We start from the raw sequence: 72089 nt of genomic DNA on the forward strand, positions 1-72089 counted from the left end.
TTTATCCTGAATCTGATAAAATTGAAGCTTCCAAAGTACTGGAAGGGTTCTAATAAGGTGTTTACGTGATTGTTTTGTTTTTGTTGTTCAACTTGCAAAAATTAGATATTTTAATTGTAATTGATGAAGAGAGCTCTCTCTTATATTCTGACTTTTGTTGCATTTCCCCTTTTACCAGCTAACATTGAAATAATTGTAGGCATTTTGGGGGTCCAGCAAAGAAAAGTTTAAGGTGGGACTACGTTAGCTTGGATTTAGTGAGATCTATTTATGTGGTTTGTGGTTATTTCCATGTAAAGTCATTTATGAGACTCTTAAGGAGGGAGTGTGTTGTAGGATAAATAATGTTCTCCAAAGATATGCAAATCCCAATTCCTGGCACCTGTGAATGTGACCTGACATGGCAAAACAGGGTAAGTAAGAATCTTGAGATGGGGAGATTATCCTGGATTATCCAGGTGGGCCCTAAATGCAATCTCAAGGAGATCTGAGAAGGAAGAAGAAGGCAATGTGACCACTGAAGCAAGATACTACGCTACTGGCCTTGAAAATGGAGGGAGAGGCCAAGCAGCACAAGATGCAAAGATGGAATGCAGGGCAAGGCACAGATTCTCTCCTAGGACCTCTGGAGGGAGGGAGTGCGACCTTGCTGACATCTTGATTTGGGCTCATTAATACTGATTTCAGATTTCTGACCTCCAGAACTGTAAGATAGTAAATGTTTATGTTTTAGGCAACCGAGTTTGTGATCATTTGTTATAGCAGCCATAGGAAACTAATACAGGGTGGAATATTCCAGGAATATTCCTACAGCCCAAAGGGTGACACATCAAGTGTTTGAAAGGAAGCTAAAAGCTATAGGTCAGTAAGAATGCATCTTACAGTGTCCAACACTAAAAGTTTGAAATTTAAGAAACCAACAGCTACTCTCTGGAAAATTCTTCCCATAATCAGATTGTAAAATTATAATCAGAGAACAATTGATCCAAAAATACATTCACTTTTTTTTCTTTTCTGAATTATGTGAAATCAAATTCATCAGAATTCTTGTGTTTGAGGGTACAAATCAATAGCAATACTATCGCCGCTTGTGAAGTTTCCTGTTTTATGCATTAACCTAAGGGAAGGAAGTTTCATATTTTATGCATCCCAACTACCAACATAAAAACAAGTTTTGACCAAATGTGTTAGTGGAAGGATGGAATTATCTTTTTTTTCCTTAGAGAACATTATGATAAACATTCTAGGTATTAAAAAGGCAAGAGACTTCAGTAAAAAAAAAATGTAGGCAAAAAGTATTTTAGCGAGTTTCAGGCAGTTAATTAGTAAAATTGTAATGCTCTTTTTCTGAATTTTGTTATGTTTGTGATATCTGAGATTTATTTTCTCATTCTAAATAAGTATTTGTTCTTATGCCTAATTTTATATTTATTCAATTATTCTTTTAAAATAAGGCCCCTGGGATTCATAAGCTTCAGGCCCCCCAACACCTGATCTACCCATGGCACCAAGTGATTGGAAATGTGCAGAGGGACTCAACTCAGTGCATGGTGGAAGTCAGGATGAGCTTCTGGGTGAGGGGGGCGGATCCTATGGCAACTTCCAAAGACTAATGGAGGACATTAGGAAATTGGGATGTGGGGAAGGAGGCTTGAGAGGAGGCAATTATGCAGAACTGTCTACTCTCTTTTACTAGGGAATAGTAGAATTTATATAGATGATTTAGCAAGCAGGTAGGTTTTCAATATTATCTGTCTCTTTTAATTTTACAGGATTATCACTCAAATTTGTTTTTTAAGCAACCATGTAGGTATATACTAAAACTGAAGGCTGACACCCACTCAAGGGAAAAACACAGCCCTGAGGCATTGGTGTGGAAGATCACTGATATTTACTAGCCTGAGAAGAGCAAACAATAACCACAGCAGGAAAGGCTTTTCATACCAGCAAGAAAATAATGTACCCAATATTAGGTTAGGAATATGAGTTCAATTTATTCCATTTAATTGCAACTTCATAGTTCATTGAGACATTATGGAAGATAACCTCTTTTACTCTTGTAAGCATTACAGTTGATGTTAACATAAGTCTTCCTCTCTGCCCTAGAACTCATATATATATATATATATATATATATATAAAATATAGTTTGAGTCAATCCATTGAAATACTTAAAGAATTATTTGCATCCATACATTTTAAAATGCGGGAATATAATATATGAACATATGGGCAGAAAACCAAATGATTATAGTAAAATAACTCTTTCATACAATTTCTTCATTTTTTTTCAAGGATTCAAGAAAACCTGTCTCAGTTCTAACAAGTACCTTAGGCAGTAGCATCTTAGCATAAGGATGGGAAGTGAAAGTGATAGAGGGTAAGTTAGACTGAAGCCTATCCTATAGCCCACGTGTCAGCCTTAGAAATGCCTAAAACAAACCCGAACAAGGCTAGCCTAGAGGACAGCTTGGTCAATAAAAGGAGAAGTCAGGGATGGACCGAAACTCATCCAATGGTTGTCTAGGAGACAGCTTTCTCTAGTTCAGAGTCACATTATGTAGGGGCTACCAAAGAATTTATTGGCATTCAGCATAAGAAGAAAAGTAATTTTGGGATTTTAATAGCAGATTTCTAAATAAATTTATGTATCTGCATTGAAGGACATTTGTAGAATTCTATAGGAAAATGTGACCCATAATCCCACCTTATAGTTAACTATCATGAACATATATTTTCTTCCAGTCATTTCTTAAGTGTCTATAAACCCTTCACAATTGGATTTATTCCATGTAATTTTTGTGTCCTACTTTTTATTTTTTAATTAATTAATTAATTTTTAAAGATTTTATTTATTTATTTGAGAAAGAGAGAGTGAGAGAGAGCACGAAAGTGGGGTGAAGGGGAGAGGTTGAAGTAGACTCTTTGTTGAGCAGGGAGCCGGATGCAGGGTTCAATCCCAGTACTCTGGGATCATGACCCAAGCAAAGGCAGACGCTCAACCAACTGAGCCACCCAGGTGCCTTGTGTCCTACTTTATAATTGAATAATAAATTTTGAGCATTTGCCCATACCAGTAAGTATTCCTCAAGCACATTATTTAAGATGACTGCAGAGCATGCCATTGTATACATGTGTCATAATTCAGTATTTTCTATACTTGGAAATTTATGTCATTTCCAATATGAAGCTATCAACTAAGACTGTGATACTTATTCTCATGTTATGAAGGTGAACACAGCTAATTATTTCCTCAGTTAATTTCTAGAAAAGGAACTATTGGATATGATCATTATTTTTAAATTTGATAGACATTTTTCTGAAGAATATACAGATGGAAAGGTGCTCAACATCACTCATCATCAGGGAAATAAAAATCAAAACCACAATGAGATATCTCCTCAGACCTGTCAGATGGCTATTATTAAAAAGACAAGAGAAAAATTGGTACAGCCATAATGGAAAATACGGTGGAGTTTCCTCAAAAAATTAAAAACAGAACTATCACATGATCCAGCAATCCTACTTCTGGCTATATATATGAAGGAAATGAAAACTCTAACTTGAAAGATGTATGAATCTTCATGTTCACTGCAGCTTTATTTATAATAACCAAGACATGGGAGCAACAATGAAGAAATGGATACAGAAAATACGGTCTATATGTATATATATATATGGAATATAACCCTACGTTAGAAAAAGAATAAAATCTTGCCATTGAAAAGACATGGATGGACCCTGAGGGCACTATGTTAAGTGAAACAGTTCAGAGAGAGAAAGACAAATACTGTATGATCTCACTTAAATGTGGAATCTGAAAAATAAACAAAAAACAAAACCCTGAACCATTGATACAGAGAACAGATGGGCGGTTGCCAGAGGTGGGGCGTTGAGGGTGAGTGAAATGAGTGAAGGGAATCAAAAAAATACAAACTTCCAGTTATAAAATAAGTAAGTCCTGGGGATGTAATGTATAGCATGGTGACTATAGTTAATAATACTGTACGGCCTATTGGAAAATTGCTAAGAGAGTAGATCTTAAAAGTTCTCATCACGAGAAAAAAATGTATGTGTAGTGATAGATGTTAACTAGATTTTTGTGGTGATCATTTTGCAATATACACAAACATTGAATCATTGTGTTGTACACTTTTTAAAAATTAATATACTATATGTCAATTTTATTTCATTATATAGTCAATTTTATCTCAATAAAAAAATTTGAGAGGTATTGCCCAATTATAATCAATAAGATTCCATTAGCAACATCAGAAGTTCTGCTTCACTGTTTGTCAACACAAAATTGGCACTTTTAAAAAATTTTTGATAAATATAGAGACAGAATACTTTATTATTTTCACATTTATATTTCTTGAATCACTAATGAGTTTGGAAATTTTTCATTTTTATTAACATTTGTATTTATTTTTTACTTTTTCTTTTTAAATTTTATACTCCTTTTTATACAGTGATTTTTATTTTCTATTGATTTTAAGCATATTTCTTTGTTATTCTAGGGTATTATTTAATCATTTTGAGTATTTATATAATATATATTTTAAGTATTTTCCCATTTGGCATTTGTATTTTAATTTTTTCTTTTTTAAAATTGAGATATAGGGCACCTGGGTGGCTCAGTCGTTAAGCGTCTGCCTTCGGCTCAGGTCATAATCCTAGGGTCCTGGGATCGAACCCTACATCGGACTCCCTGCTCCGCGGGAAGCCTGCTTCTCCCTCTCCCATTCCCCCTGCTTGTGTTCCTTCTCTCGCTGTGTCTCTCTCTGTCAAATAAATAAATAAAATCTTTAAAGAAAATAAAATAAATAAAATAAAATTGAGATATAATTCCAATACCTAAAACTCACCTGTCATGGGTACAATTCAGTAGTTTTTAGTATATCCACAGGGTTGTGCAACCATTACCACTATCTATTCCAAAATATTTTCATCACTCCAAAAAGAAACTGGGTGCCTGTTACCAGTCACACCCATTCTTAATCTCCCTCCAGCCCCTGTTAACCATTCAGCAGGGAGTCTGCTTAAAGATTCTCTCCCTCTGTCCCTCCCCCCACTCTCACTCGCTCCTCCCCTCAAATAAATAAATCTTTAATAAAATAAAATTAAATAAAAATAAAAATAAAAATAAAATAAAATAAAATAAAATACCTGCATGGGGTAAGAAATGGCAACATTATTTCTATTCTAGACACATAGGTCAGATAAAGACAAGTGGTTGCTTTCTGCACAAGTGCAACAAGCACAAAAACCTAACTCTTCCTCTGCTGGGATATTGTAACCACGAACTGACTGCTAGATGGGTGGAATGGGGTAGTTCCTGAGTGGTCCTCACTTGGGGCTCTCCCTCAGGACGTCTAAGGTCCATCCTCCTGTTACTCATGCCTAGGTTTCTGCCTAACATTAGTAGTTACATTTCTGGGGAGTCAAACTTATACATGGATTTACAACTGTGCAGGGGGTCAGCGTCCTTAACTGTTGTTCAAAGGTCAATTGTACTTATGTATTGCAATATGATTACCACCTTAGCATTAGCTAACACCTTCATTACATGACATAATTACCTCTTTTTTTTGTGGTGAGAACATTTAAGAACTACTTTATTAGCAATTTTCAAGTATATAATAGAGTGCTGTTAACTATAATCACAATGCTGTGCATTAGATCCTCAGAACTTATTCATCTTACAGCTGGAAGTTTGTACCTTTTAATAAACACTTCCCCAATTTTCCCATCTCCCAGCTCCTGGTAATGACCATTCTACTATTTCTGAGTTCAGCTTTTTCTGATTCCACATGTATGTGATAGCACATAATATTTGTCTTTATCTAAGTTACTTTATTTAGCATAATACCCTCAAAATCCATCCATGTTGTCACAAATGACAGGATTTTCTTCTTTCTTGTGGCTGAATAATATTTCATTGTATACATATATCACATCTTTTTTTTCACTCATCTGTTGATGGACATTTAGATTATTTTCATATCTTGGCTATTGTGAGTAATGCTGTGATAAACATGGGAGTGCAGATATCTCTTAGATATACTGCTTTAGTCTCCTTTGGGTGTATACCCAGAAGTGGGATTACTGGGTCATATGGTATCATCCACTGAAGTCTCTTCTTAGTTAGTGTAGCGTTTGATTAACGACTGGGCAGAGATTTCCTTTAGCTGCCAGGACCACCCAGTCTCCCAGTCTTTGCTGAGGGCCTCTGTGTGTTTGTTGAGACACAGCTTCAACACTCAGCCAGGTAATTGGCCTCTCTGCCTTAGCCTTCACTTCCTGCTTGTGCAGAGCTCAAGATCAGCCCAAGGTGAGATGTTAGGGCATTCCAAGATGTATCCTGAGAGTGCTCACAGTCCTGAATATGTGCATGTCCTGTATATGTGAGTGGTCTTCTAGATTCCTAAGAATGTGTCAGAGCTCTTCAAAGCCACTATGGACATCTTGTCTCTTATATTTTCTTTTTAAACTTTTTGGTTAGTCTTTTGTCTGCCTCAATTGTCATTCATCCAGCAGCTGATTAATTTAACAATTATCTCTCACTCCACTCCCCCCACCCCCTGCAACAAATGTTCCCAGGGAAAAAGGCTACACTGGGTAAATTCTGAGTCAGATTAAAGATAACCTTGCAAGTAGAATTCTCTAGGGAACCATCAGACAGGTCAAAATATGACCATTTGTTGGAGAATGAGGATTTGAAGAAGTTTTAAATTTTGTTTTGCATTCTCTGATGACTGCCATTTTTATTGTGTTGTGACTATTGGTCTTCAAGATTACTGTGGATGAGGAGAAGGAAGGATTTAAATTGGGTAAATTGAAATGCCACAAAATTCACCATTCTTACCCAGATTCAGCCACTTTCTTGAATATTTTCTCCCCACATAGCTGGAAGCCTTTGCTTAATTTCTAGAGTTCTGAAAAAGTTGATTCTGATGATTTTTAGCAGCTTTCTAATTGCTTTCTTGGAGAACATAATTTTCAGACGCTTTTATTCCATTATTTTATGGATGCCACCCAACTAATTAAATTTTAAAGTAACCATAAGAATTATTTTTTGAGTATCAGTGGATTTTTCAGCTACATGGACTTTTCTTTAATGTTAGAATAAAATAAGTGAGCAATAACAAAGGAAGAGAAATATTAGAAAAAATGGACATGGAAAAACAGAAAATTTTGGCTAACCATGTGTTATCCTCTTCAAATCAATGAACTTTTAGAGTATATTGGCTACATATAGAAAATAGCATTAAATGAAAAGGTGAAACCATAATTTCATAAATAGATATAAAATTATAATTAATTATTGATTACTCACCAAGTTCTTGGTATTTATAGGAGGTATCAAATTTGCAATCAAGTGAGTAAGCAAGCACACGAAGAAAAACATAAATCAGTAGAATATAATATGTAGGTTATAGAGATAATATATAATACATGCTATATGTGGGATAGGTTTTCTAAAACTCTAAAAAGCCCAAAGCTTCCAAATCAATGGATTAAACGTTATGGCTATTACAAAATTTGCATTGTAAATATTACACACTGTATTGCAGAATTCCTTTAAATGCAACTCCTCTTATGTTTCTCATTTTTTTCTTTTTATTTCTTTTTTCTTTCCTTTTTAATCTTTAGTTGATTATGAATTACTTGACATGGAATGTCAGGGATACTGGCCCTAAATCTAAAGCTTAAACATCAGCAATTCCTGCCAATTAAAGATCAATATAATTGTGTACAGTTTCTCTGAAACATAAAGTAATATTGTGAGGGAGATAGAATTCAAATTACAAGAACTAAAATACAGACAGCTTTTAGGAAATGAATAGCTGAATCCTGACAGGAAACCCATCCATTCACATTAAGATAGGGACACAGAAAGGAGGGTAAGTTAGTACTAGAAAAATGATTGTACAAGTTATTGATTTAAGGTATTTAGTTAAGCCTTTCTGGGGAAAATTATGGACCACAGAGTCGTAGATAAGATCACAAAGACCCAGAGAGGCTGTTAGAACTCAAGGAGGTAATCGTTATTGGCAGAGTAGGAATTAGAGTCATGTCTCTGCATAGTCCAGTATTCATTATAAACCATGTGGCAATTTTGGGGGGGAATTACTTTTTCTGGGAATTCCCAAGACACTCTTTTTTTTTATTTTTAAAGATTTTATTTATTTATTTGACACAGAGAGACAGAGAGGGAACACAAGCAGGGGGAGCTGTAGAGGGAGAGGGAGAAGCAGACTCCCCTCTGAGCAAGGAGCCCAATTCGGGGCTTGATCCCAGGACCCTGGAATCATGACCTGAGCCAAAGCCAGATGTTTAACTGACTGAGCCACCCAGGCGCCCCCCCCTCCCCCAGGACACTCTTAAGGTTACTCACATTGAAGACTGGGGGAAAGGGAATCTGTACAGAGAGTATGAGAATGATTATTTTTTTCAAATAATAAGTAAAGCATTTACTCACTACTTATTCACTCATCATATTTCTTACAACCAATAAATATGTATTGATTCCCATGCTCTCATGTAATTTGCAGGTCAATGGAGGAGACAGACAGTAGATAAATAAATCCAGTATTTAATATATAATGAAAAATAAATATAAGTTTTATAGGAGAAAGAATGTGGGGACATCAGAGGCATCAGAGAAGAACTCACTGAAGAAAGGATATTTAGCTGAAACCTAGGGGATAATTAACAGCAGGAGAAAAATGGAACTCGGCCAATGACAAAGTACTTCATTTGATCTTCCTCCTCATTGGTCATTCACTAAGTGATTTAAGATGTTCCTTACCTTGGCATAGTGTGTGAACAAAATAATCAGGTTTCTTTGAACACATAGTCCTGTTGTCATGGCTTGATGAATTCTTGCCTCTGAATGGGGACTTTCACTTTTTCTTGTCCAAAAGTCACCATTGTACCCTCTGTGAGACCTTGCAGGAGTTCCCAGAGTGTCCTCTCTGCAGAATCACTCTGATTACATTACTTTATACAGAGCCCTGTGAGGAAAAGCCTCCTTCTTAACTACCTGTTTTTTTTTCTTTTTTTCATACAACTTCCCTATAACTCACCTGAATAGTGAATAAAAAAACACAGCCTTCCAGAGTCCTACCATGTAATTTACTCAGTAATATAGAAGTAGTAGCCAAAAAAATCAATGAATTTTTTTTCCTTCATAACCTCATGTAACAAAGAACACTGAAGTATTTTACAGTAATCTCATTTCTGAAGTGTCTATTCTGCACAATAATAATCCTGACTGAGGTTAACGTGTTTTTTTCCAAAAATTATTTTTTTGTTATTATTTATATTACCTATGATCATTTTACAAAATGCTACTTTATTGTCCAGCTTTGAGAGTCCAAATCACATTAACAAGCTGAGCTGGAAGAACTGGCCTCTTTTGCCCTTTGATCTGGAACACTGAAATCTGCAAAGTCTGTGTAATTTCTGTGCTGTGCACTCTGCAGTCAAGATTAGTTCAGAGCCTTCATAAAGCGGACTGCAGGCTGCCATATTAATGAGAGAGGACCACCTTTCTACTGGAAAATGGAGGCAGAAAATCGAAGTCTTTATCTGGGTGACATAGGGAGAAAAACACCCTTCCAAAGCTGGAGGAAGCCAGGCCAGAGCCTGAGGTCCCACAGCAGGATTCCAGACAACTGGACAAAGACAAACTTTAAAACCAACTGTGACTGATGAGATTGAGTGAAGAAACAGATATTCACCCTTTTAATCTTGCATGCTTTATATTTTCCTTGGCTCTTAGAAATGAGTAAAAATTATCTTGAGCGCTCACTACTAGACAGAAATACTTTCCATTATTTCTACCACTACTCTCTTAAGAAGGTGAATAATCAAGATGAAAAATTCTAAGCAAAACTATTTATAATTGGTTGGACTTCTTCAAATTGGCATGCATTTCGCACAGGACTCCTAGCACATTGCCATTTCTCTCTTCCACTTTTTGTTTATCTTAGTGACTAGACACTGATCACAAAACTAGAGGGCAGATATACACAGAAAAAGACAAAAAAAAAAGGAGAAACCTAAATTTTCTTTTAAGTATCAAAGTAATTTAAATGAAAGTGGTTTTGTTTTATTTTATGTTATAATTTTATCTGCATAGGTAATTTTGATTTTTTTTAGAGTTGATCTTTTAAAAAATGTGATAGTGAATGCATTTATATTTTGTGTGTCTACGATTCATACACAATGTATCTTGGAAAAGCTGACTGTCTTCTGCTGGCAATGACAAGGTGTTCTGGAAAGAACACAGGTGGAAGTGGGGTTGATGGGAACGTCAGTGGGTAGCTCTCCAGGCTCAGTGGCATCGGCTACCCTGGTGATGAAACAGGCCCCTGACTCATTGAAGATCCAACATTAAATTGGATTATTTTAAGGTAATCTTTTCAAAGAAAACACATTTTGTTGATAGCTTTTCTCACAAGGTTCCAACTTCTCATTTGTGGAGAAAATGCAAACTCAAATCCGAAGATTCTGCTAGGATCAAAATAATTGCCTTATTTTCTTCAAGAGGCTGATGGTAGGTTTGTTTTTGGAAGAGAATAGAATGAGAGTTTCTAAGGGTCCCTTGGAGGCCTTTGGGACCACAGAGAAAGATGAAGGCAGTGGCCGTGTAGGACCATGGCCATTTCAGAATATCTCAGTAAGGGATGGTCTAACATTAAGAATAATTGAGAAGCTGGAAATGTGAAATGGGTTTTATTTTACATAGAGGTGAGATTGACTTAAGTTAGGTACACAATTACCACCCTTCCTTTTTTTTTTACTTAAAACAACAGAAATTTATTATTTCACAGTTCTTGAGGCTGGAGGTCAAAATTAAGGTGTTGGCAGGGCCATAGTCCCTCTGGAACCTGTAGGGAAATCATTCCTTCCTCTTCCTAGTTTCTGGTAGCTTGCTGATAGTCTTTGGCAGTCCTGGGCTAGCAGCTGTATAACTCCAAATCTCTGCCTTCCTTGTCACATGGCATTCACCCTGTCCTCATAGAGTCTTTCTCTTATAAGGACACAAGTCATATTGGATTGGAACCCATATCCAGGATGACCTCATTTTAACTAATTACATCTGCAGTGATCCTCTTTCCAAATAAGGTCACATTCTGAGGCACGGAAGTATCTTTTCTGGGGCAACAGAATTCAACCAATAATACCTAGTCTGCCTGGAGGTCAAAGGAGACTTCACGGGCAGAGGAATTCTGCTCACATAATTCTCAAACAGCCATGCCTGTGTTTCCCAGGGCCCCCAGGCCTCCAGAGACTCTTAGGCTTTGTCCTCTGGGCTTTGCGGAGTTCCAAAAAAGAAATTGTCTTCAGTAGTATGTCCTTTCTCAAGGAGCCCTCAATTCATTTTTCTCCAGACAATACATTTTCTGCTCACTAAATGAATATCTTTTTCCTGGGTGGCGAGGCTTTTTCATTACGTGGAAAATCCCTCTAACTCCAAATCAAAAAGAACCACAAATTAACCATATTGCTATTTATTTTCCTTCCATAAGTGCAAAAAAAGCAGTAGGGAATAAAGCTGAAATATCATACTAGGCTGACAGTTTTCCATGCTGATTGGCTTTTTTTTTTTTTAATTAGTTTCAGGGGTTGAATTTACTGATTCATCAGCTGCATATAACACCCAGTGTTCATTACATCAAGTGCCCGCCTTAATGCCCATCAGTCAGTTACCCCATCCTCCCACCTACCACCCCTTCCAGCAAACCTCAGTTTGTGGCCTAGAGTTAAGAGTCTCTTATGGTTTGCTCCCCTGTCTGTTTTCCTCTAATTTTATTTTTCCTTCCCTTCCCTTCCTCTATGTTCATCTGCTTTGTTTCTTAAATTCCTCATATGAGTGAAATCATCTGGTGTTTTTCTTTCTCTGACTGACTTATTTTGCTTAGCATAACACCCTCTAGTTCCATCCACAATGTTGCAAATGGCAAGATTTCATTTGTTTTGATGGATGAGTAGTATTCCATTGTGTGTGTGTATGTATATATATATATATATATATATATATATATATACCACATCTTCTTTATCCATTCATCTGTCAATGGACATCTGGGCTTTTTCCATAGTTTGGCTATTGTGGACATTGCTGCTATAAACATCGGAGTGCATGTACCCCTTTGGATCACTATGTTTTTATCCTTAGGATGAATAACTAGTAGTGCAATTGCCGTGTCCCTTACTACCTTTGGAGATTGTCTAGCAAGAAGTTGCTGTGGCCAAGGTCAAAGAGGTTGCTGCCTGTGATCTACTCTAGGATTTTGATGGATTCCTGTCTCATATTTAGGTCTTTCATCCATTTTGAGTTTATTTTTGTGTATGGTATAAGAAAGTGGTCCAGTTTCATTCTTCTGCATGTTGCTGTCCCTCCCAATAATTGTTAAAGGGACTGTCTTTTTTCCTTTGGGTAGTCTTTCCTGCTTTGTTGAAGATTAGTTGGCCATAGAATTGAGGGTCCATTTCTGGGTTCTCTGTTCTGTTCCATTGATCTATGTGTCTGTTTTTGTGCCAGTACGATACTGTCTTGAATTGTGATGCCTCCAGCTTTGGTTTTCTTTTTCAACATTCCTTTGGCTATTCAGGGTCTTTTGTGGTTCCATATGAATTTTAGGATTGTTCATTCCAACTCTGTGAAAAATGCTATTGGTATTTTGATAGAGATTGCATTGAAAGATTGCTTTGGGTAGCATAGACATTTTAACAATATTTGTCCTTCCAATCCATGAGCATGGAATGTCCTACCATTTCTTTGTGTCTTCCTCAGTTTCTTTCATGGGTATCCATGAAACAAAAACCAAAAACTTGATCCAAGACAAGAGAAAAAGGAAAGGAACAAAAATGTAAACAAACAGACAGACAAAAACTATTAGCCTGATTCCAAAGGAAAGAAAGAAAGAAGAAAGAAAGAAGAAAGAAGAAAGAAAGAAAGGAAGGAAGGAAGAAAGAAAGAAAGAAAGAAAAGAGAGCAGTAAAAGAGAAAAAAAAATAAGAAGCCTGATCTGAAAAATATAAGAGAAAGAAACAAAGAAACCAAGAATAAACAAAAAATTATTCTGATACAAAATTTTCTGATACAAAAAAAAAAGAAAAAAAAAAAGAAAAAATATATATAAAATAAAAGTAAAGGATAAAAAATAAGAAATAAAAAAATTAAAAATTAATAAAATTTAAAAATTAAGAAAAGAGGAGGAAAGAAAAAAGCAAACCTGGTCTTATTTCCACCTGAAGCTGATGTTTGGAGCTTTCTTTAATCAGTGGACTTGGTAGATGCAAGGCCTTGTGTTGGTCTTCTGTGGGAGAGGTCTGCCAGGCTGGTTCACAAGTTGACTTGTCCTTTTAAGGATGCCCCTGCCAGGCACTGGGGTGCAGGGTGTAGTGTAGGGGACTCCAGACTCCACTGGAGGTGCTGTAGTTCTCTCTGAAATCCTACTGTGCTGGTGGGAGGGAGGGGGGTAGGGTCGTGGAGGAGGTATAAAATGGCGTCACCCCCATCTTGTCCCTGGGGAGCAGAACTCCTGACCACTGCTGTTCAGGATGCCCTCTCAGGAAAGCAAATGATCTCTTATGTCCTGGGCTTTTGTCAGTTCCCTGCCCTAACCTGTCTGTGCCCAGGCTGTTGGCATGCGTGGAGCCACAGATCCCCTATATTTTATCTCAGGCCAGTGGCTAGGATTCAAAACTCCAAGTTTTAAAGGGCCTGGTAAGGTGCAGGCCCACTCCTGACCAGGGAGGGGAAGCTCAGGGCGTGCCCAGCACCATTCCTGAAAAGACATCACACAGTGCGCCCTCAGAGGCTAGAGTTTATTGTGATGCTCAGTGAAAAGCTGGAGCCAGGTTATTGGCCATCTGCATGCAACTCCATCCCTACTCCCTTCCGTCCCAGAAAGGCCGATGCAGAGGCTTACTCTATTGTTGCAGACAGCAAAAAGCGGCGGTCAGATTATCTGCAATCTGCTCCAGTCTCTGCTTTCTGCTCAGTTCAGCCGCAGAAAAGCAGATGATCAGCGCACACAGAGGTTTAAGCCTATTGTGGCTCACAGCAAAAGTTAAGAGGTTTTCTGCCCCCTGCGTGTACCTCTGACCCTGTTGCTGAGATTCACTCAATGGCTCCCAGCTGGCCTTGTGTCCATGGAGAGACAAAATACCCTCTTCCAAATGTACCCTTGGAAGGAGAGAGATCTATTCCTGTGTGACCTCTTCACTGTGGCTTATTGTGTGGTCCCTAACCACTGGGCTCTCTCCCACTTTCTCCTTCTCCCTGATTTTGCTCTACGAAAAGGGTTCCCTCACCTTTGTGGCCCAGCAGCTTTCCTCTCCCTCATCTCATGGCTCCAAACCTCACATCTGCCAGGCTCTCTCCCCCCAACTGTACAGATTATTTTCTTAATCCTCAGATCATCTTCCTAGTTGTTCACAATAGTTGGATGCTAATCTAGTTGTGTTTGAAGGTGAAGCAAGCCCAGTGTCCCCCTGCTACTCGGCCATCTTAACCTGGAAATGGTACATAATTACCCCTACAATACTTTGTTCAGACAAATACTTGGTGATATACTTTCAGTGCTTGGCACTGGGCTAGGAATGGAGTGATACAGTTCCTACTCTTGTCCACTTTATAGTCTAATGGGACTCGGTTGGGGCAATAATAAACAAACAATAATTTCATTGGAGATTGATATGCATTATGGTAGAGTTAGCTGTAGTATAAGGGGGGCTTAAGACCTGGGATATTAAAAAAATAAGAAATAGATGATGATATTGATAGCATTTGAGGTGGGGACAATCTCAGGGAAAAACTGTGAAAAATCTAAATTTGTCAGGAGATTCATTCTTCATCGAGGCACATTTCCCCCTCTTTCCATGCTTTTTTTTTTTTTCCACAGAAATGCTGGGACGTTGGCAGTTGGATCCACCCCAGAGGAAAGGAAGTTTGAAAACTAATAAACTCGTAATGTCTCAGTGTTCTATACAAGTATTTGTTTCATATACTTCAACCAAAGCAACATATTGCAACAACACAGAGAATGCAGAAGCAAATAGGAGATCCCAGCTGTCTTCTATTATACCAGGCATTAGAGAGATTTGCACAAATGTAAAACAGTGCCATACTTGTCACTAATTTTTGTTTGTTTTGGAAAACATGTATTTTTCTTAAAAATATATCATTTATATTATCACATAATGGATTTTTTAAAGATTTTATTTATTTATTTGAGAGAGAGAGAGCAAGCACAAGCAGGGGAGCAACAGGGAGAGGGAGAAGCAGACTCCCCACTGAGCAGGGAGCCTGACGCAGCACTCAATCCCAGGACCCTGGGATCATGACCTGAGCTAAAGGCAGAGGCTTAACCAACTGAGCCACTCAGGCGCCCCTAATGGATTTATTATTGTTATTGTTATCTTTTTAAGGATTTTTATTTATTTGAGAGAGAGAGAGTAAGAGGGAAGGAGAGCCCTAGCGAGGGGAGCAGGGAAAGGCAGGGGAGAAGCAGACCCAGGCACCCCTATTATTGTTATTTTAAAACAAATTAACAAATATTTTTAAGAGTCTGTTTCTTTTTCTAATGTGATAAATATCAGTAGATATAATCTATATAAACAAAAATTCTTTGGGAGCCTTGATCGTTTTTAATAGTGTAAAGGGATCTTGAGACAAAAATGTGTGAGAACTACCGATGTTATGAAAACAACAGGATTTGGTTCCTGGTACCACCAGCTAAGAATGTGGCCTTGGGCCAGAACCTCAATTTGCTCATCTGTAACGTGGGCATTTGAACATATCCACCTCACATAGTCATTATGAGGAGTAAGACAAATATACTTGTAAATTACCCATTTAATAAATACCATCCGCACAAAGAATCCAGGTCTGGGAGGCATGAGCATTCTGGCCACAGTTTTATTTTGTGATGAAATAAGCATAATTCACCATACTTTTTCATGCCCTGAATGGACAAATGTTTAAGATAACACTATTATTTTTGCTCTATGTTCTTGTTCATTTAGCAACTTTCAGATAATAAATTCAGATCCCCAGCTATTCAGTGAAAGGGAAGTACCTTGGATTGTGGGTAAGAGCGTACGTATCTAGCCACTGCGTTTTAATAACAGTCACTCTTATTTATACAGCAATCTTTCACTTCAGGTCAGGTGCCATATAGTAAGAGTAAGACCTGCAGCTGAGCGCACACTGCCACAGCCTGTGCAAGGCTGTGAAGTAAGTCCCTCAAACATTTTCAAACTGATCAAATTGAATTAGGAGCTGAGAATTTAGGCAAAAATATAGTAACAAAGAAATGTAGTGATCTCAACACTCCCCAGATACACCACCGTATGAAAAGGCCCCTTTACCCTAGAGTATTTCTACCTATCTCTCCTTACCGGCTATGTAACCCTGGATATATACAGCACCCTGCTGTAGAGGAAAGATATTTCCTCTAAATAACTAATATTTCAAAAAATTATTTTTATCATTAACAGTTTTCTCTTGTAACGTAGAATTACCCTCACAAATTAGAGATTATTTTCTTAAAGTATCTTAAAATATTTCCAAGCAAATATTATACACATATGCTACTTTCTAGGACAGTATGACTGTCAATTTAAAAGTACTTATTCCTCAAAACATCAAATTAGAAATTGAGGACTATTTAACCACCTATCTGATAGCTCAATTTTTATGCCAATTAAGAAATTAGGATTTTCTGAAACATCACTTCTTCCTTCCTGTGCTGTGTAGTGCCCTTTTAGACTAAATTTAAATGGAAAATGCAAGTCAAGAATTTTGCATTAGGAGTTTTAATCTAATCACCAACGTTGTTCTGTTTTTCCCAAACAGTGCTCAGTGTAGCAACATAGCTTTTTAGTACCAAAGAAACTGAGGCAATTAGTCCAATAAAACTTTAGAAGGAGGGCGCCTGGGTGGCTCAGTTGGTTAAGCAACTGCCTTCGGCTCAGGTCATGGTCCTGGAGTCCCGGGATCGAGTCCCGCATCGGGCTCCCTGCTCGGCAGGGAGTCTGCTTCTCCCTCTGACCCTCCTCCCTCTCATGCTGTCTCTCATTCTCTCTCTCTCTCAAATAAATAAATAAAATCTTTAAAAAAAAAAAAAAAAAACTTTAGAAGGATTCCTTAATTGAGTAAGTATATGCAAGATGTGAATAGTCTACTTTAAAAACAGCAGTAAAATTTAAGCTGATTTTACATAAATGATTAATGTGCTAGAATGTGGGCCCTGCGTTTCTTTCCCAGCGGTAAACACTAGAAATTGTATCATTTATACCGAGCCTCCTGCAATCTGCATTTTTTAGTCAACGTTTTTTGGAGAGTTATCTGTGCTGATGTTTGTAGTTTGTGTTGTTCATTTTATTTTTTATTTATTTTTTAAAAGATTTTATTTATTTATTTGACAGAGAGAGAGAGAGAGAGTGCAAGCAGAGGGAGCGAAAGAGAGAGAAGCAGGTTCCCCACTGAGTAGGGAGCCGAATGTGGGATTTGACCCCAGCACCCTGGGATCATGACCTGAGCCGAAGGCAGATGCTTAACCAACTGAGCCACCCAGGTGTCCATGTGCTTGCTCATTTTAGTTTCTGATTAATATTTCAGTGAATGAATATGCTACATATTATTTATTTATTCTTCGATCATGGACATTTAGGTTGTTTTGAAGTATTACAAATAATACTGCAATGCACACTTTTGTACACATGCCAGAGCTTCTCCTGAATACATGCCCACACATGGAATGGCTGGGTCTCAGGACATACATGTACCCCTGGAACATGCCCAGTATTTCTCCTAAGTGTTGAGCGTTCCCACTCCTTTGCATACTCCTCAATATTTGATATTATTGGGCTTTTAAATTTTTTGTCAATATGATGCATGTCAATTGCTATTTTATTGAGGTTTAAATTTGCATTTCCCTAGTTACTAGTTAGGTTGAACACTTCTCCCACAGGTTTATTGACTATTTGAGATGGTTCTTCTGTTTATTTGCTTACATTATTTTTATATCAATTTGCAGAATTTCTTCAGATATATGTATGACCATTATGTTTGTGAAAATATATTCTCAAAGGGAGCTTGTCTTTTCATTTTTATTATAAAGGTCTTTTGTAGAGAAACTAAAAATTTTAACAATCAAATTTATGAATCTTTTCCTTTTGGTCTTTTCATGTCTTGCTTAAGAAAACCTTCCCTATTTTAACTTCATAAAGATATTCTCCTATAGTTTCTCCTAAAAGTTTTAAGATTTTGCTTTTCACATTTAAAACTTTATTTTTCTAAGATTTTATTTATTTATTTGAGAGAGAGAGAGAGCACAAGCAGGGGGGAGGGGCAGAGGGAGAGAGAGAAGCAGACTCTTCACTGAGCAGGGCACCCCACAAAGGGCTCAATCCCAGGACCCTGGGATCATGACCTGAGCCAAAGGCAGACGCTTAATCGACTGAGCCACCCAGGCACCCCCACATTTAGAACTTTAATCCATCTAGGATTATTTTCTTTAAGTGTGTTGCATTGACTTGTAATTCCTCCTCCATCATGTATCAAGGTTCTGAATATGCCCGGATCTCTTTCTCCTTCTGTGGTTTGTGACCCTGGACTGCACTGATCCTGCACTATCCTAACAGCCTTTACAACTCTACAACATTGTTATGATCTTGCTATCTGGTTAGGCAACCTTTGTTGTTCTTATCATCATTTTTCAATACTCTCTTGCCTTTTCTTTACCCTTTGATTTTCTGTATTGTTTTTGTCACCATTTGTCACATTCTACAAGAAATTCTGCTGCAATTTGGATTGGCAGTGTATGAAATTTACAGATTAATTTGCGGGAAACTGACTTCTTTATGATAGGTAGTTTTATGATTTATTTCAACAATTATTTAGGTCTTTTAAGTATGTCAGTTTGTTTTCTAACTTTGTTGTACATCTTTGTTAGACTTGTTCCTGTGCATTTTGTAGTTTAAGTTGCTTTTGTGTTGATATACTTTTCTGCCATATCTCCTATTATTACTGATATGCAAAAATGTTTTATTTTTATATTCAACAATCTGGTTAAATCCTTTTATAATAACCTATAATTCTTAGAGAAAGTTAAATCCACTTACCTCTTTTTAGTTTTCTAATTTTTTTTTACTGCTTTTCCTTATCTTTTATATCAACAAGGAACTCAATACAGAAACAGTGATTCTGAGTCTTGTTCCTAATGTTATGAAAATGACTGTAAAGATTCATTGTCATTTATATTTTTTTTACTACCTATTGTTTCATAGACATACATTATAAGGTTAAGGACATTTCCTCTAATTTCTGTTTTGTTAATTCATTGCTAATGAAAGTGGCTTTCTCGAATGCTTGTACTGCTTTCACTGAAGTGATTATTTTTCCCTCTTTAATCCATTAATCTGATAAATTCCATGTTAAACCATCCTCACATTCCTGGGGTAAATTCTACTGTGTAATAAATGATAAGTTAGATTTGACAATTTTTTTATGTATGTGTTCATAGCTAGTCTAATTTACTATTTTTTCCTTTTTCAATAGTTCACTGTATTAAAGCTATACTCATTTAACCTTATTAAGTGAGTTGAACGGCTTTTCCTTTTTTTCTCTGTCATACTTTCTATAAAATAGGGAATAATTATATGTTAAAAGTTCAGTAAAATTTGCCTATAAACCAATCTGGGTTGGTGTCCATTTGTTCATATTTTTTCACTAAAGAATTGGGGTTTAATTTCCTTCTCTGTTGCTTTTTGTTTTCTATTTTCTTATTTTTTTTATAATGTTTTGTTTTTGTTAATTTTGAAACTGAAGGTCTGAAATGTTACCCATTTGACTGCATCATAAGGCCTCCAACTGAGAAAGATTTTTAGTTACTCACAGAATCTCTTGCATCTGTTCCTCACACCCCAGGTCCCCACTGGGCTATGTAATGAGATAACACTTGTGTATCACCACGTATGCAAAGGAATCTGTGCCACAGGAGGGAAGCCCTGGAATTGTGATACCCAAAGCTTTTATACAGTCACTTATAAGAGACAACAGGCACAGCTGCCCCTTCTTCTGGAGACAGATTAGATAGATAATTAGATTGATACTTCATATTTTACATAGGAAGATAAATAAATCTTATTTGGAGAGAGGAAGGGACTGTCCCTAGGTTTTTACAGCCTAGGTTCTAACCCTATTAGACCTTAATAGGGAGCAGATAGTGGCTCTGAGGAAGAGGAGACATTATTTTTATAACATGTCAACTTCTGTTGTTCAGAAGGCCTTGGCTGTGCAGAAGTATGAACATATTCATGAAAAATTGTTTCCTGACAGTTCTACTGCTTGATTCCACAGGGAATGACTTCTGGCAAATTTTTCAGTCTATATACCACCCCACCAGCTATTCTGAATAATCTGACAAAGGTTGGACCTATATTTGCCTGGAATGTTTCATGCAGTTTTTAACCAAGGCTATTAGCAGAACTGAGAGCAGCAGGATGAAAACAAGCTGTAGTATTTATCTGGGCCAATCTCTTTCTTTTACCACTCCCTACCCCCACGTCAGGGTTCTGGATCTACCCAACCAAATAAATTCTAGCATGTTCTTTACTAGAAAGCAAGGTGGCTTTCTACTTAAGTTCCTGCATGGAAATTTCCACCTGACCTGAGGCACTAATCCAGGTTCAGCAAAATGTGTTCATACTCTGTGCAGATTTTACTTGGCCCACGGAGGAGGAAATTTCAGTCAATTCTATCATAACAATCTGGCCAGTGGATTGAAGCTGATTTGATTTTCAGGGCCAGGTGGTGTCATTGATCGCTTCAGCTAGAGTCAAGGACAAATTTCTTACCACTTTTTCTAATTGAATGACTCCACTTATAAGTAAAATGCTCATACAGTATGTGACTGAAGGCTTTTTAATTTACTGGAAGTGTTTCCTTAAACACTCGAAAATTTCTTATAACTGTAACCACTCCTAGCTCAAATCACAGTGTTTCTCCAGGAAAGATGTTAATGCCTGCCTTTCAGACAAGAGGGAGATGTGGAACCTGTGGAAATAAAGTGTTTATATTTACAGTTGTCACTATCTCCCAGTGAAAATACAACAGATAGAAGCCACAAGTTGTCAGTGGCCTTCAGTGGGCCTTCCACCCTTATAGGCCAGTAAGCCTTGGGGGTACTTAATTCAGTCTGAATACTTGAGCAAGTCTTTGTTTTTAGAGGGACTGCCTGGGTTCAATTCACCTATTTATCTACTGTATCTATGCATAGGTATTTTTCACAACTCATATAAGAACTGAGGCCATTCTGTGCTGTCTTGTGGCCAGACCTATCTGCAGGGAAGATGGCAGACTAATGTTCAGTTAAATTCAAAGTGCTCATAACAGTTTGGGAGAGTACCACCAGGGCACTTTCTAATGGAAAAAGTTACAGGAGCAGTTCAGTGTTCCCTCCTCAGGTGCTGGTTGTTGCTCTCTCTACACTGCCACAACATCTATGTGGCATTTTCCAGTAACTACATATACTGACTATATTTTCTTATTTTCTGTATTCTTCATGCTGCTCTGGCATTTGGGGCCTTGTTGACCCTGTAGGGACTGCCTCTCCCAGGATTAGCCAATCCCTGGAGATAGCAAATGACTACCCTGTAAAATAGAAACCAACAAAGCCAGAGTTCACACCCCCAACCATCTCTTTTATCAATATGATTTAGGGTGAATGCCCTAAATCACCACAGGGCCAGATACCAAACAACTAGAGACCATCCCAACAGCCCAGAGTTTACAACAGTATGAAAACTATCCAATCCTGGTCTCTTCAACAAATGGTATTGGGAGAACTGGATAACCACATGCAGAAAAACAAAATTAGACCCCTATCTTAGACCACTCACAAAAATAAACTTGACATAGATTAAACTTAAGCATAAGACCTGATACTATAAAACTCCTAGAAGAAAACAGGGAAATGGCTCTTTGGCATTGGTCTTAGTAATGATTTTTTTAAATATGATACCAAAAGCACAAGCAACAAAAGCAAAAATAAGCAAATAAGACTACATCAAACTAAAACGCTTCTGGGGGGGGGGGAGGTAGAAAAAATAAAAAGGCAACCACAGAATGGAAGAAAATATTTGCAAACCATATATCTGATAAGGAGTTAATATCCAAAATATATAAGGAACTCATAAAAATTCAACAATAAAAACAAACAATCTGATTTAAAAAATGGGCAGAGGAACCAAATACACATGTTTCCAAAGAAGACATCCAAATAGCCAACAGGTACATGAAAAAATGCTCAGCATCACTAATCATCAGGGAAATGCAAATCAAAATCACAATGAGATATCACCTCACACTTGTTAGTATGGCTATCATTAAGAAGGTAAAATGTGGAGAAAAAAGACCCTTGTACACTATTGGTGGAAATGTAAATTGGTTCAGATACTATGCAAAACAGTATTGAGGTTCCTCAAAAAATTCAAAAATAGAACTACTATGTGATCCAGCATTTCCACTTCTGGGTATATATCCAAAACAAATGAAAACAGGAATTCAAAGAGATATATGCTCCCCTATATTCTTTGCAGTATTATTCAAAATAACCAAGATATGGAAAAAACCCGTGTCCATCAATAGATGAATGAATAAAGAAGTAGTGGGATATTATTCAGCTATAAGAAAGAAGGATATCCTGACTTGTGACAACATGGATGGACCTTGAGGGCATTTTGCTAAGTGAGATAACTCAGACAGACAAAGACAAATACTATATGAAATTACTTATATTACTTATATGTGGAATCTAAAAAAAGCTGACTCATAAAACCAAAGAGTGAAATGGTGGTTACCAGAGGCTGGATAATAATTATCTTGAGGATGTTCAACAATTTATAAGAGGACATAGAAAAAATTAAACAAAATCAGGAAAATGAGTCAGAGGAGAAAAAGGGAAAAAAAATGAAGAAATGTGAAAAACCTAAGGGACTTATGGGACAACCAACAAATGGACCAATATATGCATTATGGGCATTCCAGAAAGGGGACAGAAAGAGAAAGAGACAAAGTGCTTATTGAAGAAATAATGGCCCAAACTTTTACAAATCTGAGGAAGGTAATGGACAGCCAAATTCAAGAAGCTAGAGCAAATCCAGTGAGGAAAGCCCAAGAGGTCCACACTAAGACACACTATAATTAAACTATCAAAAGCCAAAGATAAAGAGAGAATCTTCAAAACAGTAGAGAAAAGCAACTCATCACATACAGGGGAGCTCCCTTAAGATTATCGGTGGATTTCTCAGAAGAAACCATACAGATTAGATGGATAATATATTCAAAATACTGAAAGAAAAAAAAAACTGCCAACTAAGAATACTGTATCTACAAAACTGTTCTTCAAAAAAGAAGGAGAAATAAAGACTTTCCCAGATAAGCAAAAGCGGAGGGATTTCATGAACATTTAGAGTCTGCCTTCAGCTCAGGTCATGATCTCGGGGTTCTGGGATCGAGTCCCACATCGGGCTCCTTGCTCAGCCAGGAGCCTGCTTCTCCCTCTGCCTGCTGCTCCCTCCTGCTTGTACTCTCCCACTCTCTCTGTGGCAAATAAATAAATAAAATCTTTAATAAATAAATATATAGGCAAACACAGAATGCTGTAGTACTCTAATAGTGGTGTGCAAAACACTTTTAATTCTGGAATAGAACTTAAAAGATGAAAGCATAAAAGTAACAACTGTAACACTACATTAATGGATACAGGATATATAAAGATGTAATTTGTGACATAAATAACACAAAGTGGGTATAAGGAGATGTAAAAGAATGAGATTTTTGCATATGATGGAAGTTAAGTGGTTATCAGCTTAAAATAGACTGTTATAACAATAAGACAGTTTATGTAAGCCTCATGGTGACCAAAAGGAAATGGCTATGGAATATACAAAGAAAATGAGAAAGAAAGCAAAGCATGCCAATACAAAATAAACTAATGAAACACAAAAGAAGGCAACAAGAGAGGAAAAGAGGGACAAGAGAGCTATAAGAGAGACAAAAAACAATTAACCTGACAATAGCAAGTCCTTTGCTATCAGAAATTATTTTGAATGTAAATGAATTAAACCCTTAATGGAAAAATAAGGGGTATCTGAGTAGATTAAAAAAACAAGATGCAATTATATTTTGTCTACAAAAGACTCACCTTAGATGTAAAAGCACATATAGGTCGAAATGAAAAGATAAAAAAAGACATTCCACGCAAATGGTAAGCAAAATAAAGTGGGTGGGCATTTTTATATCAGAAAAAAATAGATTTTAAGTGAAAATTATCATAAGAGATAAAGAAGGACATTATATAATGATAAAAGGGTCATTCATTAGGAGGATAAAACAATTACAAACATGTGTACACCTAACATCAGAGGACCAAAATACAACAAATAGAATTCAAGAGAGAAAAAAAACAGTAACAAGATAGTAGGTTTCAATACCCCATTTTCAGTAATGGATAGAATAACCAGCTAGATCAATAAGGAAATAGAAGACTTGAAAAACACAATAGATCAGTTAAACTTAACAGATGTATACAGAACAATCCATCTAACAGCAGCAGGATATATTTTATTCCAAAACCCACACTGAACATTCTCCATGATAGATCACATATTAGGGCACAAAATATGTCTTAACAAATTTAAGAATATTGAAATCATACCAAGTATCTTTTCTAACCATGGAATGAAATGAGAAATTAATAGAGTATGAAAATTGGAAAATTCACAAATATTTGGAAATTAAAGATTCTTGAACAACCAATGAGTCTAACAAAAAATCAAAAGGAAAATATCCTGAGACAAATGAAAATGGAAACACAACTTACCAAAACTTTTGGGATACAGCAAAAGCAGTACTAAGAGGAAAGCTCATAGCAGTAAATATCTATTTTTAAAAAAGAAGAAAGACCTCAAATAAGCAGCTCCACTTTATACCTCAAAGAACTAGAAAAAGAAAGACAAAACAAACCCAAAGTTAGTAGATGAAAAGAAATAATAAAAATTAGAGCAAAAAATAAATGAAATAGGGAATCAGAAAACAATAGAAAAGGTTGACAAAATTAAGAATTGGTTTTTTGAAAAGATCAACAAAATTTATAAACTCTTACTAGACTAAGGAAAAAAAAGAGAGAGAGCTCAAATAACAAAAATAAATGAGAAGTGACATTACAATTCATACCATAGAAATAAGAAAGAATTATAAGAGTACTATGAACAATTGCATGCCAACATATTAAAAAACCTAGAAGATATTCATAAATTCCTAGAAACATACAATCAACCAAGGATTAATCATAATGAATAGAAAATCTGAACAGCCCTATAACTAGTAAAAAGACTGAATTAGTAGTAGTAATCATAATAATAAGACTTTTCAAAGTCTTCAAAATATTAGAGAGGAGGGATCACTTCCAAGTTCATTTTATGAGGCCAGCATTATTCTGATACCAAAGCCAGACAAAGATACTGCAAGGAAAACTGTAGACTAATACCCCTGATGGATACTGATGCAAAAATTCTTAACAAAATACCAGCAAACTGAATTCAACAGCATATCAAAAAGATAGGACACCATAACCAAGTGGAATTTATCTCTTGGATACAAGGATAGTACAATATATGAAAACCAATAAATGTAATACACTACATTAACAGAATGAATCACATGATCATCCCAATTGATGCAAAAAACAGTGTTTGACAAAATCCAATATCTTTCATGGTAAAATCATAGAACAAACTAGAGATATAAGGAAATTATGTCAAATCGTAAAGATCGTGTATAAAAAGCCACATGAGTGTGACTCAACATGAAAACTGAAAGCTTATCCTGTAAGATTCAAACAAAACAAAAATGCCCACTCTTACTATTTCTATTTAACACAGTATTGAAGATCTACTCAGAGCAATTAGGCAAAAACATTTAAAATAAAATAAAATAAAATAAAATAAAATAAAATAAAATAAAATGCATCTAAATCAGAAAAGAAGTAAAATTATTTCTGTTCATAGATGACAGGATCTTTTTTTTTAAGATTTTATTTATTTGTTTATTTATTTATTTATTTATTTGAGAGAGCATGTGTGCGTGTACATGCATGCCAGAGAGCACAAGCAGGGGAAGCAGCAGAGGTAGACGTAGAGGTAGAAGCAGTCTCCTGGCTGAGCAGGAAACCCGACATGGGGCTCCATCCCAGGACCCCAGGATCATGACCCCAGCCGAAGGCAGATGCTTAACCAACTGAGCCACCCAGGCTCATAGATAGATGACACGATCTTATATGTAGAAAACCCTAAAGGTGGGGTGCTTTGTATAAATCAACATACAAAAACCTGTTGCAGTTTTATACATAATGAGCAATCTAAAAAGGAAATTACTAAAACAATTTCATTTACGGTAGTATCAAAAATAATAAAACACTTAAGAACAAGTTTAACCAAAAAAGCCAAAGACTTGTACACAGAAAGCTACAAAACATTGCTGAAAAAAATTAAAGAAGTTGCAAATAAATGGAAAGGCACCCCATGTTCATGGATTGGAAGACTTAATATTATTAAAATGTCCATGCTACCTAAAGAAATCTACAGATTCAATGCAATTCCTATCAAAATCCTAATGACATTTTTACAGAAATAGAAAAAGAAATCCTAAAATTCATATGGAATCCCAAAAGACCCTGAATAGCCAAAACAGTCTTGAAAAAGAAGAGAAAAGCTAAAGGCCTCATATTTCTTGATTTCCTAACCTATTATAGAGCTACAGTAATCAAAATTGTATGATACTGTCAGAAAGATGTACATAGAGATCGATGGAACAGAATAGAGAGTCCAGAAATAAAACCTCACGTATGTATCAAATGATCTTTGGCAAGGATGCCAAGATGACACAATGGGGAAATGATGATCTCTTCAGTGGTAGAGTTGAGGAAACTGGATATCCACATGCAAAAGAATGAAGATGGACCTTTATACTATAAACAAAAATTAACTCAAAATGGATTAGAAATTTAAACACAAGACTTGGAACTGTAAAACTAAAAAGAGAACATAGAGAAAAAGCCTCATGATATTGAAATGGGCAATAATTTCTTGGATATGACATCAAAAGCACAGTCTACAAAAGCTAAAATAGACAATGGGACCATATCAAACCTAAAAACGTCTGTGAATCAAGGAAACAAGGAAATTTATGGAATGGGGTGGGACAAAATATTTGCAAACCATCTATCAGCTAAGGGGTTAATATCCAGAATATATAAAGAACTTTTATAACTCAATAACAAAAAGCTCACAAATCACCCGATTAAAAAATGGACAAGAGACTTGAATAGATAGTTCTTTAAAGATGATATACAAATGGTCAATAAGCATATGAAAAAGTGCACAATATTATGAATAATTAGAGAAATGCAAATTAAAACCACAATAAGATATCACCTTTTACCAGTTAGGATGGACATTATCAAAAACCAGAAAATAACAAGAGTTGACAAGAATGTGGAGAAATTGGAGTTTTTGGAACACTATTAGTGGGACTGTAAAATGGTGCAGATGCTATGGGAAATAGTATGGCAGGTCTTCAAAAAAAATAAAAATAGAACTACCATTTGATTCAGCAATCTCACATTTGGCTACATATCCAAAGGAAAATAGGCTCTCAAAGAGATATTTTTACACCCCCACGTTCATAGCAGCATTATCCACAATAGCTAAGATGTGGAAGCAATCTAAATGTTCACTGATGGATGAGAAGATAAAGGGAGGTGGTATATACATACATATGTACATACATACATACAGACTTTAAAAAAAGGAAATCCTTGCGTATGTTACAACATGGATGAAACTTGAGGATATTATGCTAAGTGAAATAAAAACAAAATCACAAAGAAAAAACCAAATACTACATGGTTTCACTTATATGGGATGTCAAAAGTAACCCAACTCATAGAAATAGAAAATAGAATGGTGGTTACCAGGATTGGGAAAGGGGAAATGGGATTGTTCAATATGCACAGAATTTCAATAATGCAACATGAAACAGTTCTAAAGATCCGTTGTACAATAATGTATGTACAGTTAACAATACTATACTGTGTACTTAAAAATTGTTGAGAGGGTAGATTTATGTTACCTGTTTCTTGCCACAATAAAAAAAGTAGTTATTCTGAAAAGGCTGCATAATATACTGTATGATTCCAAGCATATGACATTCTGGAAAAGGCAAAACTATGGAGACAGTAGAAAGATCAGTGGTTGCCAGGGGTTGAAGGGAGAGAAGGATGAATAGGCAGAGCACAGACAATTTTTAGGGCAAGAAACCTATTCTGTATGATACTATAGTGATGGGTACATGCTATTGTATACTTGTCCAAACTCATAGAATGTACAACACCAAGAGTGTCCCCTAATGTAACCTATGGACTCAGTGATTATATGTCAATGTAGGTTCATCAGTTGTAACAAATGTACCACTTTGATGAAGTCTTTGATAGGGGGAGGGTCCCTGGGTTTGCAGGGGAAAGGAGCATATGAACACTGTACTTTCCACTAAATTTTGCTTCAAACCTAAAACTGCTCTAAAAAACAATTTATTAAAAAATTTAAAAACAAAACAAAACCAAAACCCCTCACTCTATCAGAATTAAGTTTGTATCCTCTAAGCCCCTTTTTTGACAGGCTGCCACCCTAAGCGCATGACAAATTGTCTAGCCTGGAGTCACTGTCAGGAGACAGAATTGCATATCATGCTCAGGAATAGTCAGGGAGAATCCTGCATTTTGAAAATTTTCACAATTAGTCTGTATCCCTCCCATCTTTCATACTGACCATGACCCAGTAAGCAACCTGGAGGAGAGGGTTCCTTTCTGGAGATAACTGCCATATTGGATGATCCCAACTGCCTTACTAAGATGTGTGTACAGGGAGAAGGTGAGATAAGTTGTCGAAACATCAGCTCATTATTGAGTAGCTTCTGTCACAAAAGCACATTGTTATCAAAACACATCTGATCACAAAGCTCAGTACTTCGTGCAGATGTGAAATGAAAGCAAATTCAGATTTGGGTAAAGAAGACTTGATTCAGTAAGGGAGGGAAGGAGACTATTGTAAAAGGGGAAACATTCTAACAGTAGGATCTGCAAGCATCTCAAAGGACAGACAGGAGAGTTTTTCTTTTCTAGTGAAGGGTAAGCAAGGCTAGAGGAAACTGGGAGTGTCAGCTGCGATGAGTGGGTAGCCTGATGCAAGGTTGGTTAGCCATCAAAGAGGGGTTGGTTGTTCTGTGCTTGGGGCTCAAGTGTAGGCCAAAGTTCAGGCCCCGGGGGAAAGAGAGAAACCTAAGACTTGAACACATTAAGTTTGTGGGCATTTAGTCCATCCTGACTGGGCAGGGGGCCAAACAGTTCAGCTTATCATTTATGAGACAAAAAATGGGCATTTGGAGAAGCTGCATCAGACCTTGTCAAAGAAAAACAAGGGAACATCCACAGACTTACTTGGGTCCTATGGGGAAGCATCGTCCTTACTGTAGGTTTGCCCCAACACAGAAGGGTAAATGATTCTTGATCATCACTGTTTCCAGAAGCACAGGGTTCAGGTAAGTTCAACATAATCACAGATTCATTTCAGGAGTCAGGTCAGTATGGTGAGTCCTGCAGTTCACAGCCAGAGGTAACAGAGAGTACAGAGAGCCCTGTAAGGGATGCAGTGCACCCAGGAACATGCTCCAGGCAGAGGGAAGAGCATCATTTGTAAGGGTCTGGCATGCAGTGGTAGCTTCTGCATTAGAAACTCTGAGTCTTTCACTTTGTGCCCTGAGTGTGGTGTGGTGGTGGATGTGTTCCTGTGTCCAGTACAGGGACAGATGTAAGCAGTGATGTGGTGATAAACAGTGTTGCAGACTCAGTCACGGGCCAGATTCCAGCATAAGCCCTTCCTGTGGACATCTTGCAGGAGTGATCCAGACAGTCTGATAGGAGACCACAATCCACACCCACAGTTCCCAGCCCAGGAAGCGGACGTCTTTCATCTGCAACAGTCCAGGAGTCAGAGCGGAACTAATGTGTCTGCTTCCCATCTGACAGTGCTGGACAGCCACAGTGCTCATCATGGGGATTCAGCTTACTTAACACCAGTGTAGCAGGCTCAGGAGCTTAGGGGGACCTCTGTGAATTGAGGATCCCATAGAGTCAGCATTGGAATGGAAGATGCAGCTTTTTTTCCCTGCAGGAAAAGCTATCACTCAGGCAAAGCTGAGATGCCACCGTGACAAGCATTCTTAACTGTATCACATCCAAATGACGAGGGAGGCTTTTGGAGCCCTTTTCACTTATCAATCATAGTAAAGTCAAATGAGCCCTTCCTTTCCCTTCCTTCCCCTATAAATGGGCATGTCAAGCCAGGGAATCAGCAGACTTCTAAGGGTTAGCATTTAATTTCTACAGATACTCAGTAGTAAACCCATCACTGCTTTCTAAAAGGAGGGAACCTAGTAGCCAAGTCGGAAGCTCAAGTCCAAAACTCCAAAAGAAGTCCCTCTAGCTGGAGGCTGCCTGCTTTTGAATGCTGCCTCTCTTTTTCATGACCTCTGCTCAGCAAAAATCTTCATCAGTTATAGGAAATGGCTCTGTCCGCAATCCCTCCAAGGGTCCTCTGTCTCTTCTTAGGCACAATGGGCTATGATATTTGGGTAAAATCCTAACTGTTTAATGTTTGTTTCAACCTCATGATATCTTTTACCCCCCTGCACAAAACATTACTTATAGTCTGTATCTTTAAAAAATCACAGTCTTTGCCTTAAGATTTAATGTACACTGTTGTTTCATGTGGACTTGTCTTGCCTTTCCTGAGAAGAACTACAGATAATATATATTCTTATTATTTAGAATTCTCAAATAAACAGAGAGTTTTCTATAGATCACTAACCACTGAACGTAAGCACACAAAATTTAAACAGTCTTTAAGAAATCAAAGCCCAGGGGGACTGCAGCCCTAGTCTTCCTGGTCTTTGTGACTTTCCGTTGCTCCCATCTGATAACAATGACCTTAGTTTCTAATTCAAATATTGAAGCTCCTGGTTTGACAAAAGGCATCTATACCGCTTTGGGGACTGAGAGGCAACTTGGGAGATAAGTCAGTGGAAATTCTAACACATCTTTATGTTTTATGCAGACAGTGTAGCAATGCAATTGAAATTGAGACTGTTCCCAACAGGGAACTTGTACTTGGTAATTGCTGAATAATATTTTTAAAGGAATCAAACAAAATAAAAATAGATAAAGTTAATCTGGGCTGTGACCTATAGTTTTTGGGTTTTGTGGTTTTTTTTTTTTTTTTAATAGTCACCATAACTCTGGTGCCTCCAGTACAACACCCAGAGTAGACTGAGATCCCTGAGAATGGATGGTAAGGGAAACACAGTCAGCAAGGACATTCACACCCAAAACTAGATTTTTCCTAAGACAACCCTGCATTCCAGCATTCCCTGATCATTTGTCTTTATACTTCTCGTCTCAATGCATTATTCCAGAGACTCTGGTTTCTGCTAACATCATAGGCACGGAGACATGAGGGGTCCTCAGATGGAGAGAATACTGCTGGTACTAAGAGCTCCAATATGCACAGATAGTTGGAAGAAAAGAGGTGGATTGTTAAGAAAATCTCTTTCTTATGAGGCATCTGGGAGCATCTGCCAGCGGCCAAGCATGAACATTTGTGGGCAATGACCAGGTCTGACTGCCTCCCAGCAAAGACTGAAACACCACGGATGGGCACCCTGGGGAACCCAGTGTGTCTGAACATTGTGATTCTGTCAAGGATAACGAATCCATTTAATCTCATTGTGAACAATTTCTCCTGACATTTAACCACAAAAGGATGTCCAAATACTTAAGACAGTTGTTACCCATTACATAATCTCTATCACAAAAATGTACTAGAACAATATGACCAAGAATAGTCAATAATCTGCAGAAAAGACCTAACAACATTTTCCATATATACAGCACTCATAAAAGGGGAGGCTAGGTCAACAATCTGATTTCACTTAGTTGAAATTCTTTGTATGACAGACTTTAAAATTCTCTTTTCTGTTTCTTCCATATTTTTTCTTTTATAAGAAAGTAATCATAATATGAACATGACATTAATTTGATACTCTTTTGAGTACCATTCATAAAAGTTTAATTCTAAATACAATAATATCCTTGGAAGAAAACACTCTAGATTCTTCTAAATATAAATTTATGAATCACAATTTATAAGCATTAACAATTTTTATTTTAATTCATTTTATGTTATCTGTTTTCTCATATGACAAGAACATTCAGGACAACAGGTTAAACTATATCAATTTTTAAAAAGTAATCTCCACACCCAATATGGGGCTTGAGCTCATAACCCTGACACCAAGAGTCACATGCTTTTCTGAGTGAGCCAGCCAGGTTCCCCCTAAACTATATCAGATTATTAAAAAACACAAGGGTCTGCAGATAATAATTAACTAAGCCAATCCTAAATTATTTTATCTTTTTAAAAAAGATTTTAACAGTTTGGTCAGACAGGAGGCATGAATAATATCTCAATAAAGCTAGGAAAAAAGTTTCAACCCACCAGTATGATGCAAAAATTCTAATTAGTGTACCTAATCCTGATGTTTGCCTTCTAATATGTCCTGAAATAGATGGGGAAGAGTTGGAGTTAAGTTGGAGGAGTAGTAGGGGGACCCTAGCCTTGCCTCACCCCTTGAACATAGCTGGATCAACATCAAATCATTCTGAACAACTGGGAAATAGATCTAAGGATTAAGAAAATAATCCGCACAATTAAAGGGAAAGAACATGGCAGATGTGAGGTTTTGAGACATGAATTGGGGGAGAGAAAAGCCATGGTGCTGCAGAGGAAAGGGAGCCTTTTTCATGGAGAGAGGTCAGAGAGAGAAGAGATGGGAAGAGAGAGTGGCGCATAGGGTTCATACAAGGTGCCATGGTGTTGGGATCCCCTGGGTATCACTGGGGGAGAATGTCCCCCTTCCTGGAGTACATTTGGAAGAGTGTATATTGCCTTTCCAAGGACAAAAGCCCCACAGTGCACCACTGAGTGGCCATTCAACAGCAGGGCACAGAGACGCATGCAGAGGGCAGATAACCTGGTCGTAGCTTTTTTTCTGTCCTTTACCATAGACTCCAGGCACTGCATGGTCCAACAACTGCTTTGCTGGGACATAACAGTGCCAGGTGTAGTGCTACAAGGCTCTCCTCCAAGGAAGGGGAGCAGGTCTGTGACTTGCAGGGTCCTTTAAGATTTGGAGTTTTGAATCCCAGCCCCAGGGCAGAGATAAAGCACAGGAGCACTGTGGTGCTGGGCATGCAAACAGCCTGGGCATGGACAGGTTGGAGGCAGGGATCTGACAGAAGCCTGGGACATGGGACGGAAGATTGTTTGCTTTCCTGTGAGGGCCTTGGGTGGGCACGAGTTCCCCTACCCTGGGGACAAGAGGGCAGGCTGATGCCATCTTCCACCCCTGCCCACCAGCTAGGTTGGACTTCAGCGAGCAACACAGCCCCAGTGGAAGCTGGAGCCACTTACACCAAACCATGCCCCCTTGCACCCTGCAGGGGTATCTTTACTAGGACAGGTCTGACTGTGAGCCAGCATAGTGGGTCTCTCCCCCAGAGGACCAACACAGGCCCCCTGCATGTACCAAGTCTACTGATCACAGAGTGCTCCAAAGGGTCAGCTTCAGTTCTGGTAGAAATAAGACCATGTTTTTTTGTTGTTGTTTTTTTTTCCTTTGGAATCAGGTATAGTTTTTTGTTCATTTGTTTGTTTGTTTTCTTTTCTCACTTTTTGAATCAGATTTCTTTTTTTTTCCTATTCTTTTTTCCTTTCTTTTTCTTTGGAATCAGGCATATAGTTTTTGTTTGCTTTTTGTTCCTTTTCCTTTTTTCTTTTCTTGGATCAGGCTTTTTTTTTTTTTTAATCAGGCTTATCTTAAACAAATCAAAGCACACCTAGTTAAAGGTCCAAACACTCCCCAGGCAAGGAGGAACTCTACAGAGGACTGACCTGTGGGACAGAGCAGCCAAAACACAACAGCAGAGTCCACACAGCATACACCAGAAACACTTCCTGAAGTGCCAGGCTCTGGACAGTGTATGACCCCTTCTTAATAGAGTATTACTATATGAGCAGGAAACATAACAAGATTTTATAATATGCAAAAGACAGAAACCAAGACAAAATGACAAGATGGAGGAGTTCTACCCAAAAGAAAGATCAAGAAGAAATCACAGCCAGGGATTTGCTCAAAAGAGATATAAGTAATATGTCCAAACAGGAATTTAGAACAAGTCATAAGAATACTAGCAGGGCTTGAAAGAAGCATAGAAAACACCAGAGAAACTCCAGCTGCAGAGATAAAAGACCTAAAAATTAGTCAGGCCAAAATTAAAAAATGCTATACTGAGATGCAAAACTGACTTGTAGTCACAATGAGGATGGAAGAAACAGAGGAACAAATAGGTGATATAGAAGATAAAATTATGGGAGTGCCTGGATGGCCCAGTCAGTTAAGTGTCTGACTCAATTTCAGCTCAGGTCGTGATCTCAGGATCATGAGATCGAGCCCCATGCTGGACTCCCTGCTGGGTGTGGAGCCTGTTTCAGGCTTTTCCTCTGCCCCTCCCCATCCCTTTCTAAAAAAATAAAAGATAAAATTATGGAAAATAATGAAGCTGAAGAGGGAAAGAAAACTATTAGATACAAATATAGACTTGGGAACTCAGCGATTCCATAAAGTGCAATAATATCCATACCATAGGAGTCCCAAAAGAGAAATGGAGAAAAAGGGGCAGAAGGTTTATTTGAACAAATTATATCTGAGAACTTCCCTAATCTGGGGCATTCAAGTCCAAAAGGCACAGAGAACTCCCCTCAAAATCAACAAAAACAGATCAACACCACAGACATATCTTAGTGAAACTTACAAAATACAAAAATAAAGAGAGAATTCTGAAAGCAGCTAGGGACAAAAGGTCCTTAACCTACAAAGGTAGACACATAGCAGATACCTGTCCATAGAAAGTTAGCAGGCAGGAAGCAGTGACATGATATATTCAACATGCTGAATGGGGAAAATATGCAGCCAAGAATACTATCTCCAGCAAGGTTGTCATTCAGAATAGAAGGAGAAATAAAGAATTTCCAAGACAAGCAAAAACTAAAGGAGCTCGTGAACACTCAACCAGCTCTGCAAGAAATATTAAAGGGGACCTTTTGAGTGGGAAAGAGAAACCAAAAGCAACAAAGACTAGAAAGGAACAGAGACAATCTACAGAAATGGAGACTTTACAGGTGACATAATGGCATTAAATTCATATCTATCAATAATTACTCTGAATGTAAATGAACTAAATACTCCAGTCAAAAGACATAGGTTATCAGAATGGGTAAAAAACAAGACCGATCGATATACTGCTTACAAGAGACTCATTTTAGACCCAAAGGCACCTCCAAATTGAAAGTGAGGGGGTGGAGAGTCATTTATCAGGTTAATGGACATCAAAATAAAGCTGGAGTAGCCATACTTATATCAGACAAACTAGATTTTAAACCAAAGACTGCAATAAGAGATAAGGAAGGGCACTAAAATGCACCAGAATGAAAATTACTTCAAATAACGGTAACCTGGATTAAATAACTGAGTAATATCAGCACCCCAAGAGTGCACTACAATTAAAAAATAGAGAAATATTATATATATATTATATATATATTTGGTCTTTGTCCCTGATTACTAGAACACAGCTTTTAAAACACTTGGAATCACTACTGTAATGAATGTCTTTTGTATACTAACAAAATAGTGGGATACCTAGCTGGTGGCCCCTACATTGCTTCAAGATGGCTGCTGGTTGCCAGAAGAACCAATCACGTGATGAGAAGGTTGGGATTTTCAACTGTCTCCCTACCCTCCCTCCTCTACAAAAGGGAGAGAGACTGGAGATTGAGTTCATTTAATCAATCATGCCTGCGTAATTGAACCGCCATAAAACCCCTTAATAACAGGGTTCAGATAGTTTACTGGTTGGTTAACACATCAAGGTGCTAGGAGGGTGGTGAGACCAGAGAGGCCAAACTCCATCCTCCTTCCCCTATACCTTGTTCTATGCATCACTTCACTTTGGCTGTTCCTGAGTTGTATCCTTTATAATGAACTAGTTAGGGTAAGTAAACCATTTTCCTGAGTTCTGTGAACCATTCTAGCACCTTAGCAAATGGGAGCAGGGTTGTAGCAACCCACCATTTTATAAAGAATAAAAGAGGCTCAGGAATTGGGATTAGTGTCTGAAGTAGGAGCAGTCCTATGAGACTAAGCCTTTCACCTGTGGGGTTGTACCCATTCCAGGTAGTTAGTTTCAGAATTGAGTTCAATGGTAGGATACCTAGCTGATGTCAGGGGGTTGGAGACTTGGATGACTTGAAAACCCACATGCTTGGTGACAGGAACATGGTATTGGAAAATAAGAGGCAGAGCATGGGGTCTGTGCTTACAAGATCTGCTTTGGTGAGCCCCCTAAGAACCACAGATGTAGAGGAACACACATGAAAAAAAAATTGGCTTTAATGTTTCCTCAGTCTTTTATGAACTATCACTTAGGTGTACTTAGGTGCTTAGCATTTATGTGCCCTGTGATTAGAACCTGAGAGAAACTGTGCAAAGACACATAAAATAGAACCAGGTCCTTATTTATTAATGGTTTGTGGTCTAATTTTTTGTCATTTGTTTGGAAATTTAAACACAGGGGCTGTGTGTGTGGATGTGGATGTGGGGGGTGACTCCTGCCAGCCAATCTGCAGTGCAGGAAAGGATTCAGCATCCCCATTGTCCTCCCTCCTGGTCTTTTGAAGGTCATGTCAACTTAGCACAATCACACCAATCAACATGGAACTACTTCCCTTCTCTTTGAGGTCATCTGAACCTTAAACACCAAGCTGTTTCTGAGGTTTTCCAACAGCTTGCCCTCACCCCTGGGCTCCTTGCTAGCGTCTCAGCAGAGCTGAGGCCCGATCCACAGTTAACCTGCAAATATCAGTGCTATAGTATAGGGGAGACTAGAGGCTGAAAGCTGGGAGTGCAGGAAACAGGAATCAGAGTACACACTAAATTCACAGATTAATGATGGAAAATAACAGCTTTAAGAGTTGACTCTTTCTCTCCAAGAACATAGTCTGCTTCTTTCTTTCATTGAGTCTTCGCTTTTGCTTCTTGGGCACATGTAGAATTTTCTTCCTATAGATCTGGCACACATGTTGTTTATCTGTACATATTTTGTTTTTCCCTAAGTATTTATCCCCAAGTAAGTTTATTCCTAAGTCTTGTATTACCTTTGTAGATATTGTCAATAAAGTATTTGCTTTAGTATATTATATGATTGTTATTTTATTGTTATTTGCAAAAGTTTTTCAGTTGTTATTCTTGGGATTTTTTTTGGTGCATTACTAATTTATTTGCAAATAATATATAAGATTAAATAAAATTGAATGACTGCAGATATCCTTATCTTGATTCTGACTTTAATGAGACTGTTTCTAGTGTTTCCTCATTATGTACAATACATAATGATATGTATTAGGTTTTAAAAGTTTCTAAATATTTATATGTCATTTAAAAATTTTTAATTAAAATAGATGTTAAATTTTTAAAACTTTCAATATGAAAATCTACTTTTTTCTGTTGTTTAATAATAATACAGTAAATATTATAATAGATTTTAAAAATGGATATATCTTTTTTTTAAATGAAAGTATCTTGATATCCTTGAAATAAAGGCTACTTATTCTTTGTAAATTATTTTTTTAATTTATTTTTTTCTTGTAGATTTTCAGCTCATTATTATCCTCATTTTATGAAAAATTTAGAAAGTACATTTTTTTTAGAAAATACATTTCTTAATGTTCTGAAATTGTTTGAATAGCACCAGAACCATCAGTTCCCTAAAGATTTTGGTAACATTTCACTCTAAACCTGTATCTATTAAGATCTGATGATGATATTTTAGATGTGTATGTGTGTGTCTATGTGTGTGTCTGTGTGTCTGGTGAGGGGAAGGGGCTGTCATAAATCTATGGCTGTCATAGATTTATGGCAACCATTTCCATTTCTTCCAAGTATTTAATACATGTAATTTATTTTTTCCCATTACCCATTTTATTTAATTTTTTTGTACTATACAGAGTTGTTTTATGCTGCTAAATATTTCTTTACTTCTATTATCTAGTTTTGAGCTTCAAATAATATCTTTTGTACCTCAATTATTAAAAATAGGGGCACCAGTGTGGCTCAGCCAGTTGAGTGTTCTACTAGATCTCAGCTCAGGTTTTGATCTCAGGGCTCTGATTTCAAGCCCCACCTTGGGCTCCATGCTAGGCATGGAGGCTACATAAAAAAAAATTTTTAAAAAGTTAAATTAGCATATTTACATCACCCCCTATAAGGCCATCCCTTATCCCCTTATGTCTTCAAAATATTGATTTGGGACATTTACATTTACATGATATTCTCTAATCCCTACATTTTAGTCTAGTGTGTACAATTAACTAGATTCAGGGCTCATTGTGAGCCCCTATATAGTTTTTCCATTCATTTCTTAATTGGCTGAGTTCATTCTATGCTCTTTCAAAATGGGTGAGTGAGAACGATAGTTTCTATCTTTCTTTTTAAATATTATCAAATGGTTTGTCTCTTTCATATTTGAATGAGAGTTTAGGTGGGTATAAAATTTGGGAAATCTTGTCTTTTTTCTTTAAGTACTCTGCTCATCTCTCTTAATATTCTAATGAATGGGGCTATGGAGAACATTTCTCCCATTTGATCATCTTATTGTTTTTGTTTGGTTGCCAAATACGTCTTTATTTTTTTTTTAAAGATCTTATTTATTTGAGAGAGAGAGAGAAAGCAGGGTGGGGCAGAGGGAGAGGGAGAATCCCAGGCAGACTCTGCACTGAGTGCAGAGCCTGATGTGGAGCTCAATCTCACAACCCTGAGATCATGACCTGGGCCAAAATCAAGAGTCAGTCACTTAACCAACTGAGCCACCCAGGGGCCCCCAAATATGTCTTTATATTTGATGTTCAGAAACTTTACTACATATGTCAGAGTATTTCCCTTAAATCTGTGGATTCATGTCTTTGTTTATTTCTTGAAGAATTTGTTTTATTAAATTATACCTTTCAAAAATTTTCTGTTTATTTATGATTTATTTGGGGGGGTGAGGGATCTAATTATGTATATTTTTAGCCTCCTTTGCTTCTCTTGCTTCTCTATTATTTTTTCTCTAATTATTTAGTTGCTTTTTTTTTCTGTTCATTCTAATCTTTCCCATCTTCTTTGTTTCCTGAGCTGTTCATTGTTCATAACTGTCAATTTGTCCTCATTCCTGTGATCGTTTTTTGCTTCCAGTATTTTCCTGAGCTCTGTCAACTCTTATTTCATTTTCTTTTGTGGTTTTGACATTTCTTTTTGTATTGACTTTTTGTATCTTGTTGTTTTGATATTTTTTAAAAGGGGATTTTTTTCAGATTGTTGTTTTAAAATTTATTGCAAATGGCTAGTCAAATTCTTATATGCACTAATGGCAACAATGTACTTTGAAAGAGTATTCTGTTCCCACTTCTACAAGCAAGAGATTTTGGGTGTTCCCTTTAACGTATACGCCATGTCTTGGGTGTAAACTTTGTCAACTTGTTCCAAAAATCTAGGATACAGTAGTGCTATTGTCATTATCTTTCCACACTTCTGAACCACACCTTTCCAATTATTTTTCAGGGTTCCAGGTATTTTCTAGTTTTGTAAAAAAAAAGCTTTTTTGTTTTATTATTTTTTTAGTTTTCAAGAGAAAAAGGCAATTCATGAGCATGTCTTAAGCATCATTGGAATATGTAATGAATTCTTTGGTTGTATCAGATTTTTAAAACTATGTGTTAAAAATAAGGATAGCTTTCTTAGAGAACAGAAGAATATATAATTAAGTCCCACAGGGGATAGATAATTAAAATGTTATTTTGACACAAGTCACCAGTCTCTTTCTCAGCAAAGAGGTACATTTCTGAGTAAGTTTTCTTTTCAAAAATACCTCATTAAGGAGCTGACTACTGGACACAAAGATAAGCCCCAAATATTTGGTTGTGATGTTCTGTGTCCTTAGTCCTTAGCAGTCTAAGGACACCAATGAATTTAACCTAAATTCCCAGAGATGTTGCTAAGGAAATTTCCCATTATTATACCTATGAAAATAGCTGATAGCTCCCAGGAAAAAGAGGGTAATTTTGAAAGCTGAATCTGTTTACTGAAGCCTTACCATTGGGAAAAATGCATTCAAAGACTCTTAAATAAAACTACCAATAAGTTTGATCTTTGTTTTGATGTTTGATGAGGGTGATGAGAAGGCAATGGATGTGGAATAAGAATATCTAACTGAAGTTTCACTGATTGTAAGAAGGACAAACTCTCCATCACAATATGCATTACACTCCCATTTTAACAATAATAAAAGTGACTTGCTACATTTTGTTCTAAAGGTTAAACATTGCCTTTAACTGATATGGAAATAGTTCTTGGCTTTATTAGCTAATAATATTTTAGACTTAAACCTTAATATATTCAATAAACAATTTTATAATTAATTCAAATTATTCTCAAACAACAGGGTATATTGTTGCAGAAAAAAATAAATTGGTTAATAAGTAACACAGATGAAATCCAAATGAACATACTATGGTCCTATCAGTTGATTTGCTAGTAGACACGATGATATCTGAAAAAATTAATTACTAGAAAGTGGGTAAATATTCAGTTGGAATTCATCTAGAAAAACCAAACAGATAGACTGCCTTGAGTAAGTTCCCTTTTCACAAACACCTCATTAAAGAGCTGACTACTGGACACAAAAATCAGCCCCAGATATTTGGTTGTAATGTTCTATGTTCAGTCTAAGTGCTTCTTGACTGAACTTCAGCCCTATAGGTAAGGGTTTTAATATGGTGTTTGCTGAAGTCAACAGAAATTTGCTTTTATTTTAATAAATGATTCCATCACTTGTTTTGATTTGCTTAACCTGAATACATTTAAGCAACATCAAATGGAAAGTTCACAGATTAAGACTCTTTAGTTAAAATAGCAAAGGGGATACTTGGGTGGCCAGTTGGTTAAGTGTCTGGCTTGGCCTCAGGTCATGATCCTGGGGTCCTGGGATCGAGCCCCACATCAGGCTCCACATTCAACTGTCTGTTTGTCCCCCTCCCTCTGCCTCTCCCCCAGCTTGTGCTCTCTCTGTCTCTTTCTCAAATAAATAAATAAAATATTTTTAAAAATAAAATAGCTAAGGAATAACCTCAGTTCTCAACCATCTTAATATGGTCTATAAGTCTGTATTTTTAGGGCAAAAAAAGAATATATGCTTCTCTATATGTCTTTATCTATATATCTGTATGTTTAGAGTCTTGGTGAAATGATTGGACTGCATACTATATATAATGTATGCAAACTCCTAGCATTAAGGTCCTTACTCCTTATTTAAATTTGTATTGTACACTGTCTCTTGAAGAAGTTTTGATTTGTGATGTAGTAGTTCCACCCCACTGCTATACCTTGTTCTCCACATTTATTTTGGGACCTGTCATTTTCTCACTGTTTTTAGATAGTAAATCCCAGGATTTAAGGTAGATATTGATGAGCAAATTTATTCATTCATTCATTTGTTCAATAAATAGTTATTGAGAGCCAGTTCCTGTGATGAGACTTCAGGGAACAAGAATGGAAAAGACCCTATTTTAGTTACTCTACTGGGATGCATTTAATGCAAGGAGTTCAATTTTTTCCTCTTAAAACAATGAAGGCAATGAGGCAAATTTTATGATATATTTAAGAATCACTCCCATTTTCCTGATTTTGACTAAGTTCTGAAGATTTTCTGGTTGCAAAGTTGCTCAGAACTGAACAACCTCTAAGATAAAATTTTAATAATAAATTCTACCCATCTCTTCTCAGGAAATACCCAGGTATTTCCAACATAGCATAATTAGTGTGGAAAACTAATGAAAACGTTTTCTCTAAGATCCAGCACAAGGCAAAAATACCCACTTTTGCCACTTGTATTCAATACAGTACTAGAATTCTAGCAAGAGCAGTCGGGCAAGAAAGAGACATAAAAAGCCTACAAATCATAAAGGAATAAGTAAAATGATCTTTGCTCATGGATGGCATAATCCTATATGTAGAAAACTGCTAAGACTCCACAAAAAGACTTAGAATAAATGAATTCAGTAAAGTTGCATAATACAAAATCAACATACAAAAATCAGTTGCATTTCTATACATTAACAATGAACTATCAGAAAAAAGATTAAGAAAACAATCTCATTTACAGTAGTATCAAAAAGGATACTTAGTAATAAATTTAACCAAAGAGGTGAAAAATCTGTACTCTGAAAACTATCAAATATTGGTGAAAGAAAGTGAAGATGCAAATAAATAGAAAAGCATTCCACACTTATGGGTTAGAAGAATTAATATTGTTAAAATGTCCATACTAACCAAAGCAATATACAGATTCAATGCAATCCTTATTAAAATTCCAATGGGATATTTCACAGAAATAAAAAAAAATTAATTCATATAGAAGCACAAAGACCCTGAATAGCCAAAGCAATGAGAAAGAAGAGAATGGTCTTGAGAAAGAAAAACAAAATTGGAGGCATGATATTTATTTATTTCAAATGATATTACAAACCTGTAGCAATAAAAACAGTATGGTACTGGAATAAAAATAGACATGTGGAACAATGGAAGAGAATTGAAAGTCCAGAAAGAAACCCATGCACATACAGGTAACTGATCTTTGATAAGGGTGCCAAAATTGCATAATGGGGAAAGGATAGTCTCTTCAACAAATGGTGTTGGGAAAACTGAATAATCACATGCAAAAAAAAAAAAAAGAAAAGAAAAAGAAAAAAGAAACTAGAACGTTACCTTACATCATACACAAAAATCAACTCAAAATGGATCAAAGACTTAAATGTAAGGCCTGAAACTGTCAAACTCCTGGACGAAAACATAGGGTGAAAACTCCTTGACATAGACCTTGACAATAATTTTTTGGATATAATACCAAAAACATAGGCAATAAAAGCAATAATCAACAAGTGGGACAAGATCAATTAGAAAACACCTGCACAGCAAAGACAACCTTAAAAGACAGGCTATGGATTTGGAGAAAATATTAGCAAATCATATATCTGGTAAAGGGTTAATATACAAAATGTATAAGGAACTCACTCAATTCAATAGCAAAACAATAAGTAACAGAATTGAAAAATGGGCAAAAGACCTGATGAGACATTTTTCCAAAAAGGGCATACAAATGGCCAACAGATACATGAAAAGACGCTCAACATCACTAATCATCAGGGAAATGCAAGTCAAAACCACAGTGAGATATCACCTCACACCTGTTAGAATGGCTATCATCAAAAAGACAAGAGATAAGTGTTGGCAAGGATATGGCAAAAAGGGAACTCTGGTTCCATCTTGGCGGGAGTATAAATTGGTAGTCACTATGGAAAACAGTATAGAAATGCCTCAAAAAGTTAAAAATATCTCTTTTTTTCTGGCAGCAGCAATTAGTAAACCCAGATCGGTGCTTATAAATAAATCCAGGAGCTGTGGAGCAGTTAGCACAATGCACTTTCTTCTCAGGCTGCACTGCTGGAGTACTGCCTGCTCTCTGCACTCTGCAGGCCACTGCCACACTGGGCCATAACATGCACAGAATGAGATATAAGGCCAATCAAGGCTATGTCACATGTCCAATTCATGTGCACCTTGGTGGCTCCAGACACCCAGTTCCTAAGGATGTAACCTACAGAAAGCCTGTCCATCATGGTGTTAACCAGCTACAGTTTGCTCAAAGCCTTCAGTCTGTTGTCAAGGAGAGACCCTGGACACCACTGTGGGGCTCTGAGAGTCTTGAGTTCTTACTTGGTAAGTGAAGATTCCATGCACAAATTCTTTGAGGTTATCTTTATTGATTCATTCCATAAAACTGTCAGAAGAAATCCTGGTCCCGAGTGGTTCACCAAACCAGTCCACAAGCACAGGCAGATGTGGGGGCTGACATCTTCAGCTGCAAGAGCTGTGGTCTTAAGAAGTGCCACAGTTCCATCATACTGTTGGTGGTTCTTGTCTTTCAGGTTGGAGAAGATGCAATACTGTCTGGTTCCACTTTTACTGCTAACCTAGGCAATGTTTGTAAAATTCTTACCTAATAAACAGTTTATGATGGTCTAAAAACAAACAAAAACAAATTAAAAATGGGATTACCATATAATCCAGCAATCCCTCTTCTGGATATATATCCAAAGGAAATGAAATTAGTACCTTGAAGAGATATCTGCACTTCCGTGTTCATTGCAGCATTATTCACAGTTGCCAAGATCTAGAAACAACATAAATATCCACCAGGAGATGAATGGATAAAGAAATTGTGGTATATATGCACTATGGAATATTATTCAGCCTTAAAAAAGAAGATTTTGCCATTCTTGCAACAACATGGAAGAAACTAAGGGATACACCAGTTATAATTGAACTTATTTGCTTTTTATTAACTGATTTTCTTTAACTTAAATACTAGCACATATGTATGGTAAAAATCTCAAACACTGTACCCATTTATATGAAAAAATATTTATCTCCCTTCCACATCAGACCATCATCAACCCAGGCTCTCTCCTCAAATGTAAATAATGTTTTCAGTTTTTTGTATATTGATTTATGAAAATATTCTGGTCATACACAAATCTAGATCCATAATTTTATACACATTTGGGAGGATACTATGCATGCTAATCTACTCCTTGCTTTTTCACTTGAAAGTATTTCTTAGAGATCATCCTATATAACATAGAGACATAGACTGGTCAAAATGTTTCATAGGTCAGTTATCCTTTTTCAAATGCAATGTCAAATAATATTTGCTTCCAACTTTCTGCCTGAAAGGTAGGTGTGCAGCCAGATGAACTTTCCCGAGCCTTAGAAATGGCTCTGTTTACTCAGGTGGAGAGGGTCAGGGACTTCTCTTCACCCCACAATTGAGCAACTGAGAAACCATCAAGTGACAGAATTAGTAGAGTTTGTGCTACTCTCTGCAGGGAGCAACTATGGGTGGGATCCAATCAAAACCTTCTTTTCCTTGTTAGAAGAGAAAGGAACAAATTTCTTTCTAATACATGTATTGAGACTAAACTATCAATATGAGAAAACAGGATTTTTAAATAAAACAAGAGATTTGCAGATGCTATGGATTTTCCAGTAGTACAGAAATAAAGAGTAATTTTTGAAAGTGACATAGAGACCTGGCACATCTTGTATAAAGCCAAAATGATCACAGTCTATTAGTCCCCTGCTCTCAAGAGAAGAGATAATCACTGTCTAATGGTACCCAGGGCTTCAGACGCCTTTTGAGGAATTCCATAAGGCATTTTATTTTATTTTTTTATTTTTATTTTTTAAAGATTTTATTTATTTGACAGAGAGAGACACAATGAGAGAGGGAACACAAGTAAGGGGAGTGGGAGAGGGAGAAGCAGGCCTCCCACCAAGCAGGAAGTCCGATGCGGGGCTCGATCCCAAGACCCCAGGATCCTGACCTGAGCTGAAGGCAGATGCTTAATGACTGAGCCACCTAGGTTCCCCTCCCCAAGGCATTTTATAATGAAGTGCTAGGTCAGAGAGCACCTGAAATTTAGTTTTGAAAGATCCTGACAAGCGTCTTTCCTAAAAAGTTGTACTGATTTACACTCCAACCCAAAATATATGTAAGTTTCTGTTTTTCCATATTTTGGCTCAGGCTGTGTATTTTTAAAATGTTTTTTAGCTTTATTGAGGTATGACTGATATATATAAAAACTGCACTTATTTAATGTATACAATGTGATACCATGTCTCCAGTTTCCCCCATTACATTAAACATTAAATTTATTATATAATAAATTTCCATATGGTTTTTTGCATATTTCTAGGTTCTGTATTTATTTTATTGCTTTATTTATTAACATATGAATCAAATGGTTTTGTGTGATAAACGGAATAATGTCTCCCCAAATGTCCACATCTTAACCCCCAGAACCTGTGAATATGTTACTTATATGACAAAAGGGACTTTGCAGATGAGATGAATTTAAGGATTTTGAGATGGGGAGATTATCCTAGATTATGCAGATGAACCCATTATGATCATAGGAGTTCTTATAAGCAAAAGGGGAAGGTAGGAGGTTCAGAGTCATAAAAAGGGATGACAGAGCAGAGATAAGAATGGGGAGACATTGGAAGGTGCTTTACTGCTGACTATGGAAATAGAGGAAGGGGCCATGAGCCAATGAATGCAGGTGACCTATAGAGGCTGGAAAAGGGGAAAAAAAAAAGTTATACGCAACTAATGAATCATTGAACACTACAACAAAAACTTATGATGTACTATCTGCTGGCTAACTGAACATAATAATAATAAAAAAATATTTGTACATGAGGGTGCCTGGGGTGGCTCAGTCGGTTAAGCGTCTGCCTTTGGTTCAGGTCATGATCCCAGAGTTCTGGGATTGAGTCCAGCATCAGGCTCCCACTCGGTGGGGAGTCTGCTTCTCCCTCTGCCCCTCCACAACACCCCCCAGCTCATGCTTGTGCCCTCTCTCTCTTGCAAAAATAAATAAAATCTTTTTAAAAATTAAAAAAAAGAGATTCTCCCTAATTGCTTTCAGAAGGAGCTAGCCCTGGTGACCAATTCTGGGCTGCTGAACTCCAGAACTGTTAAGAGAATAAATTCATATTGTTTTAAGTCATGAAATTTGTGTTAATTTTTTATAATAGCAATGGGAAACTGATATTTCACTGTAGATTTTTAATTAATGTTATCTGTTGGCATTAATTCCCTTATAACTCTTCTATTTCAGGATTTTCCTTATCTCTTCTTGCACATTTGTTTTTCCAAATAACCTTTAAAAATAGTTTGTTGAGTTCCAAAAATACTCCATTACCTTTTTTATTATTATGACATTAAATTTGTTGATTTCAAATATTTGAATCCTAACCCACTTTTGGATGAATTTGTCAGTGAGAGGCAGATCAGTCAGCACCTGGAAGTTATAAGAGCTATCCTCAGTTATCAACATAAAATGAAAATTGATCCCCTAACAAGGCAGAAACAAGCTTCTGAAACAGAAAAAGAAGGTTTCTGGAAGATGGAATTCTGCTTCAAGACTGTAAGATAGGAAAGTTCTGCCTGAGTTTGCAGCTTCCTGACCTGCCCTATCAATTTTAGACATGCTAGCCCCTACGATTGCATGTGCTGATTCCTTAAAACAAATCTGTCTTTCAAATCTGTCCTCGTAAAACAAATCATCTTAAAACAAATCTATAATATATGTATTTCTCCAGAGAAATAGAACCAATAAAAATATATATCTAAACTATTGGTTCTGCGTCTCTGGAGAATGTTGTCTGATACAACAAGTATTAATGTAAACTCAAATGGAAAATAAAATGTATCATTCAGTGAATTGGAACTGTATATATGCATTGATGTCTGTGAAGAAACCAAGAGATATTAAGATAGAGTTCAAGTGATCAGTTGTCAGGTTTTTTTTGTCTTTGTAATCTTCAGGAATTTTTTTCATCAAATCACAGACTGCATGGTGAAATTGTTGCAAAACCATTTCTGGTTTCATCAAGTAGTTTTTCATTTTCTTAGGTTATATTTCTTTAGACATTGGATACCTTGCAATTCTTATCTAGTTTTGTTTTTCTGAATTCTAGTATAAAATGTACCATATAATATATATAATTCTTGTTCAATACATTGCAAACTGAGCTCAGTTTTGAGCTGAGGTCCTAAGTCTTTCTGGCACTCTGCTTGTGATCACTAAAGACTTGTAGAAACATCCTGGATTACACTTTGATGATTCCATCTTCTTTCACGTTGGCAAAGTAACAGAGAAATGAATAGATACGTTGTTTGCCACCATCTTGAGGTGGGCCTTTGAAAAAAACTGCATAATGTCTGATTTAGAAGAGTAAATACCACTATTATCAACAGGTTTTAATGAGATATCTGACCCACTTTTCATTTGTAGTAAATAAAAGAACAATTTCACATATACGGAGGTCTGGCTATATTTAAATGGCCTGTGTAGGTTGAAAGAATTAAGGTGATTATTCCATGGACAGCAGTTATGCTTTATATGCTATATAGACACCCTATGGTTCTATTTCTCTGGAGAAATATATATATCATATACATATGAAATTTTCTTTTTAAGTAGGCTCTACGCCAAGCATGGAGCCTAACGTGGGGCTTGAACTCATGACCCTGAGATCAAGACCTGAGCTAAGATCAAGAGTGGGACAGTCACCCGTCTAAGCCACCCAGAGGCCCCTATAGAAGAGATTTTTTTAAGGAATCAGCTCATTCCTTAAAATGTGGTTGCCTGGCAAGTCTAAAATTGATAGGGCAGGGCAGCAAGATAGAAACTTGGGCAGAATTTTTCTATTTTACAGTCTTGAAGCAGAATTACTTCTTACAAACACTTCAGTTTTTGCTCTTAAGGCCTCTGACTGATTGGGCGGGGGCCCACCCACATCACTGAGGGCAATCTCCTTCCCTTAAAGTCAACTGATCATAAATGTTAATCACATAGACAAAATATCTTCACAGCAATTTTTAGACTCATGTTTGACCAAACAACTGGTTTCTGTAGCCTGGCTCAGTTGACACATAATATTAACCATTATACTACCATTACACAAATGAATGATCTTAATCACCAGTTTTTAAGAATAATATAGATGAAGAAGTTCAGTAACATGCAGTTATGAAAGTAGTTGAAAGTACAATCCAAACAAGATTAACTTTTGAGTCCTATTCTCCCTGAAGTTATCTATGTGAGTGAAATATACCCAATAATGATGCAATTAATCAGGTGTCTCTTATGTAATATGACCAATTTTGTGGAAGTCAGCTATATGTCATAAATCTATACCTAAACACAAGGTGAGCTTGACTTTAGCTCATTGCCCCAAGTGAAATGGAGATCTGACAACATCTAAGTAATCTAACTGAAAACAGTGATGCTTTATAATTTACTCATCTGTGAGTAAACTTATATAAATGTGGGGAATCCAATCTTAATCAGTAAGAAAATTCCAATCAACACCAACAAGCTAGTGTATGTAGACAAGTTTGAAGGCAAAATTTATGTGGCCCACAGAAGCTGACAGGATAACATGCTTCTGATTACTGCAAGAATCAATGAAGTTAAAATTTTGTAGCTTGGAAGGATAACAGACAGTATCTTGTTAGGTTCTTTCATTTTACGGCCCAGGATACTGAAGCTTTGTAAATTATACCCATATCTTCTGACTCCAAGTCCGGTGCTCTTTCTGTTATGCCTCAGTGTGATTCACAAGTTGTTGTCAGTCTGATCAGACATCCTTTGTGTGTGCTAAGTGTTCTCTGATGAGGACAGTAGAATTAACCATTAAGAACTTCACAAGACAGGTCAAATTTTCCACTGTACAACTGAAATCAATAATAATGTAGGCATAAGCCATCTTCCATTTTCTCCATGGGGATTGTCTATAATCTAACACACCTGTGGCTCAAACCTTTTGGCTTAAACTGCTAACACCACGGATATAGAATTACATTAATGACAAATAAGAGTATTTAACTTACCACAATAACCTTCAAAAAATTGGGACATTTTCCCCTTCTCTCTTCTCATCACCATGCTTTTGGGATTATGAAGGTTACTACTTTATTTGGAGTCATTGTCAATGAAATATATTTCTTTTCTCAGGAACTCTTTCTGCTCATAATATCAAATAAATAAAAGTAAAAGCTTTATTCAGTATCTAAAGGGGGGAAAGAGTCTACTTAAATATTTCGTGAGCTTTTCAGTGTTACATTCCTTTTCAAATTTCAAAAATGCTTAAAGATAAACATTTTAACAAAATACATATTGTCCATACTTGTACCCTTAAGTTTATAGTGTCCACGTTAGATGCAACTGTTTTTTTTTTTGTCTTTCTCCAAAGAAAATTTAGACAGTACTGAAAAATAAGAAAGAAAATACATTGTCCTACTCCTGAAAGTAAAACACTAGTAACTATGACTGTTATATTGAACTATGAAAAGAGCCAGGTTCTCAGGGCCAGAAGAATGTTTGTTCATGGCAGAAGTGGGGAGCACAGAGGCAAAGACTCTCACCCAGAGACTGAGAACAGGTTCAGCATGTATGCAAGGCAGTTTGTGAAGGGATTTTGCACCACACTAAAGGCTTGAGTATTATGTTTTGAAAAGTGTGGAATCCTCAGAGTATTATAGATATTCTAAAATATAAAATGGAAATGATGCCGAGTTTGTTTCTGAAAGCATAAAACTTTTTGTTTGCTTATGGTTCATAATACAGATAATGTAATTGATTGCCTTATTGATTCACTTTAAGATTTATTTTTATAAAAAAGAAAAAACCACTTTCAAGGAAAAAAGTACAAAGGAATCGTTAGAAAAAAAACTAACTTTCTAGCTTTGGAGATAAATACAGATAATAACTCTTAAGAAAATTTATTACAAGTAAACAGAGTCAGCCATACTCATAAATTGGGGAATGATTATTTGCTCTTATCAAAAAATCATTTTCTTTGTCAAATAATCCAGTGGAGTTGTAAAGACAACATTCTCTGGAGTCTAACTGCTTTGGCTGAATATTGACCTCCAATAATTTAATTTATCTGACCAACACCACCCTTAGATCTAAGCAAGAGAGGCTCTGATCCCAGCCCCTACCTCAGATAGGACCCTCTCCCACTTTATTGTGCTTTCATTTGAAGGTTCTAAGCTCCCCTCTGGTATCTGGGATTGGTCTGCACTGACAATACCATACCGGTGCAAAGCTCACCAAGCCCAGACTAGAACCAGTATGGGCCCTGGTATCCATCCCCCTGCCCCCAGTAGGCTTTCTAATCCAACTGTGTGGGGGGTGACCAGATGCCCAAACAGCTTCAGCCCTACACTTATGAGGAATCTAAAGCACTATTGCTAAGCTTTAGTTCCTGGAGGGTGTCCTGGCTAGTGTGGTGTTTCTTTTGCATATTCAGGCAAGATTGGACAACCAGAATAGTACTAACATGGTGATTTTGGATGACTTTCATATCAGACACAGGATGAGTCCAGATTTCTGTACTACTTACTAATAATGGTCCAATTTCTACCCTGGGCTTGAGCTGTGTGTGGGGTCCTACCCATCACTTGATCCATCTGCATTTCATCATAGGGTCAATCTGGTTGACAACACCTTAGGGGAATGGGAATTATTTTACTTTGTTTCTCCTGCCCTTGGTACCTCAGGTAGCTACTCCCTTCACAAGAGGCTCCATTCCATATGTGTCAAGCTATCCTCTGAGGGTAGCCCTGCCTGTCTTCTCAGATGACTTTCAAGACTGTTTTTCAGCAATGCCAATGGGTCCTTTCCTGTCTCCAATTAATGTAATCACATCATGCTCTCCTGGGTCGGTTTTAGGCTGTGATGGATGAGGAACACACACTCCTTGCACAAATGGAGCTTCTCTTCTCACTCCCCTAATCTATCCTCCCAGCTGGTGATTGTGTTTGGAAAGCAGTTATTCAGTTAATATTGAAAAAGATCACACTCTAGAAATGTAGCAATTGTGGCTGTGAGAGTTCAAGAGAGACATGTGTGCAAGTTGTGTTGGTCTATAGTTATACCCTAAGATACCAAATGGTAAATTTCACATGAATACCTGTGATATGATAATTAATTTTATATCTCAGTCTAACTGGACTAAAGGATGACTAGCTAGATGGTAAAACATTATTTCTGGGTATGTCTGGAAGGGTATATCTGGAAGATATTAACATTTGACCCAGTTAGTCTGCATAAAGAACATTACCCTCACCAATGCAGGGGGGCATCATCCAATCTGCTCAGGGCCTAAATAGAACAAAAAGAAGGAGGAAGGGCAAATTCTTTCTCTCTGCTTGAGCTGAGACATCATCTTCTCCTGCCCTTGGATACTTCTGGCTCTGAAGCCTTTGGACTCAGACCCAGACTTATGCCATCACCCCTGTTCCTGCCCCTACCTCCTGATTCTTGGGCCTCATTTGGACTTGTACTTATACTGTTGGCCTTCTTGGTTCTCCAGCATGCAAACAGCACATCATGGGACTTCTCCACTTCCATAACCCCATGAGCCAATTCCTATAACAAATCTCTTCTTATCTATCTATTATCTATCTATCTATCTATCTATCTATCTATCTATCTATCTATCTATTATCTATCATTTATCTATCTATCTATCTATCTATCTATCTATCTATCTATCTATCTATATCTATCTATCTATCTAACTGTCTATCTATCATCTCCTATTGGTTCTGTTTTTCTGGAGAACCCTGACTAATGTGTTATATAATATACGGGTTTTAAGGAGTTATCTCTGAATTTGACAGCATTTAGTAATTTCCCAAAATGACCAAAGTTCATTCCATGTGAAGATACCAATTCTCTTACGTAAGAATGAACTATGCACAGGGTATAAGAAACCAGAAACTTGAAATGAAGGTGAAGAGAGGTATCCATGCTTTCCTGCAGACTGGAGTCCTCTGGACACTGTATGTCCTGGAATTCCAGATTGAATGGAGCAGTTCTAGATACTGAAACTTCAAAAGAATTATTAGGCTCTTGTGTTTTCAAACAGTATAATATATTTTGTGTTTAACATGCTTTGTGTTGCCTTAGAATACAATTGCTTTTAGATGTGTATTTTGAAAATACTATCATATGTGCAAGTTTACTTTTAGGCAGGACATTGTAGTCACAAAACTTATTGTCATTCAAATCTATGCTGAAATTTTCTACAGTCTCATTCTCCAGGGTAATGTTAGGAATCTCTAATACATAACACACCAAGCAAGAGATACAGTTTTTCTTAAAAATGGTCTTCCTAGATTGCAAATATTATGAGAGCCATGGTACCAAGGAGTTGCAGAGTCAGTTAAGAATTACAGCTTCCCTTGCTCAGGCTTATTGAAATATAATTGACATATAACATTGTATAAGTTCAGGGTGTACAACATAATGCTCAGATAGACGTATATATTGCAAAATGATTGCCACAATGAGGTTAGTTAACATCCATTTCCTCACATAATTATAATGTATGTGCACATGTGGTAACAATATTTAAGATTTACTCTATAGCAACCTTCAGATTGACTATAGCAACCTTCAGATTGACTATAGTCACCATGCTGTGCAGTAGATCCCCAGAATTTATTCATCTTTAAACTGGAAGTTTGGACCCTTTGACCAACATATCCTATTTCCCTCACTCCCTGCCCCTGGTTGCCATCCTTCTATTATGTTTCTTTGACAAGTTTTGACTTGGATAAACACAAACAAAAAGAGAGAGAGAGACACTAATGCCTAATGAATTTTGGAACAATCAGAAGGTGCGCGTTTTAATCAAATATTCTGAAAAATCATGGAATAAAGTCATAAAAGAAAGTTGAGAGAAATGAAAATATTTGCTTTCATTTTTGCTAAAGATTTTTTGACAGAATGCAGTTTGAAGCAATGCAAGAATATCACCTACATTTCAACTAAAGTGGTGAAGGAAACCTGTTTGGGGTGAATAGTGAGCCTTGCTAGTTGGATTCAATGGATTGAGGAACCCAAGTCTGTAAGAAAGACAACTGCAGGGGTGTCAGCTGAGAAGCCACCACCTAAAATTATTCCAACTTGAAATGTAGGAGGTTTTTAGGAAGATTAAGGAGCCATATTTTAAGAGCAAGATTTCAACTGTTAGTTTGTTTTTCACAACTTTTTTCATTACATCTCATGTTTTAAAAGGATTTACCCTAGTTGGCAACCACTGGCCTAGAGCATAAAAACTGAAAATAACTTTATGACATTCCAATATAAGTTTATCCTTTACTTACTTATAACTTTAGATAGATCACTTCACCTTTCTGTGCCCCATTTCTGCAAATGTAGGATGATATTTATAATAGTACAGACCTCAGAGAACAGACTTCTGTAAAAATTAAATAAGATAACCCATATTCAATTCTAACTTCAGTCCATGTGCATAAAAAATCTAAATATATATTTTAATTGGCTAATGCTTTTCTAAATAAAAAAAAAAAGTGGCAGTTCTTAATTTCTGTTACAACCATGAATCTCCTAATTGATTTCTCAAAAGCATCATGAAGCTTAGAGTTTTAGTACCCTAAATTGTAGGTCTTTGGTTTCTTATAAATAAACAGGGAAATTCCACCTAGTTATAGAGTTGGTATGAGAAGTTAGTGATATTTTAAAGTTTTGTTTTTTTTTTTTTTTTTAGATTTTATTTATTTATTTGACAGAGAGAGAGATAGCGAGAGCAGGAACACAAGCACAGGGAGTGGGAGAGGGAGAAGCAGGCTTCCCGCTGAGCGGGGAGCCGGATGTGGGACTCGATCCCAGGACCCTGGGATCATGACCTAAGCCGAAGGCAGACGCTTACGACTGAGCCACCCAGATGCCCTGAGAAGTTAGTGATATTTTAGAGACTATGGGAAATTATTTGGCACAGAGAAGATGCTTAATTGATAGAAACTATTGTGGTTATGCTCCAGTTCTGCATTTACTGAGCTCATTGTGATACCAGATAATTTTTAAGGAAAGAAGCTCTGTTCCTGAGACACAGCAAGTTGTGATCTTGAAGGGGGATCTTCTCCCACTAAGCGCTCAGAGTACATGAGATGCCACCATTCTATTCTATGTTGTTCTCAGAGACATAACCTGTGACCCTCTCATGATGGCTTAAAGATTTTATTTATTTATTTGAGAGAGCGTGAGAGAGCACGAGAGGGGCGAAGGTCAGAGGGAGAGTGGGGAACCCAATGCCGGACTCCATCCTGGGACTCAGGATCATGACCTAAGCCGAAGGCAGCCACTTAACTGACTGAGCCACCCAGGCACCCTCATGCTGGGTTTAAATGGTCACAGTAAACTGAACATAATAATAAAAAAATAAAAATAAATAAATGGTCACAGTAAAAACATTTAGACTATTTCAGTATGTTTTACTGTTTTCCTATTTCCCACTTGAGAATATCTGTAAAGCTGCTGTTTTCTGGTGAGTCAAATTATTCCTCCAATCATATTTTCTTCCTTATTGCAAGTCTATAGCATATATTCATAAGCACTTGATGCCAATACAATTATAAAATGCAAAAAAAAAAAAAAACCCAAAGAATTTACCCTACATCAAGAGGTAACTTTCTAGACTTTCCTAAAAATATTTCATTAAAGAAAAAGGTTCCAAAGTAATCAATGCCATTAACTCAAACTTTTTCTAAATGAACAAAATCAGAGTCAAATTATTTACTGCAAATGTATGTAGTCCAAGGGGCTGCAGCATTGAGATTTAGGAATGTCATGACCCTCAGGATCATTCCCAGGGGTGTGTCGTTGCCTCAAGCCTTACTGTCCATGTTCTTGTTTTGCTTTCAAGCCTCTTCTATCCCTGTGTTGGATCCCCTAAACCACACAGTGTTCTTCCAATAAATTCTAAAGTTAGCCAGAATCCATTGCTGGGTCTTGCAATCAAGAACAGTGACTGATATAGCTTCCTAATCTTTGTTTAATTTATCAGTTTTTCCTTGATCACTTAATTCCTAGATGCATTTTTAAAAAGTTAACATTGGTAGTACAAGCAATTACATAAATTTTTGTGGGTTTTATAAATATATAACCATTATTAGTACATTTTTTAGGAAAAAATATCTTTCACATTCCAAACTCATTTTTCAAAGAACTTTGGCAAAGATTAGTTGTTTTTTCAGTTGGGAGTTCCTGAATCATTAGCAAGCAGAATTTTTCTCTTAATGCAAAGAAAATTCATCGTGCAAAAATAATTTTTTTCACAGTCACATTTTCTAACTATCAAACTTCCTAGCTAAGCTTTCTTCTTCAAAAGCCTGTTATTATCCCAGTTAAATCAGATTGATGAAATGTCAGCTCTTTCAGAGAATGGGTTTTCAGTAATCCATCTGGTAATGGTTTGAAATTTTTTTAAAAAAACTATGAGATTTCAAGATAAAAGAGAAAAATATTTAAATCCTTTTGCCATATTATTTTGACATAGTAGCATGTTTACTTAATGGAAGGTTTTCACCAGCAATTATAGATTCCATCAAGGCCATTTCTTATGCTCAAACTGTAATTAGTTTGGATTTGCTATAGTTCACATCTCATTCTCTAACTTACAATGAAAATTATGACTAGAATTTAAAACTTTCAAAATTGTCCTTGAAACTCTTTGCCTCTTCCTCAGAGAAGAAATTTTCTTAAAAATGGATGATTTGAATAGAAGCCTAACATAAACGCAAAGTTGTGAAAGATTATCTCAAGGTTACATAGCAAATCAGTGGCAAATCAGGATCTGAATATAGATCTTCTGCTCCAAGATCATGTACTATTATCAGCAAGACATGGTCTTCCTTTAGTTATCACCATTTTGGAATATTTGCCTGGAAACAAACTCCTGAAATATATCATTGTAGAGAACTATCCCAATTGCTCTCTTCATGTTAGTCTGAATGTGTGGGGTGATTTTGAGTTCCTCTATGCCCATACATAACAGAGCTTATGTTAGTGAATTCTAAGGCTATTAATGTTAAAATCAATTAAAGACTCAAAATTCAATTTAAGACTTTTTTATTTAAATTCAATTAACCAACATATAGTATATCATTAATTTCAGATGTAGAGTTCAGCTAATTAGCTGTTGCATATAACATCCAGTGCCGATCACCTCACATGCCCTCCTTAATGCCCATCACCCAGTTACTCCATCCTTCCACCCACCTCCCCTCCATTAACCCTCAGTTTGTTTCCTAAAGTTAAGAGTTTCTCATGGTTTGTCTCCCTCTCTGATTTCTTCCCATTCAGGTTTCCCCTCCCTTCCCCTATGATCTTCGCACTGTTTCTTATATTCCACATATGAAACCACATGATAATTGTCTTTCTCTGATTGGCTTATTTCGCTCAGCATAATGCCCTCCAGTTCCACCCATGTCAATGTAAATGGTCAGATTTCATCTTTTTTGATGGCTGAGTAATATTCCAGTGTGTGTGTGTGTGTGTGTGTGTGTGTGTGTGTGTACCACATCTTCTTTATCCATTCACCTTTTGATGGACATCTTGGCTCTTTCCCTAGTTTGGCTATTGTGGGCATTGCTGCTATAAACATTGGGGCACATGTACCCCTTTGGATCCCTACATTTGTATCTTTGGGGTAAATACCCAGTAGTGCAATTGCTCGGTCATAGGGTAGCTCTATTTTCAACTTTTTGAGGAACCTCCATACTGTTTTCAAGAGTGGCTGCACGAGCTTGTATTCCCATGAACAGTGTAAAAGGGTTCCCCTTTCTCTGCATTCTCGTCAACATCTGTCATTTGCTGACTTGTTAATTTTAGCCATTCTGACTGGTGTGAGGTGGTATCTCATTGTGGCTTTGATTTGTATTTCCCTGATGCCAGGTGATGTTAAGCACTTTTTCATGTGTCTATTGGCCATTTGTATGTCTTCTTTGGAGAAATGTCTGTTCATGTCTTCTGCCCATTTCTTGACTGGATTATTTGAAGGAATTAATAAGATTGATAAACCCCTGACCAGACTTACCAAAAAGAAAAGAGAAACGACCCAAATAAGTAAAATCATGAATGAAACAGGAGACATCACAACCAACATCAAAGAAATACAAACAATTATAAGAAAATATTATGAAAAACTATATGCCAACAAATGGGCAATCTGGAAGAAATGGACAAATTCCTAAAACCATATAAATTACCAAAACTGAAACAGGAAGAAATAGAAAACCTGAACAGACCCATAGCCAGCAAGGAAATTGAAGCTGTAATCAAAAAACTCCCAACACACAAGAGTCCAGGAGCAGATGGCTTCCCAGGGGAATTCTACTAAACATTTAAAGAAGACTTAATACCTATTCTTCTGAAGCTGTTCAAAAAAAAAAAAAGAAAGAAAGAAAGAAAGAAATGGAAGGGAAATTTCTAAACTCATTCTATGAGGCCAGCATTACCTGATCCCCAAACCAGACAAAGACCCCACCAAAAAGTAGAATTGCACATCAATATCCCTGATGAACATGGATGCAAAAATTCCCACCAAAATACTAGCCAATAAGATCCAACAGTACATTAAAAGGATTATTCACAACCAAGTGGGATTTATTACTGGGCTACAAGGGTGGTTCAACATCCATAAATCAATCAATGAGATATACCACATTAATAAAAGAAAGGACAAGAACCATATGATCCTCTCAATAGATGCAGGAAAAGCATTTGACAAAATACAGCATCCTTTTTGATAAAAACTCTCTGGGTATGTGCTATGGTGAGCACTGTAAATTATGTAAGACTGATGAATCACAGACCTGTACCCCTGAAACAAATAGCACATTATATGTTAATTTTAAAAAACTCTCTGCTGTGTAAGGATAGAGAGAATATACCTCAATATCATAAAAGCCATATAAGAAAAGCCCACAGCAAATATTCTCAATGGGGAAAAACTGAGAGCTTTCCCCCTAAGGTCAGGAACATGACAGGGATGTCCACTTTCACCACTGTAGTTCAACATAGCACTAAAAGTCCTAGCCTCAGTAATCAGACAACAAAAAGAAATAAAGGGAATTCAAATTGGCAAAGAAGAAGTCAAACTCTCACTCTTAACAGATGACATATACTTTATGTGGAAAACCTAAAAGACCCCACCCCAAAATTGCTAGAACTCATATAGGAATTCAGCAATGTGGCAGGATATAAAATCAATGCAATGAAGTCAGTTGCATTTCTATATACTAACAATGAGACAGAAGAAAGAGAAATTGAGGAATTGATCCCATTTACAATTGCACCAAAAACTGTAAGATACCTAGAAATAAACCTAATCAAAGAGGTAAAGGATCTATACTCTAAAAACTACAGAACACTTATGAAAGAAATTGAGGAAGACACAAAGAAATGGAAAAACATCCATGCTCATGGATTGGAAGAACAAATATTGTGAAGATGTCAATGCTACCTAGAGCAATCTACACATTCAATGCAATCCCCATCAAAATACCATCCACTTTTTTCAAAGAAATAGAACAAATAATTCTAAAATTTGTATGGAACCAGAAAAGACCCCGAATAGCCAGAGGAATGTTGAAAAAGAACACCAAAGCTGGTGGCATCACAATTTCCAACTTCAAGCTGTACTACAAAGCTGTAATCATCAAGACAGTATGGTACTAGTGCAAAAACAGACACTTAGATCAATGGAACAGAATAGAGAACCCAGAAATGGACCCTCAACTCTATGGTCAACTAATTTTTGACAAAGCAGGACAGAATATCCAATGGAAAAAAGACAGTCTCTTCAACAAATGGTGTTGGGAAAATTGGACAGCCACATGCAGAAGAATGAAACTGGGCCACTTTCTTACAGCATACACAAGGATAAACTCAACATGGATAAAAGACCTAAATGTGAGACAGGAAGCCATCAGAATCTTAGAGGAGAACACAAGCAGCAACCTCTTTGACCTTGGCCACAGCAACTTCTTGCTAGAAATGTCTCCAAAGGTAGTAAGGGAAACAAAAGCAAAAATGAACTATTGGGACTTCATCAAGATAAAAAGCTTTTGCACAGCAAAAGAAACAGTCAACAAAACTAAAAGGCAACCTGTGGAATGGGAGAAGATATTTGCAAATTACATTTCAGATAAAGGGCTAGTATGCAAAATCTGTAAGGATCTTATCAAACTCAACACCCAAAGAACAAATAATCCAGTCAAGAAATGGGCAGAAGATATTTTAACAATTTCTGATAATATTTGGATGCTTCTTAAGAACATTTTCACACCAAAAACTGACTCTTAATGTCTTTTATTTATTGAACCAATGTTACTGAGCACTGACTAGGGACCAGGCACTGTTCTGGCACTTGAAATGCCTCAGGGAACAAAAGAAACACAAATCTCTTCTCTCGTGGAACTTACATTTGAGCAATTAAAAATAGATAATAAACAAAATAAGATCCTTTGGATAGTTTTAAATAGAAGAGCAACATGTACACTTGAAACCAATGTAACATTGTGTATCAACTCTCCTCCAATTAAAAATAAATAAATAAAAGTCAGACCACCTGGGTGGCTGTCAGTTAAGTGTCTGACTTCACTCAGATCAGGATCTCATGGTCCTGAGATGGAGCCCTGCATTGGGCTCCCCACTGAGCAGGGAGTCTGCTTCTCCCTTTCCTCTCCCTCTGCTCCTCCCCCTGCTTGTGCTCTCTCTCTCTCTCATATAAATAAATAAAATCCTTTTAAAAAATTAAAAACAGGGGAGCCTGGGTGGCTCAGTCAGTTAAGCGGCCAACTCTTGATTTTGGCTCAGGTCATGATCTCAGGGTAGTGAGATCGAGCCCCCCATCAGTCTCCATGTTCAATGTGGAATTGTAGCCTGCTTGAGATTCTCTCCCTCTTCCTCTGCCCCTCTCCCTGCTTGTGTGCTCCCTTGATCTATAAATCTTTTTTTTAAGATTTATTTATTTATTTGAGAGAAAGAGTGAGAGAGAGATAGAGAGAACGCATGAGCAGGGAAGAGGGGCAGATGGAGAGGGAGAAGCAGACCCTCACTGAGCAGGGAGCCCAACCCTCTGCTCTATCCCAGGACCCCGGAATCATGACCTGAGCCCAAGGCAGAAGCTCAACTGACTGAGCCACTCATGTGCCCCAATGAATAAATCTTTAAAAAAATATAAATAAATTAAATAAAAGAAGCCAAAAGAAGAAGGAAGAGGAGGAAGGGAAGAAGAAGAGTAGTAACATGATCTGGCTTGTATTTTAAAAAGGTAATTCTGAGTTTTGTATGAAAAAAAGAGTCAAAGAGTTTGCAGGGGGAGAAAAAGGGTAGAAGCCAGAAGACTAGTCGAAAACGTGTTACAGTTGTGTCTGTGAGAGATGGTGATGGTGTGGGCCAGATAACAGCAGTAACAGTGATAAGCAGGTTACATTCAGGGAATATTTTGAGGATAGGACCAAGAGGACTTTCTGGCAGATAGGATGTATGGTATGAGATGAAGAGAGGATTCAAAGAGGAGTCCAAGGATTCTGAATAAATAACAGGAAAAATGATACTGCTTTCAACTGAGATGGAAAATAACATGAGAGAAGCAAATTTAGAGAAAAGCCTTTGTGTACAATAGATTAAAATGTAGATGCCAAGCTCAAAAGCAGCCAATGCCATGTATCTTCATGTGTTTCATAGAAGCGGCTGTGTCTTGTGGATGTCTGCAGTGAGTTTGAAGACAAGGAAGATGACCTGTGCTGGCATCCAGATGTGAGATCCAGTACAGAGAAACAATCTCCTGAGAACTAGCATAAAAAGATTCAGCTTTCAAGGACATTTATTCAGTGCCATGGATCTGGACCGTAGCTGAAGAGAAATAGAAAGTGCAACAATCCCACTCTGTCAGTGGTATATTCCTTCATTTCCTCATGCACAGACCTATATATTTACTCACTGGTTCATTCATCAGGGCAATGAAGACAAATAAAGCACAGTCCTTTCCCTCAAGGCAGAGAAATATAGGGAAGCAGATAAATAAAAATAAAGTCCTCCTTCTTATAGATTAGACCAGATGAGGTAAAATAGATATTCCCCCAGAATCATATATAACATATTCTTGGGGGATCCATAAATTATCTATAAATTTCTACATGTTTGTAATTACAAGTTGATTGTAACCTTTAAAACATTAATTCAAACCTATTCTGAGTCTGCTAGATCTCTCCTTATATTGATAATTATTATTTGATTTCTTTTCTTGCTTCTGCATTTGAGTTCTGTGTTAGTTTCCTAGGGCTGTTGTCACAAAATACCACAAACTGGGGAGTTTTGAACAAGAGAGAAATTTATTGTCTCGTAGTTCCAGGGGCCAGGGTCCAAAATTAGGGTGTGGTTAAGGCCATGCTCCCTCTGAAGGCACTAAAAAGAAGGATCTGTTCCAGGCCTTTCCCCTCCTAGCTTCTGGTAGTTCCTTGGCTTGTGGCAGCATAGCTCCAATATTCACATGACATTCTCCCTGTTTGTGTCTATGTCCAAATTTCCCCTTATTATAAGGATTTCAGTCACATGGGATTAGAATCCCACCTCACTGCAGTATGATCTTATCTTAACTAATTATATCTGCAGTGACTGTGTTTCCACATTCTGAGATACTGAAGGTTAAGACTTCAACATTTGAATTTGGGGGAGACACAGTTCAACCCATAATATGTTCACAATATTTTTGGTTCCAAGTGATCACCAAAATTGGCAATACTTCTTTATTCGAGGTCCATGGACTCCTACATCAGCAGATTTCTTCTCCACATCTTTAAGGTCTCAAGTTTTAAAAATATAGATGTATAGAGACTTCTACTTTAGCAGAAGCCCTAGGGGGCTGATATTAGAAGGAACTGGGCCCTTTTGTTAAGCTATTATAGTCATTTAATTGTGACTTCAGTCCAAGGTCAACATGCCAAAATCAAGCCAGATGAAACAGCCTTCTCCTCAGTCTGGGAAAGAAAAAGAGCATGTGAGGTGTAGCTGAAACAGTGAACAAGAAGTGAGAGCAGTCACTCAGCAACTTCATACTACTGAGCCTAGTCAAAAACCTGAGGAAATAAGTGTCAGCATGGGGTGAAACCAGATCACAAGTGGAGCCAGAATGTTGGAGAGTAAAAAGCGTTGGTGTTGGTGCTTAAACTCTGGGAACATCCAGTGGGTTGTTCTCGGCGTGATGTTGTCTCATGGGTCAGATCCTTAGCCTGTGGAGTCACAGATTTCTTTAATAGTTGTACCCATGTGGAATCATCTGAGAAATCTGTGCTTAAATGGATCATTCTCACAATATGGTGGGCCTTAAAGGTCTCTGAGAACATGATTTTCATTTGGGGAAGAAGGTAGGGACTAACAGTGGATAGGATTTGATGTTTCAAAATTCTTAAACATAACAAAATGACAAATGCTTTGGTTCATTCTGTTTTTCCTAAGGCTATTTGAAAAAAGAGTTCTTTAGGTAAGTCTAAAGTCAAAGGTAAGACCAAAATATAAAAGTTACAATACTAAAAATACAATTTAATTTCCCATTTGTAAGCGAAGTTAGTAATACAGAGTAAAATAGAACAAAAAGAAAAATCCAACTCAATACTGTTTACAAGAAACCCATAAAAATAAGTTGTTGCAGAAAGTTAAAGGGCACAGCTAGATAATGGCATATTAAGAACATTGTTTTCTTCTGTAATAAAGAAATATTAAAGTTTTAAAAAATCTTCTTCCTATCAATAATGGTTACATAAAATATTAAACCTAAAACAAAAAAATCTATTGTTTTCCCTTTGTTAAAGTGAACTGACAGGTCAATATTAGCTGATACACATTTATAGCTGAAAGACAAAAGTCTAACCTGGAAAATGCTTTATATTACTATTTTTTAAATTTTCAAATAAAATGATTGATATTCATAATCCATGGAGCACAATTTGTTTTTAAAAATCCACTTGCCATTGCTGTTAGGAGCTATGAAAATATTAACAAAGTCATCAGAGCACACTACTGCTGTGTTACCTCTTGAGGAGGAACGTGATGTTACTGATCTAAGGTGTAAGCTTTGAGTGGCTAAAACGTTACATTTTTTCTGGCCAATAGCATATACAACATGGGTGGTTTTGAGGGGGAGGGACATTTAGTGGTGTTCAGGTGGAGTACATACCCAGACTGTCAGCTGCACAGAGAGACGTTCGCAGGTATGAATAAGTGGAATGTGTTCTGCTGTAATCCACTGAAGTGAAATATGTGTCTTGAGTATTTTCCTAAGTGAAATTAGGTTGATAATTGTCACTTGTGCCTCACATACCGAAGTGCCATAAAGGGCAACTACACAGACTGGAATGCCCTTAAGTCCAAAGGCTGGGCTAGTCTGACTGTCAAATATCCTTCCAGAGTGTTCTGATGCCTATATATTGTGTTTCTTCAAGTTAAGTAGACTTTTTGGTAAACCATGGGTTTGTGTATATCAATATGTGTTTGGTCTTGGTCTTTTGCCATTCAAAGTGCAATGAACTTTAATATTAGAGAGTATAGAAAGTTCATTGAAATGATATCCGATTCCATAATGATTGTATGTGACATTTAAGATACTACCACTTGTCCAGTTTGGGTGTAATATCAATAGAGATCCAATGTATGGAGAAAAACTCACTGGTCTAGGACTCCATTCTCCACTTTGCAGTTAGAATGAACTTTAGAAAACACAGATGTAATCTGTGTGCTGTCCTCCCCAACGTGACCAGAATACAGACCTTCAATGTGTTTCCTGTGCCTTAGGATGCAGCCCAGATTTCCTGGTATGATTTTTAAGAACTAAGATTTGAAACATCCTTACCTCTTCAGTTTCATATCTTGTCATTTTCTCCTTTACAATCTGTATTTGTAATTTCTCCAATGATATATACCCTCAGGGAGCATTTTTTTTTTTTGTATCTCTTCCAAGTCTAAAAGAAATGTTTTAATTTATGGACTTCACTGCTCTCATAACATTTATCATATACAAAGTGCTTTCCTAACTATTATTCATTTGATTCTCACAAGAACACAATATAGTAGCCTATTACAAATTTACAATTTAAGAGACTGACACTTATAGGGTTAAGTAATATCCCAAAGATCACAGTTATTAAGTAAAAAAGACTGGTACTTAAACATCAGTCTTCTGATGTCACTTCCTTAGTAGATAGTTCACTGCACTAATGTGGTCCCCAAAATGCTCATGTCTAATATCTATAATTGTGTTACCCTTCTGCTAATTTAGAATTTTCAGATTTTAATCAGTTCCAAATGATTCATCAGACTTTAATAGTTCTCTATCACCCATTTAATTATACCAGGCTACCATAAAGAAATTCCTGACCAAGTTTACCAACTACATTACACCCGAAGTTCAACGTCAATTCATTTAACATGTACTATTACTTCTATATGGTAAATAAGTCGACTAATATGATCTATGCGTATATTATATTATCTAATTTTTATCTAATTACTTAAAAATTCTTCAGCCTAGAAAATGTGAAGAAATTATGTTTCTTAGTGTTGCTTTTAACCCACAACGTGATGATTAACAATTAACATTTGAAGAACCATAACGGAGATAGACTCTCAGCAGCAACTGTCAAATATCCAGATCAAAAGCCCACACTTTACTGACTTCAAGCCATTCAGCTACCTCCAACACATTCAACACCAGAAGTCTACCAATTGGCATAATGGATATTAGGAATGACTTTTCATAGGCAAAATGAATAGTGTGCATGAACAGAATGTAAGACATTACACAAATTATAAGGAATGGTGATTTCTCAAGATTCCCATCTGGTCCTAGATTCAGGGATTGTAAGAGGATTTTGTCTCTGGCCTCTGGCTAGAAGGTTAGCCAAACTGGCCAATGGAATATAAACTTATCTGCCTTCCTAGGGGTGCCTGGGTGTCTCCAGCCATTAAGCATCTGCCTTCGGCTCAGTTCATGATCTCAGGGTCCTGGGATGGAGCCCCATAAGCCCCCCACAACTCCCCCCACAATCCTCCCCATGAACCCCACTACAAGCTTCTCCCTCTCCTTTTGCCCTCCCCTCCGTTTGTTCTCTCCCTCAAATAAATAAATAAAATCTTTAAAAAAAAAAGAGGCCTTTCTTACATGACGCTCCCATCTAAAGGGATGGAACTTAAGACTCATTAATGTTGGTATGCATGGCAGGATTCAGCACAAGATATACCTTAATTGTTACATATTTCTGGACTTCTATATTGTATAGAGGAAATCTATAACACTGGTACACTTCTAAGTATTAAAAGCTATGAATATTTACCCCTTAAAAATCTGATAATTGTGAGTGACCAAATTTTCTTAGTAAGTTTTCAACAGATCCTTCTAAATCTATTATTAAGCTTTATGAAAACCTTAGAAAGAATAATGCTGGTTCATAGGAAATAATATAGAGTTACTTGCAGTTTTGCTTATTTAAAGACTTAGGGAATAAAATTGGCCTTCTTTGTTTATTTTATATACTTCTGTATTACTTAAATTATACACTTATTATATTCTGTATAATTCAAATTATACAAGGATGACGGTGATGACAATTATGTATTTTCAAATTATAAGTAAACATGTATTACTTTTTAATGAAAAAACTAAAGTAACAGAAAAAAAATGATATTAATTTGATGCTAAAATGGATGTAGGGCTGCAACTTTTGCTACAACTCCTCATTTCAAATTTTTGAGCTCATTAAAATAGCATCATCATTTTCTTAATAAATTACTGAAGTAAATGTTATTTACTTAAACTTATATATATCATTTTTATGTATGCTGATAATTTGTTGATACTGAACAGCACAGTTCTTTTACACAACATTGAAAGTCTCACTTAGGACTCTTATTATCTTCATGTTCCATAAAACTGAGTTATAATACTCTGTGTAGAAGCACTGCAGTCAAATGCCAAGAATAATCATGGCTATTCCAAAAGACCAAAAATTGTAAAAACTGTGATTTAATAAATTTATTTTGTTTTGTGGATGAAAACTCAAAGTTAGAGACTGTACTTTATAACCTTTAAAAAATATCCATTGCTTGGGCATAATGCTGTTTATATATACCTAATTTATTGAATAAGTGCATGATTCCCATCTCAGTTGGTGCTTATGTGTTTGGAAATTGGTTTAAAAAATCAACTTCCTGTATTATAAGGGATTTTTTTTAAGCAAAATCATTCCTGCTAGTTTTGATATTTCCTATAAGAATTAAAAGTGATGCATAAAGATATATAGAGTGTATCAGCAGAGATTTCTCAGTTCCTAGTTTTATGACAATCTGAGGTGGGGAGGGCACAGAAAGCTAGACTATAAAAATAAATCCAGAATCATTTAAAATATGGAACAAATGTTGCAGGTAAGAAAAAGATCATATTCTCAGAGGGCAGCACCCTGGGGTCTACATAATCATGGGGTAAAGTCTGACCTTAGAGTTCCCGTATCCTCCCCACATCTAAGAAAGCAGAAAAGTAAGAGAAGATACATTTCTAAAATTGAATATAAGGAACCACTGTTGATGCTATGCCCTTTCATAATTGGCAAAAGAAAGCTGCCATTTTTCCTATCAAAACACACCTCTTCTGCTTATCTTTTTCTTTACAACTCCACTCTATGAATATGGAGTAGCTCTAAAATTCTGGCTTCCTGAAAAGTCAACTCTCTTACCTCCTGCTTTTAATCTTCCTCATGTAGACTTTCAAGCTTATCCCCTTTCTAAAGGAACATAAAGTAAGAAAGGTGGCATTACATTATCAGCTTTCTTCCATTTGAAATAAAGGAGTTGTTTCTCTTCTAGACTCCAAATGAACAGAAAAATAATAGCTCTAAATATCCTTCGCCCTCATATAACCACTCTTGCAGACAGTTATGTTCAAAGAAATGTCTTCAAATATTGAAATACACACTTTCTTATCCAAGAGAGTTTTTGGACTAATGCTTTTCAATTTAACTATAGATTTTATATTGATATGTCAGTTAAATTTGAAAATATATATTTATAAATCATATGTTTTTCAGGCTCGTGGTTTTATATTTGGCTAGATTTATTGTCTAAGTAACATGTACAGTCATTTGCCTAACGAACTGAATATTTTAAGTTTTACCAGTTCTGCCCCACACTCAGAATGAATCAGTGTGAGCCTCAGCAGCTTCTGGTCACATGCTACAGGGGCATTAATAATGGCTTCTAGGTTATAACCTTCTGTGTACTCCACTGTTAGTCTGCACAGGATGTAGTTTGGGAAAGTCATCAAAGAAAAGGGGAGAAAGAGATTCCCGGATGACTTTGCTCATGGATGGAGCACTTGAGATGGCTAATTTGAGGGATCTAGGAAAGTCTTCCTTAGACCCCAAAAATCTTTCTGAGTGCCTGATTCATGGCCTGAAATCCTGCCATAAAATATTTATTTTTTTCAGGTTAGTCTTTCTTCCCTAATGGGAAGGAATGTCCTCTCCAGTCAGTAACAACTATAGAATCATTCCCAGATACAATTGAGATCCAGGCTCTGAAACCCATACCCTTTCACACTACTTATTTATCTCTCAGTGACAAAAACTCATAGTTGGTGAACTTTCCTACTTTCTTATGCAAACCCTGTTCCATTTTCTGACTTTCCAAAGTGAACTTTGGTGGAAAAAAAAAGACCTTGATTTAGAGGAGCCCTATATGCTAAAGTCATCATCTCATCAGTAGATGTAGGTTAGCAGCTAAAAGCCAGGGTCCTCTCATCACAGCCTGGCTCTGCCATTTACTACCTGTATGACATGTTCTTAGTCTATTTGTTCCTCATTTTTTTCATTTATAAGATAGGTATAATGGCATCTACCTTCAGAGTGGCGATGAACATTGATTGGCATACTGCATATACATGGAAATGGCTTAAAAACTACTCAGCGTGGAGGAGGCACTCCATATATGTTAAATAGCTATTTATATTCCTATTTCTCTACTTCTTTTAGCAATTTCCATTAAATATTGTCATTATTTAAGAAATCAAAACTTGCAACTCCAGGCTTGGGTTTAAATTCTTTATCCTTACATTACAATATGTCACGCTATCTGATTACTTGCCAAGGTTTATAGCTTAGAAGCACTTTCAGAATTAAAACAATAACAACAACAACAACAACAAAAACCAACCTGCCCCTACATAAAAATGAGAACAATGACAAAAGTTTTGAAAATTAACCTTTCTAGAACTCTAGAAATAAATGAAAGTCTTTCAGAAATCTAATGGGCATTTATTTAAGAAAAATGAGTGAATCTCAGTAAGAACAGTGGGCTTTTTGACATTTTCCAGAAAAATCATTAAACAAGCCATTTCAGTAGCAGCAGCAACAACAAATAGCAAATAATAAACCCTGAAGGAAGAGGTCTGATTTCTAGAGTTGCCACATTATATTATTTGAAGTGTCCAATTTTCAACAAAAACATTATGAGACATGCAAAGAGATAGCAAAGTATGGTCAATAGGAACTGTCACAGGAGTCAGATGTTGAAATTACTAGATAAAGACTTTGAATCAGAATTATAAATATATCCAAAGAACTAAAAGAAATCATATCTGAAGAATTAAAGAAAAGTATGACAGCATGTCTCACCAAATAAAAAATATCAGTAAAATATAAAGTTATTTAAAAAAATGGAAATTCTGGAGTTTGAAATGAGTAATCCTCCAGAATGGCTCAATAGCAGATTCAAACTGATGAAAGAAATAATCAGGGAACTTGAAAATAGGTTAACTGAGATAGTCTAATCTAAGGAATAGGGGGAAAAAAAGAATGAAGAAAAATAAACAGAGCTGCAGACACCTGTGGAACACCATCAAGATTACCAACATATGCAAAAGGGAGCCCCAGAGGGGAGGAGAGGAAGAGGCAGAGGAAATATTTTATAGAACTAATGGCTGGAAACTTTCCAAATATGAAGGAAAAACACTAATCTACACATTTAAGAAGGTCAATAAAGTCCAAGTAGGATAAACTCAAAAAGATCTACACCTAGACACATTATATTTAAGCTGCTAAATGTCAAAGCCAAAAGGGAATTTGGAAAGTGCCAAGAGAAAAATGATTTACACATACACAGGACTCTCAATAGGTTTAACAGTGATGTCACATAAAAACATGGAGGACAAAAGGCATTGGGACAATATATTCAAAGTGCTGGAACAAATCCTATCTATTATAAAGAAACAATGTTTTCTAGACATATAAACTCCTTTCCTCTTCATTTTTAGGTCTTCATTGTACCTATTTGTTCTTCATGTCTCAATTTTTTACTGTTTCTAATTATGGTATGTGTGCTACTACCAAGTTCTTTTCCAAAGGTCTACTCGTGTTATCACCACTCTGAAAACATGCTTACTATAAAGTACCAAAACACGATATAAACATAAAAAGTAAAACTTAAATTTCCTGTTACCCTCAATCCCACATTTCTGACCCTCTCCTAGGATAGCCACTCTCAATCAGTTGGCATATGATTAGGTCTGGCTGTGCTTAGGGCTATGTTTAATTACAAAGATCATGCCTGAGCACATTAAATGCAGTGCAGTATAAATGTTAACATGACAGGCTCTGGGGCCTGATGACTTTGGTTCAAAGACTAGCTCTTGCTTCTTTTTTTTAATTATTATTATGTTATGTTAATCACCATACATTACATCATTTGTTTTTGATGTAGTGTTCCATGATTCACTGTTTGCGTATAACACCCAGTGCTCCATGCAGTACGTGCCCTCTTTAATACCCATCACCAGGCTAACCCATCCTCCCAACCCCCTCCCCTCTAGAACCCTCAGTTTGTTTCTCAGAGTCCATAGTCTCTCATGGTTAGTCTCCCCCTCCGATCTTAGTGTCTAGACTTAGGCAAATTCCTTGTCATGCTGTGACTCAGTTTCTCTTATTTAGTTAGTTGAGAGAGAGAGAGAGCAGGGAGAGGGGCAGAGGGAGATGGGAAGGAATCTCAAGTGGAGTTCATAATGAGCGCGGAGCCTGAGGTGGGGCTTGATCTCATAACCCAGATATCATGACCTGAGCCAAAATCAAGAGTTGGATGCTTAACCGACTGAGCCACTCAGGCACCCCCATTTTATATCACAACATATAGGGATTATTTTATTTCAACACACATAAATCTACTTTCTTATTTCTAAAGTCTATATAGTATTCTTTAATAAGCATGTGATATAACCTAGCTATTCTGTCTTTGAAAGACAGGTTACTTCCAGGATTTATTTTGTATTACAAGCAGTTCTACAGTTATCCATCTTTATAATTGGAATTCATATCTATAGAATAGATGTCTAGAAGGATAACTTCTGGGTCAAATGCACATAATTTAAAAAATATTTTATCTAATGACAAATTGCCTTCCAAAATGGTTAGTCCAATTTTCACTCACTATAATAAGGCAACAATATCTAGGAAGTTGCTCTGACCACAATTTACAGGCAAAGACACTAAATTTAAAGACATTAAGTACTTTTCTGGACAGCTACCAAGCGACATAGTCAGATTAAACACAAGTACGTTCTTATTTTTAAATCTTGGTCTTTAAAGAAGTGATGATAATTAACATTTACTTGAGCACTTTCCATGTGTTAGTCACACGACATACATTAAAGGTGATATTAAGTGATATTAGTATCCTTTTTTCAGATGAAGATGGTGAGGCTCAAAGGGTCTCACAATGGCAGCTACAAGAGCTAGTGTTCGTATTCAGGCCCGCCAGCTCCCCAGGCTGCTTCTCACCTTCCTGTGTCATCTCAGTCAGTCCATGTCAAATGGAAGTTTCCATGCCTCTCATATACCTGAATATGTGCTGCCACACAAAATGATTTTTTGTGTCCTTGTCACCTCTCCCCACACGATTATAGATTCTTTGGAAACTAAGACCATATCTTCACTCTTTTCAGAGCCACTGTGGAATCAAGCCTGTTTCCAGCACATATATTCAGATTCCAGTGTATATATTCTTTTTTTTTTCTTTTTTTAATTATTATGTTATGTTAATCACAATACATTGCATCATTAGTTTTTGATGTAGTGTTCCATGATTCATTATCAGTGTATATATTCTTATATTTATAGAGATACTATGGTGATATGTGAGGTTCCTAAAATATGGAGTTACAACTGGGAGGTGGCCTTACAGATTAAGAACTT

This window comes from Phoca vitulina, unplaced genomic scaffold, assembly GCF_004348235.1.
Source record: "Phoca vitulina isolate PV1807 unplaced genomic scaffold, GSC_HSeal_1.0 scaffold25, whole genome shotgun sequence".
In the NCBI taxonomy this organism is placed as follows: Eukaryota; Metazoa; Chordata; class Mammalia; order Carnivora; family Phocidae; genus Phoca; species Phoca vitulina.